At 32.8% G+C, this 72,089-nt stretch overlaps 2 protein-coding genes across 8 annotated transcripts in view; one reads left to right on the plus strand and one right to left on the minus strand.

Moving 5' to 3' along the window:
- LOC106078196 (uncharacterized) overlaps positions 1 to 7,191 on the plus strand; it is a 13,507-nt gene extending 6,316 nt beyond the window's left edge. For 6 of the 7 annotated variants that reach the window (XM_056009618.1, XM_013239008.2, XM_056009619.1 and 3 more), the window contains 5 exons: positions 818 to 1,025; positions 2,079 to 2,366; positions 3,518 to 3,634; positions 3,835 to 3,853; positions 4,428 to 7,191. In XM_056009618.1, the coding sequence (XP_055865593.1) occupies positions 818 to 1,025; positions 2,079 to 2,366; positions 3,518 to 3,634; positions 3,835 to 3,853; positions 4,428 to 4,467 (672 nt within the window). In that variant the 3' untranslated portion in view covers positions 4,468 to 7,191. The remainder of the gene's footprint in view (positions 1 to 817; positions 1,026 to 2,078; positions 2,367 to 3,517; positions 3,635 to 3,834; positions 3,854 to 4,427) is intronic. The other variant, XM_056009622.1, reaches the window with a different exon arrangement.
- Positions 7,192 to 13,893: 6,702 nt separating this feature from the next.
- LOC106078198 (uncharacterized) lies at positions 13,894 to 51,582 on the minus strand. The gene is made up of 22 exons (XM_056010992.1): positions 51,547 to 51,582; positions 48,272 to 48,336; positions 48,114 to 48,138; positions 46,910 to 46,942; positions 44,310 to 44,380; positions 43,748 to 43,838; positions 43,300 to 43,409; positions 38,182 to 40,271; positions 35,627 to 35,697; positions 34,692 to 34,775; positions 32,656 to 32,765; positions 31,581 to 31,659; positions 28,828 to 28,941; positions 28,649 to 28,736; positions 27,624 to 27,662; positions 27,451 to 27,478; positions 27,178 to 27,324; positions 23,967 to 24,106; positions 23,411 to 23,514; positions 21,908 to 22,008; positions 15,319 to 15,444; positions 13,894 to 14,994 (listed from the first exon to the last, which is right to left on the minus strand). Exons 2-22 carry the CDS (start codon positions 48,304 to 48,306, stop codon positions 14,883 to 14,885), a joined length of 3,798 nt encoding a protein of 1,265 aa, XP_055866967.1. The 5' UTR covers positions 48,307 to 48,336; positions 51,547 to 51,582; the 3' UTR covers positions 13,894 to 14,882.
- Between the last annotated feature and the right edge of the window lie 20,507 nt (positions 51,583 to 72,089).

Raw genomic sequence — 72,089 nt, forward strand, 5'->3', positions numbered from 1 at the left:
AGAGGGGGGTAATCAGAGTTTAATAAGGGGGGCGAAGGGTAGAGATAGATTATTGAAATGAGAGGGGGGATATGTAAATAGAGAGAATTTTTTTAAATATCAAATATTAATTCAATGAGGGGTGATGAATAGAGATTAACTCAAAGATGGAGGGGTCTAAGCAGAGAATAAAACATGCTAGCAGTAAAAATGTAAAAGATGATAAACGGACAATTATTATATCGGGACTGTATAGCATTTTATAGCACCCATCATTTACTTAAGAGCAAAACAATTTACAAAATAATATACAAAACCATAATAAGACCAGCAGCAATGTATGCAAGTGATACCTGGACACCGACTAAGACATCTGAAAATTTACTTAGGAAAATCTATGGTGCCATACTGGATGAAATAGGGTGGAGGACACGCACTAACCAAGAGTTATATCAATTGTATGAAGACCCACCAATAGTGAACGAAATAAAAAAGAACAGACTACGTTGGGCAGGTAACCTTGAAAGAATGTCAGATAACAGAGGAGCGAAAATCATATACAGGCAAAAACCAAAAGGCAAGCGACCCAAAGGCAGACCCAGAATGCGATGGATTGATGATGAGAAAGCAGATCTGCAACAGCTTGGGGTTAGGACGTGGAGAGGAAAGGCCCAGGAGAGATCTGAATGGAGGGATGTGTTGAAGCAGGCAAGAGTCCTCCATGGGCTGTTTCGCCACTGGGATGGATGGATGTGGCTTGAACAAATTAGCCATTTCTAAACATTATTGTGTGTGTGTCAAAGCACTTTCATAAAGTCTTTATTTGTATCATACTCAGCTCTATATTGCACCTTTAGACAGTTGCTTTGGTCATGGATCGCACACAGAATCATTTTACTGTGAAAAAACAGACAGCGCTAATGTCTTTCACGTGTATCTGAATATGTCAGCGGATGTTTCGCTCAGCGAGAAGGAAGTCGTAATACGAGTATTTACTGATGAAAACTCGCAGTTAGGAAACTTTGTCAAACTACCCAAAATATACAGTAAGTGTTCTTTTCTTAGCTTATCTTGATTTTTATACATGATTCAACAATTTAGCTGTGAGGAATTTTAAAAGTAATTAATTTTAATGATGTGTTTTGGGGGTATTGGTTAGAATTCTGTTCCAATGACAAATACAGAAAACAAAGTAGGCAGTGGCGTAGCCACTAGTGCGCGAAAGGATTCATTGCGCCTCTAACAAATGACTGATAGGAGCGTACAGATGTTTATGAAATAGAGTTGTTTCTTTCTTTTCACAGGACGAACATACATTGGGTGTCATGAGAATTAGAAATCGTTACTGGGTGTATGAACACTATTACTTATAGAAGGTTGTAGCCACAGTTGGAATGTCTTTTTGTAAATGTACTGATTCATTCTGAATGACTACCGGTGCTATAGTGAGTGTGTATATGGGGTATCATCACATAAACCTGAAACCATGGGAAGTGGACATGTTGTGTGTTTGCGTGTGTGTTCGTGTGTGTGTGTGTGTGCGCGCGTGTGTATGTATGTGTGTGTTATGTCCAGTGGGAGCTGTTAGTTTATTGAAGATGTTAATAGGAGCTAAGTATTGGCTGAATCTGGGAAACAAAGCTATGTAGGCGCCCCCGTGCTGTGTCTTGTGTAGACAACTGAAGTACCCAAACAACAAAGGTGAAAGGCCAACAATGAAACAACTGGACCCCGATGAACGAAGTCAAATAATACTTGAATACATGGAACCTTCACACGCCGTACAACTACCAATCAGAAATCTAAAAAATGTCTTCTCTCTAAAGCCGTAGTGTGTGTTTACATTTGTGCCCACCTCGTCCTAGTCTAGTTCACATCATTGTCCATAAGCCAAGACTTGATCCTTTCCAAGAAACAGATAACGTGTCGCGACAAAACTTCTCAACATGTCCTAAAAAATTATTTTCATTATATAATGAAACAATTCTTGAAAATCTTTTTGAAAACAAACACAAATGAAAAGCTAAAGAGAAAGTTTATTTCTAGACATCTCCTGGTTGTATCTTCTATCTTCCTAATCCTCAATTCTTAATTCCTAGATTGGTGGAATGCAACTTTAACCCTCAACGGTCACTCATTGACAAACGGTTGTTCGGGTATTGAACTGGAGAAAGACACTTCAGAAATAACGCTTTGCTGTAAGAACATTGCATCTCCTTGTGACGCTATCATACATCACATGGGCGTGACCCAAGTCAAAGCCAAGGACTGCGTCAGATATACGATACCTGAAGGGGCCATAAAGGACTTCACCTTTACCTCCGAGGCATGCGGCCAACCTAACTTGGCTCATTCATATAGATGCCAATTAACACCATTACAAACTGGTAAGTGTAAACAAATTTAATGAGAGCATTTCTTTAAAAAGTCAAAGAGGGTTTTAATTTTGGGTAAACTATTCTAATACTTTTATTTGTGGGCAACATTTCTTATCGATGTTTAAAGAAAAACAAATGTTCATAAGTGTCGCTACACTTTTAGAAAATAGGAGATTTTCACAGTGAACTAAACAACGACACAACTTCACTGTTGCCAACTATATAAAGAATTGATGTATACCTTTAAAATTTTCTCAGTGCGGGACAGTTGACTGTTGTCTTGTGCCACATTGTGCAGTTGGTAGTTGTAAGTTTGTTTTTAAATAATTTTTTATGTCATAAAATGAGTCTATTTTTTATGCATATTTGGTAGTGAAATGATTTGATGCTAAAAACGGAAGAGCTATCAGAATTGTTTTCTGCAGGACTAAATAATGCACACAATTTATCACATTTCTTTTTAAAATAAGGCTTAACAATTTTTCTTTATTTTGTACATCGGATAAATTAAAAAGTTAGCTAGGTAAAAACATTTCGCCATGTATGAAAATCAACAAATGCGAAAACCTCTATTTTGTAGTCCGCCATTTTAGCGAAAAACATTTGAATAATTATAAAGATCGTATTGTAGTAAAATTAGCATCTATCCGTATTTTTCAAGTTAAAATGACTGGTGATTAAAAATGACCAACCTGTGACCGTAGCTGTCTATCAATGATGGGTCTTTTTAGTCACATGAGAAGTTACACATACAGTGGCGTAGCTATGGTGGGGGATGGGGGAGCATTAGAAAATCCCCCAGGCTCCTACTTAAAGGGGGGGGGGCACAAATGAGTGTTCAAATTTTTTTTTACATTTAATATTAAGTAGCCATTACGCCATTTTTTATGTCGTGATGTCGAATGTCTAAATGAAGGGGCCACTAAAGAGGTTAAGCTCCCCAGGCCCCCAAATGATGGCAAATTTCTAGCTACGCCACTGTACAAATGGAAAAGAATGTCTTTCGAGAGGTAAAATGTCACAGAAAATGCTATTGATTTAAATTACACTCTAATTTTTTTATTTAAACGTTTAATTTCTAATTTATTGCAACTTAACCCAAGACTTCACTAATGTTAGTAAACTGGTTGAAATGTTTCTTTCTGTCTTCATTCTAATAGGGATGGATAAAGAGTCCGGCAGTAATGACATAACATTAAAACTCATTGTCCCTGTCAGCGGCGTTGTGCTTTTTATCATCATGTGTATATACTGGATATACAAGCATTTTTTTGCTGGTACTTGAACACTTTACATTTCTAGATACAATTTCCATTAGGAATTCACTTTAAAATGTAATGATGCTAGTGAGACTATATGTTGATCATATATTGGCTGCTTACTAACTGTAGTGTAAAACAAAATAAGATTACAAGAAGTCATTAACCAACTTATTTGTGTTTTAACTAAATTTGTAAAAATAACTTTTATTTTTCAGGCAAAAAGAACAATGATATGTAAGTACATAGTTTACAATTCTACACATATTGTTTAACTTTACCTATCCCTAAGTCTGTTGGACCGTTGGTGCACCATGCAAGATTTGTCGACCGACTTTCTCCATTCCTTTCTGTCTTTTGCCTTTCATTTATGTTTGTTTTATAAAGGATTTTCAAGAACTGTTTCATTATATTATGAAAAAAAAGTTCAATCCTGGATCCATGAAACCTATTTCAATGGCAGGCCCGTCCATTCTTTTATGTTGTCTTCCCCAGGCTTGCTCTGTCTTTTCTTCTTCTTTTTCCTGGTACTGTTCTCTGAAGCAATGTCCTTGGAGCCTCGAAGACCTTCAAATATGGCCATAGATTTTTAGCTTGCGTTTTTCTACGAGTTAGCAGGTCATCGTGGGCTCCAATCTTACATATTATCAATAAATAAAGAAATTATTATTTGTTATAACAGGAGTCGCATACACATAAGTAAGTTATTCAGTTTATTAGGTTGGATATTAAATTTAGACAAATAATTAAATTATATACTTTTATATTTAATTTCTTATACGGTACAACTTATATTATTTTTAATAAACAGACTCTATGAAAGTGACAGAACTAAATTCAAACAGTATTGATCAAAGTGCCCCAGTCAAGTAGGCTTAACATTGATGACAGTTATATCATCAATAGCTCTTTTATACTTAACAATTCATTGTAAAAGAATACATCAAAATGTTTAGTGATTCCTTTTTAATCAAGGAACATTTAGTCACTACTTCTTATACAGGTTGGTGGGAGAAGCATTTTGTAACAATAATGTATTCAAGCAATGTTTGGTTACGATATACAATTGAAACTGCTGAGAATGTTTGAACACATGATTGCAATCAGCGTGTATATAAGTTAAAAAGTGAAATTGTCAGTATGTTTAATAACCAATACTAGTAGTATTAGTACCAGTATATGTAACTTAATTTAACGGTACATTGAACGGTTTTATAAATTGTGTATACATGCACGATTATATCAGTAATGTATATGAATGATACTGATAGTGTATGTATGATAAATGTGTTTATAAATATTTATTTAAACGTATATATGATGATTGAATCACCAGTTTGTGTATGATAGTATTAAGTATCATCATGTTTAAAGTTGTATTATTGGAGGATTATGTATGCTAAATGATTGGGTATTTATTTTACTATAAATTATTGTATTGTGTACATGATAACATTTCTATGATAATCACAAGATTATGCATGATAAATGATTGCATTAGCAGTGAATGAATTAATGATGGTATCGCATGTATGTGTATATATATAATTAATGATTGCATTACCGATGTGTGTGTGTGCAAAATTAATGAATAAATAATTTGAATATCTTGTCCACCTTGATGGACAAGACGTGGGGACTGTGAGAGAGACTCGCCCAGAACCGAGATGCGTGGTGGAAGCTGGTTGGTGGCTTATGTCCAAGAAGGGACCGCGGACAGAGATGAGATGAATATTTAATGATTGAGTGATTGGAATGTGTAGCTTTGATAGAATCTGACTGAACTGAAAACAGGAAGTATAAAAAGTGTAATCTTATTTGCAATTACAACAAAAGATAAGATACAACTAATATTTGGTTGTCTTTGTCCACATTATTATATTCCTTTGCTGTTTATAACAAATGTTACTAGTTTAATAAACTTTCTTTTATTCTAAGATTGTGTTACTTAAACATGAGCAGCTTTTGGATGAAATGATCTATGTTACACAAATTTTTTTAAAAATATTTTTTTTACTGGCATACTAGAATCATCTGCTCCTAAGGCTGCAAGATTCACCAGGTGAAGGGGATTGAAACACGTTTTCAAGACCTATCTTTATCTAAGTACAATTAAAGTAGCTGGTTGTCGTTCTAGCAACATAACAAAACTTCTGTTTAATCCTTAGGCCACAAAAAGGCAGCCTGCACCCTGTTTATTGTTTATGATATGTCAAAACTAATTATGTAACAATATATAGTAATCATGTTTGTTTACTTATTTTGTATATCTCAAAATTTTGAAAGACAAGTATCATGTCAATACACAACATCGATAGAGAAAATAAGTTTTATGTTTCATTTTATTCACTAAAATTTTTTTTAAAAAGTCATCTCATCAAATGTAAAAGGTAATATAATATAATTAAAAAAAGGTCTAACTGTAATTATAACAGAAAACTATGAAAAAAAATGGCATTGAATATGAAACCTTAAATATTATAACAATATGCCGAATTGTAAATCTCTGACCAGAAATGAAGAAGTGTTCAATATACTTGTAAAACGTTCCACTGTGAACAGAATACTATCAAAATAAAAATGTAAAAGCACTTATAAAATCATAAGGGTATTAATGAACTTAAAAACATAAATACTGCATGTATATTAGGAAATGAGCACCTGAAATTTATTGAACTTATAGGATTAATTACTAACAACTTTTGATGTCACATAATCTTGTCATTCATCAAAAAAAACAGAATAAATAACATTGTTATGACATTGAGTGAAAATAAGTTTTGAAGTTATTTTTTTATTTAATGCTATATAGGAAATTTCCCCTTCGGCAGTTCAAAATGAAATACACTTGTGCTCTAAAAGCTAAAAATTATACCATAGCAAAACAAAAAAGTAATGTGCAATATTATGGTGCATTCGGCAATAAATTATTACAGTTTTTAAACTTTCTGATTTAGGGGATATATCAAGATTTAGAAGTGTTCATTTATGTCATTCCATATATTTTTTTCTTTATATTGGTGACATATCACATCGGTTTAGTCTAGGTCCAACTAGGTAAAAGTTTAGACAGGTGATTAGAAAGAATGAAAAGGTATACACAAAGTTTTTAAAAACATTGTCAACAGTAATATTTATGCATATTTAGACTTTTATACAAGTATTAATTCCTTGTGTATAATGAATGTTTATTGATAGATTTCACATGTCTTACTTTTTAATAAGACATGAGCTTCTTAATATTATGTTTGGTAACTTTAAAGGGTAATTTTGAATTACGTTAAATAAACTTGTTTTTTTTTACATTTTCATTGTATATTATTTTATTGTATGATTTTATGGTAAATATAAAATAATATAGTTTGAAATAAAGTTCATTAATTAAGTCATCGTTGACACAACAATGTTTCTTTTGATACCTCAATAGATGGGGGGGGTGGGTGTCAAGATGAGCATCATGCCCAGGGTGTGACTGGCAAAGGGCTGCAAAATGGTTTCCAAGAAAAGTTAATTATCCTAAGAAATCGTATTATCTTGATCTCTTTCAGGAATAAACAAAAATTATAATAATTTGACTTAATTTTTTTTGTATTTGTCTAAAAAAAAATAAGAGTTTTAGTTTTATAGAAGATTAGCACAGTACCATGCACAGTGGACACTATACTATTTCTGATGTAATCGTCATGTGCTGTTTTCTGTGATAATGGTAGTGTCATTACAATAATCTAGTTGTGTTTTCAGTCTTAGCATTAGTTACACAATGGATTCAACTCCTGATATTGCTCATTAGATAAGCAAATGTTGATTTTATCAATTAAGTTTACCAACTATTAAGTTAAAAACAGAGCCTTAATGAATATGCACCAAACATCATTTATTACAAAGAGAAGGCGTGTTGATATAAATAGAAATGAAACTTTACATTATAAATGCTCTTTACATACAGGGCAGCAATGGGTGGCATTTTCATTTTGTCTTGACCTTTTAGTAGGTTAGTTAACTGGTTAAAAGTTATATTCCTTGACTACGTCACGCCGACCAGACGTCTGTCTAGCTGTGCGGGTATATTTCCAGAGGTAGAGATGAACCAACTCCCCCCCCCCCCCATTTTATTTGTTTAGCTCATCACGTTGAGTTTATTGATAGACAGATGACCACAAGTCAAATACGATGGACGTAGGTTTAATGTCGGCATATAGACATTCTCTAAAGGTCACACATTACGACTGAACTGTTTGTTTACTTGGTAGTAAATCTTTTAATTCTTTAGTAGGGAGCTGGACTTCAAGCCACAACTCTATACGGTAATACAGGTAACCAAGTATATCTAAAGGAGTGGAGATGAACAACTCCCACCCCTTTTTATTTGTTTAGGTCATCACATTGAGTTCATTGATTGTAAAAAAAAAATGTTTGTTTTACATGTTTCGGATGTTCCTTCAGAGTTGAAGATAGTTTACTTCCTAGTCCAAACCTCCCGCAGGACGACGGGGGATGGGAGCGGGCAGGGTTTGAACCCTCGACCGTCGATGAATCCGAACGACAGTCCAGCGCACAAACCGCACGACCACGACAGGGGCACACGAGGGAACTGAGTTTGTTTACTTGGTAGTAAATCTTAATTAGGAGGTGGACTTCAAGCCAAACCTTTACATGGGTAACCGGACAATGAGTTTTCTCAATCACGTGGCTGGACTAGAGGCCGCACATCTTCCCGTATGCTGAGCTACATGGATATAAATCTCAATTAGTAAGCTGAACTAAAGATCACACACGAGTGAACTTTTGCTACACAGAACAAACACAAATCAGTAACTAATTATTTTGTTTGCTACACTTTTGTAGAAAAAAGTACAAGGCTCAGGTTTGTATATATTAGCGTAAAAGACACGACTAGGCTTATCTTGAAAGGAAGAGCTAAACATCTCCTTTAGTTTATTTAGTTAGGCCTTGTCACTCCATTTACTGATAGACATTGACCATTTTTTAAACACAACGTGCTAAGGAAGCACACTACACTGAAATAAATACTACGGTTGATTGACTTTTCCTAACAACCATAGGCTTATTACCGTGCCCTTTTGTTACAGTTACAGAAATGACGATAAAATCAGTAACAATTACAGAAGATTTTTTTTTTTTACATAGGTCTACGTTCTTTGTATTTAATGTTTCTTACATACGTTTTGCACAATAAAATTAAACAAAGATGTGCGTGTGTGTGTTTTTGCCTTGTTTAAAAGGCTTTAGAAAGAAAGCTAATTTTATTGTTTAATTCTATTGACTTATTATGTAACGGAAAACCTTATAGTAAAGTTTAAAATCGCATAAAGGGAATTGATCCACAGTACTATCGCAACTATTGAATTAGTTGCATAGTTAAAATGTTCTTTTTTTTAATAGCGCCGCTTTCATCAATATTGATGACGTCATTTTCAGTATAATTTTTCTTGTGCAGTATAGTGATCTCCCCTTGAGCTTCTTCATAATTATTTTGTATGACGTAAAATTGTCTTCTTGATCGTTTGGTTCTTTTCACTCCATCTTGAGCTGTAGAGCTAAAAGTGTATCCTTGAGTTCTTGAATTCTCCTTGTGCTTATGTTACTGGACAGCCATAGCGTTTTGCCTTGGATATATTCTAGAAGGAATATTTGACCCCTGTTTAGGATTAGTTTTATTTCACATTGTATATTTATTTTTAATATTGTACAAATTTGTCCTAGCATATGGAACGAAGAAGAATCTGTTATTTGTTTTTCTTAAGGGTCTCAGGTTTCAAGAGTGAGATTTCCAGTTTTCGTCTCAGTTTTCAAGTCTGATGGTTTTAGGTTCGAGTCTCAGTCTTCAGATTGAAGGTTCCAGATTCCAGATTGCGGGTTTTCTATATCCAGACATGGTGTACATTGTGGAGTTAAGAGCTTTGGTGCTACTCTTAACTTGGATTATGTATCGTCGGTGAACAGTATCTTGGCTGGAAGATAGATCTACTTGTATTATAGAATCTTTGTCTTGAAATTAACAATTGTGAGAAATATTGTTGTGGACAATGTTACTGAACCTTATAAGTAATTCTTGTTTTTTAAATCCTAATTAAGTATTTATTGGAATCCTACTATAAGTACTGAAATTTTCACATCATACTATATATACTTTTTATTTGTTTTTCCTTATCATTGATCATATGTCATTGTCATTGTATAAATATCATTTTGATTAAATTTTATATTTTAATTTAAATCATCATTTACCTTTTTTACCTTTACCTTTACCTATCCCTTAGTATGTTGGACCGTTGGGGCACCAGGCAAGACTTTCTCCATTCCTCCCTTTTTTTTTTTTTGCCTTGTTTAGAACCTCTCTCAATGACAGGCCCATCCATTCTTTAATGTTGTCCTCCCATCGCTTTTTCTGTCTGCCTCTTCTTCTTATTCCTGGCACTATTCCCTGAAGGAAGGTCTTTGCGAGCCTCGTAGATCTTGTAATGTGGCCAAAGGTTTTAAGTTTTCGTCTTTTTACAATAGTTAGCAGGTCGTCATGGGCTCCGATCGCTACAGTAACCCTGTCTGATTTCTTGGTTTGTGATGCGGTCTTTGAATGTGATTCCTAGGATCCTTCTGTAGCGTCTCAATTCCATTGCTAGGATCCTCCTCTCAAGCTCTGCATTCAACGTCCACGACTCGCAAGCATATAAAAATGTGGCCATGACCAGAGAGCGCATCGGTCTAATTTTGGTGCCGAGGGCTAAGCCCTTATCTTTCCTTATTATTTTAAGTTTTGAAAGGGCTGTTGTGGACTGCGCTATTCGGGCCAATAGTTCGGGTTTTGTTCCCTCATCTGAGACAATAGCTCCGAGGTATTTGAAGCTGTTAACACTAGTTAGCTTTTCACCTCCAATACTGATGCCTCTTTAAAGCCCTGATGGCTATTGGTCATAATTTGAGTTTTTTCGGCATTTATTTGCATGCCATATGCTGCGGAAGTCTTGTCAATGCGCATCACCAGGTCAGCTAGTTATTCTTCTGTCCCTGCTAGGCCGTCAATATCATCTGCGAAGCGCAAGTTAGTAATTCTTCTTCCTCCAATGCTAACAGTACCTTCATAGCCCTCGAGGGCATCTTCCATTATTCTTTCATCATACACATCATTTATTAGTTTATGTACAACTGAGTGTGTATGGTGTGTCTGTTGGGCTGAGCTTGGGACTAAAAGTAATATAGGCTATAAAGTAATTATAACACATACACACATTGCAAATTATCTTATCCAGACGTTACTTCAAAAAGAAGATGATTACGTCCTACGCGTCACGCATTCAGTCATGCATATTAACCAAAGACCTAAATTCTGCTAAGTCACTGGTTTTCCTGGCTAGCTCAGGCAACACATTCCATGCTCTGATAGCGCAAGGAAAGAAAGAGCCTTTGTACAAATTTGTCCTAGCACCCATTAACTACCAAAACTTTATTACTGCATTAAATATAAATTTTCTATTAAAAATCAATTTCTATTGGTCAAACTAAGACACTGCAAAAAGAATTTTTGAAAAATTCCATATAGTAACGATTCTGTGAGATGTACACTGGCAGTGTACGTAGCAGGAAGTGGCCCCGTGAGGAACATTATATTTTTTTTTTTTACAATCTTTAAGTGAAAACAGATTAGTTAATAACATTGAAAAACACACAAATAAGCATTTTAATGCAAAAAAAAGTATATTTTAATGCTTTTTTTTTTACTAAAACTTATAACAATATAGTAAAAAAATAGGCATCAAATGTACAACATTATATGGTACTAACCAGTACTATCCAGCTACATTTTTTACAACAACAAATAATACTACAATAGTGAGATATTCAAAGATCATGTCCATAAGCAAAGATTTTAATATTAAGTGCGGTTGAACCAAACATACCTTATATATTGGTATATTCGTATATTCGTATATTCATATGCTTATCAGTTATGTAATAATCATAAATTCCATTTTTTTCGAATTCTTTTCATTGGGTCGCAGTCATAATTTTGTCATGTTCAAGTTTGTTAGCTTTGATAAAGTCTAAAGACTCCATTCCCTTGTGATATGAGCTCTGCTAATTAGCTATACTAAATTGTGACTAAATTGTAAAAATAAGTATACATAATAAATAATGGTGTCTTAGAGGTAAACATATTATGTTTTGATATAACACAAGGACCTAATAACAAATTATAAGATTCTAATGTCATTGAAACTCAATCATGCTTTTGTCTAATTCATTTATTTACTATTAGATATCAGGTTCTCATCTTGATTCTTAATGATGACATTGTGAACTGTTAATATTTACTTGAGACCCTAAAAAAATATTATAAATATCTATAATTATTATTATAATTTTTTTTTTCAAAAAAACATACATTAATAGAATTATAATTTGCTAATGGGACAAATATTTTTCTAAGTAGTCAGTTAAAATACTATAGCCTAGGAGAACTGCATGAAGTAAAATAAAACAAAACAAAGAAAATATATAAAAGGAATTATTATATTATTGTTTATATGTTTTCAAATAATAACCTTATAATCATCATTATTAGTTCTAAAATTTGCAATTATAAGGGTATCTATTATGTATAGCAATAATATATGATAATATTGGTTAAAACAAACAAATCTATGTTCTAAATGAAGTCTTGATTTATTTCGATTCATATATCAGTAATTGATTCCTACAGTGGCATATCCTGCCTTGTACACTGGGAGTGTACGTTACATAAAATTAAAATTTGAAAAGACCATGCTTTAAATGTTAAATCTATTAATTAATTATAATACTAGGATACTTTATGTTTCTAAATCAAGTAGTTTTATTTGAAAATATTTATATAAATGTGTTATTACTTACATTTTCCGAAAAGGTTTCATTTTTTTCAATTTTTGACAATGTTGTCACTTTCAAGCGCAATAAAATACTAAAACGCAATTGTAAAAGTCAAACAGCACGTGGCAAAACGTAGACAAACATGTTCTTAAACGAAAACAAAAGAAAAAATAGAAAAAACTTTAATAGTTTTTTTTATATAAGTTTTTGAAAAACGTACACTGCCAGTGTACAAAGTAGGATATGGGATATGGAACGAGGAATATGCCTTTGTGTCTATCTGAGTATTTTATTAATTTTTGTTTTTGTATTTGAAGATTATGGTTCAGTGTTTTATGTATAATTGCTACTTTACTTTGTAACTTTACTTTTGAGTCTTCTGTCCTGCAGGCTTTCTAAATTTAGTGATTTTACTAAAGGTGTTACTCTAGTCAAATGTGAATATTCGTTTGTTATGAATCCCACTGCTCTATTTTGTATCTGTTCCAGTTTCTTAATGTTTTCCTGAGTTGAGGGTCCCAAACAGAGAATGCATATTCTATTATTGGCCTAACCAAGGTTAAATAACATTTTAGTTTTATGTTCTTATTTGATTTATAGAAATTTCTTTTAATAAACCCAATGCTTTGTTTGATTTTATGATAGTTTCATCAATATCGGGATTTCATTTATTAGAAGAATCTGTTCTTTATCTTTCTATTGGGTCTCAGGTGTCAGGAGTGAGAACTCAGTTTTAGGTTACAGGACTGAGGTTTTCATCTCAGTTTGTCTGTCTGGGGTTTTCGTCTCAAGTTTCGGGACTGAGGTTAGAGTCTTAAGTTCAAGATTCCAGAATGCGAGTTGCTATATCCAGACCTGGTGGTGCTTTGTGAAGTTGTGAGCTTTGGATGCGACTATAAACTTTTACTTGTGGATCGTCGTCGGTGAACAGTTTCTTGGCTGGAATATAGATCTACGTGTATTGCCAGTTGTTGTCTTGAAAGATTGTCACTGTGTGGACAATATTATGGAACCTTATAAGTTAAGGTGATTGTATTGATTTTAAAATATTAATTAAATATTAATTGTAATACTATTCCATTACTGAATTTTCACATCATTTTGGATCTATATGCATTTATATTTTCTTTATCATTATTATTTATCATATATCATTTTCATTGTAGTAAAAGTACATCCTTGTTGTACAATGAGACTGGAATGCCAGAGATTATAAAAAAGGATTGATACTGTGATTGGACCCCATACAATAGACAGAGAGGAATGGAGAAAGATGGTGAACATATCATGTGTGGTGCCCCAACAGACTAAGGGATAGGTGAAGGTGAATGATAATTTTGGTGCCTGAAATTTTCCTAAGTGCAAATATTTTAGACATGGTAAAATGAACATAAAATTCAGAAAAGGCATAGTAACTGAAGAGTTAAAAATTGTTTTAATTTAACCATAGGAATATTTACATAAAGAAAAAATTATAAATAGTGCCATGTTTTTAAACTACAAAAATACCAACAAATTTTACATGGCAGCCTACTACTGAGTTCAATATCTTTGTACATTCATGACAGTAATAGAATTTATATTCAAAGGTGATAATGTACATAATACACATGTTTACTGTAAGCATATTGCATTCATAAACCTTCTCAAGAGAACATATACAAATGTACATTCAAATCATAAATATGTATTTGATATTGTGTATTTTACATCTATCTAAAAATCAAGTGATAGTGATCAAACCAATAACACAATTACTTAGCTATTCATCAGAGATACTGATGGAATCAAAAGAGCTTAGTGGGACACCCACTGACAAGAGAGGAAAGCTTTGCCAGTTTCATTGTGTGTCAGTAACATAGAATCCAGAGTTATATGTGCATTGAAATGTTACAATCATTATTGTAATCAATTTCTGTATCAAAATCAAGACATTCAACTGAGCACCACTCAAGGCAAAATGAATAATTAACAAGCACTTTTCCCCTAGATTTTAGTTACTATCTGACAGTTTCGCATTTAGAACAATGCGGTTTTAGTTACAAAACAAAATTTGAAGAAACTTCAACAAAACATTATAAAGTAACTTTTTTAAATTGACAGATTATCTAAATCTATTAAACAAAAGATGAAATATTTTGTCTGTGACATTTAAATAACACTCTCAGTCTAGAGAGCAACCTGAAAAGTGTAAGAGTGTAGTTTTCAAGGAGATGGATTCCAAAAAACAAAAAATTTTCTTGACAAACTCAATGTTTCTATGCTAGACCATTACACAGTTGTTTTTTCTTTTATCTCCTCAAGTTTTCAACACAAAAAAAAAAAAAAAAAAAAAAACTATTTCATGACATTAAAAACTCATTGACATTTATGCTGCTGACTTAATAATATATGACTCCTGCTAATGTTGAGCCAAAGATGTAGTCATACAGAGTTGTACTGCTGCTAGGAGCTGAGTGAAATACTGATCTCCTCCAGGTATACTTTCAATGGCTTTATGAACAGCTTCCAATCTGAGAAATGTAAGTTAATGATTACAAACTCTAGAGCAAACAGAAATATAATTTGAAGAATATTAGTTTTAATTGAAAATATATATATATATATATATATTTAAGAACTAAGATATGAGAAAGAAAAACTTTCTTATCAAAAGATTATTTCCTGTTACATTTCCTCTCTACAGAAGATTGATAATAAAACATTCTTGTGTGCAACAATCACTTGCAACAAAACAATACATTTCCTACTGTATGAGGAAAAGTTATTTTAAAATATAAAGGAATGCATTTTTTCCATTGCTGATGCTAGTTACTATAAAAGAAAAAACAACTTACGATGTATGACCTATTAATGGTGTAATGATCCAATTTAATGGTTGATAAGGATAACTATTAGGAACCAAGGATGCTGTCATGCTTATCTTCTGACACGTCAATCTGTCCGATAAAACTACTGTCAAGCTGTTGAATATGTGATAAGATTGATTAGACATATATCAAATTATGGGTCTAAATATTAAAATAAGCTGAAAGTATTACACAACCTATAGACTAAATACATTTCAGGTTTTAATAGCAGCTTAAAAATACCTTTAAAAAATAAAACAAATTTGCAATATGTATGATGTTATCAAGCTAAGATTTAGTTTGGCGATGATGTAATAATGCAGTTATGCTATAATGTATTTTGACTATGACATAATGATGTAGTTATGCTATAATGTATTTTGACTATGACATAATGATGTAGTTATGCTATAATGTATTTTGACTATGACATAATGATGCAGTTATGCTATAATGTATTTTGACTATGACATAATGATGTAGTTATGCTATAATGTATTTTGACTATAACATAATGATGTAGTTATGCTATAATGTATTTTGACTATGACATAATGATGTAGTTATGCTATAATGTATTTTGACTATGACATAATGATGTAGTTATGCTATAATGTATTTTGGCGATGATGTAATAATGCAGTTATGCTATAATGTATTTTGACTATGACATAATGATGTAGTTATGCTATAATGTATTTTGACTATGACATAATGATGTTATGCTATAATGTATTTTGACTATGACATAATGATGTTATGCTATAATGTATTTTGACTATGACATAATGATGTAGTTATGCTATAATGTATTTTGACGATGATATAATGATGTAGTTATGCTATAATGTATTTTGGCAATGATGTAATGATGTAGTTATGCTATAATGTATTTTGACTATGACATAATGATGTAGTTATGCTATAATGTATTTTGACTATGACATAATGATGTAGTTATGCTATAATGTATTTTGACGATGATATAATGATGCAGTTATGCTATAATGTATTTTGGCGATGATATAATGATGTAGTTATGCTATAATGTATTTTGGCGATGATATAATGATGTAGTTATGCTATAATGTATTTTGACTATGACATAATGATGTAGTTAAGCTATAATGTATTTTGACTATGATATAAAGATGTAGTTATGCTATAATGTATTTTGACTATGACATAATGATGTAGTTATGCTATAATGTATTTTGACTATGATATAATGATGTAGTTATGCTATAATGTATTTTGACTATGACATAATGATGTAGTTATGCTATAATGTATTTTGACTATGACATAATGATGTAGTTATGCTATAATGTATTTTGACGATGATATAATGATGCAGTTATGCTATAATGTATTTTGGCGATGATATAATGATGTAGTTATGCTATAATGTATTTTGACTATGATATAATGATGTAGTTATGCTATAATGTATTTTGGCGATGATATAATGATGTAGTTATGCTATAATGTATTTTGGCGATGATATAATGATGTAGTTATGCTATAATGTATTTTGGCGATCATGTAATAATGCAGTTATGCTATTTATAATGTATTTTGACTATGATATAATGATGTAGTTATGCTATAATGTATTTTGGCGATGATGTAATGATGTAGTTATGCTATAATGTATTTTGACGATGATATAATGATGCAGTTATGCTATAATGTATTTTGGCGATGATATAATGATGTAGTTATGCTATAATGTATTTTGACTATGATATAATGATGTAGTTATGCTATAATGTATTTTGGCGATGATATAATGATGTAGTTATGCTATAATGTATTTTGACTATGACATAATGATGTAGTTATGCTATAATGTATTTTGGCAATCATGTAATAATGCAGTTATGCTATTTATAATGTATTTTGACTATGATATAATGATGTAGTTATGCTATAATGTATTTTGGCGATGATGTAATGATGTAGTTATGCTATAATGTATTTTGGCGATGATATAATGATGTAGTTATGCTATAATGTATTTTGACTATGATATAATGATGTAGTTATGCTATAATGTATTTTGACTATGATGTAATGATGTAGTTATGCTATAATGTATTTTGGCGATGATGTAATGATGTAGTTATGCTATAATGTATTTTGGCTATGATGTTATAATGTAGTTATGCTATAATGTATTTTGGCGATGATATAATGATGTAGTTATGCTATAATGTATTTTGGCGATGATGTAATGATGTAGTTATGCTATAATGTATTTTGGCGATGATGTAATGATGTAGTTATGCTGTAATGTATTTTGGCTATGATGTTATAATGTAGTTAGGCTATAATGTATTTTGGCGATGATATAATGATGTAGTTATGCTATAATGTATTTTGACAATGATATAATGATGTAGTTATGCTATAATGTATTTTGGCAATGATGTAATGATGTAGTTATGCTATAATGTATTTTGGCGATGATGTAATGATGTAGTTATGCTGTAATGTATTTTGGCTATGATGTTATAATGTAGTTAGGCTATAATGTATTTTGGCGATGATATAATGATGTAGTTATGCTATAATGTATTTTGACAATGATATAATGATGTAGTTATGCTATAATGTATTTTGGCAATGATGTAATGATGTAGTTATGCTATAATGTATTTTGGCAATGATGTAATGATGTAGTTATGCTATAATGTATTTTGGCGATGATGTTAGGATGTAGTTAGGCTATAATGTATTTTGGCTATGATGTAATGATGTAGTTATGCTATAATGTATTTTGGCGATGATGTTAGGATGTAGTTAGGCTATGGCAACAAAGAATGCTGTGAATAATACATTGGGGCACACTGATTTATGTTTAACCCAGAGATACCTACATGCCCAAATGGGAATTTGTATTTTTCTAAATATAAAGAAATATACTCAGGAAAGACTAAAAATCATTCAAGCACATAACATACAATGCAGCAATCTTAAAGTTAACACAGTAAAATGTTATTTAAGACAGTTTAGTTATTTTGTGCATTTGTCAAAATATTTAACTTTTAGTTTTTGTCATAGACTTTTCTAGAATATGTTAGAATAATGCCGTTCTTTTCACTTGGGAATGATTTTATGATCATTCCATAATAGAGAACAGAAAATGCATTCAAAGGAATGGGAATTTTTGTTGCAAGTGAAATTAGATTTAAACCAGATGTAAAGGTTTGCTTATCTAGCTCAGTGACACATAATTCTATAAAAGTAGTTTTGTTTATAGGCAATTTCGATAAAATGTATCCTGACACTGGAAATGTTTTATCACAATTTGAAATAGTTCAGATTTACTTCTTATCAGACCATTCTTTGCAGAGTTAGCAATGAAAGCTTTAGCTTCCTCAACAATCACTAGCAACAATCATTTTAAAGAATTTTTTTTGTTTTTCATGCAAATAATCTTAATTAGTCATTGGACTTATTTCTAATATAAAAACTGGGCTATTGAGTCTGCTAAATAGATGTTGCTATTGTAAGATAATTCTGGTTTCTGATGCTTGGAGTTGTTTTATTAAACAAACAGATGTGTTGAAGGAGGGCACAACGAATCAAGAATTTAATAACTTTTGTCAGCATAATTAAAGATTTTCTTTTGCAAACACACTCAGCCTTGAATGTCAAAGATTTCATTATTTGAATTTAGGTCTTCATAAGTAATGGAACCTAGCTATTTATTTGCTAGTAACTATAACAGTAAATTTTGATCTACCACAGATAATACGTTCTGCGAGTTAGGAAACATCAGTTTGATTCCCTTTATCGTGCAAGACAGAGGTTAAGCTCAACCAATATTCCTTGCACTTTTTTCTCAAAAGAACTCTCTCCTGAATTTAGTGGTTTATAAAAAAATCGAATCTAGATCTACGGTCTACAATAGATCTAGATCAGAAGGCAGCTTCATTAACAATTCATTGGCATAGGACTATTTAAAGGTATTTTAACACCACGGAATTATAGGCTCTTCTATCATGAAAGTGAAATACTAGAGCGAGACCTATGCAAAGCTAGAAAGGCCCCTTGTTTTATTTTAGATTCCATAAAGGATAAGAAATGAAATCAATAAATCTTTATAAGATAGCAGAAATTGCTGCTTTTGAGTAGAACTAAATTTTAGTTACAGATATCTAGAGCTTTTAACTACTAAACCTAGATCTACTCAGTAGTTTAAATCTATAATTAAATGTACTTTGATCTAGATTAGTTCTAAATCTAATACTGGTACATACAGACATTCATGATCACATCTAGATCTAGACTAGAATTAGATCTAGACTAGAATTATCTTATATAATACAGACGTTTCTTCAAAAAAGAAGATGATTACGTCCTACGCGTCATGCATTTAGTCATGCATATTAACCAATGACTTAAATTCTGCCAAGTCACTGGTTTTCCTGGCTAGCTCAGGCAAGCCATTCCATGCTCTAATAGCACTAGGGAAGAAGGAGTATTTGTACAAATTTGTCCTAGCATATGGGACGAGGAATGTGCCTTTAATTAGATCTAGAATAATTGAAATCTATATTTACATAAATTCTAGGTGCCTGTGAGTGACATTGTATAATATCAATAGTTCTAGATCCAGTCTAGATGAATTAAACTAATCAATCAATTCCAAATCAGTTTGAAGACTTCATAGACTATATAAAACTGATACATTGAAAGGAACTCGGCTTTAATTTAGATCAGTAAGATCTAAAATGTGCAGCAAACCATACTCGAGTATTTTGTGTCCATTTGCGTATGCAAGATGCATACTTGTAGGCAACTCTGTTAACCATATCAATGTCTTTATTTCATACAAAACTGAAGAGCTAATGTGATTTTATTTTCGACACCTAACCATTTCTCAAAAGCTATTAATACAATAACAATAAAATGGTACTGAAAACTGAGGTGCAGAAGTAAAACATTGGATCAACTAAGCCAGGTATGATTTTATTAAAGTAAAGACCATCTGGCAGTGTCTTCAACACAAATGTGAATGCAGTTCTTTTATATGGCACAGGGGGAGTAACAACTAACAATACAGACAAGCTCCAGGCATCCACCAACAAATGCTTGCAACATATAACTGATGCTAGATTGCTGACCAAAATCTCAAATTACAGCCTGTGGGTAACGCTCAGCAAACACGAAAAGAACAAGAAATCAAATTATGTTAATGGGGTTGGATTTGGCACAAAATGCAAAACACAACAGAAAGAAATTGCAAAACAATATGCAAGAGAAAGGCTGGAGGATCAAAGCAAACATGAAGGAGACTGGCAGGATGGACATGGACCCAACTGAAGGGAATTTCCAAGAACAGAATCCAATGGCGAAGTATTGTTGCAGCCCATTATTTCACTGGGACTCAAAAGGATTAAAACTAGTAAGTCAATTATATGCAATATTTTTCCTATGGGCTGAAAATAAAATGAATAATACATTTTGGCCAACATCACCTTCTTATGGCACTGAAGTGCTTTCAATCTGAACAACAAATATAAAAATTAGACTTTCAAATCTCCATGTAGTCTGCAAGCATTACCTAAGGGACACAAGTCAGTCCACAAAAATGATTTCATTAAATTTATAATTTACAATTTATAAGAAAAATGAACTAAAACTCTAAAATGTTATCATGAAATCCCCATGTTGAAATTATTAAAAAAATCAAAAGCATTAAAATTTATTCAAAGAAAGTTTTACAAATCAAACAGGAACATAAAACTAAAAACTAGTTAACCTTGATTAAGCCAATATTAAAATAACTAGAACAAAAGCCAAATAGATAATAAGAAGAAGGTAATATTCACATTTGATCAGAGTAACACCAAAAAATCCCTAAATTTAGCGACTCATTAGATCAGCAGACTAAAAAGTAGAGTAGCAATAAAAGACTGAACTAAAAAACAAAGCTTCTCTATTAAGTGTGCTTGAATCAATGAGTTTGGATCAGTCATGTTATTCAATATGTAAGAGCTCTGGACTTACAAGAAAAAAGCATTTATAAAAAGTTTTTCAAAGAGGAGGAACGACCTGAATGGCTCAAGGCTTTTCCAGCCAACATGATAATCACTCTGCTTGTGGAGAGTCTATAAACATAGAAGATTGTATAGTTATCTATTGTTTCTATACCTGTACTCTATAGTCTTGTCCTATTTTTTCATGTTGTGTTCTGTTGTTTGTGATACCAAACAAAATAATGAATTACCAATAATTAATTAGCTAATTGTTTGTTTATATTTATTGATTCTTGTGTTGTCAGGTAAAATACTGAGGTTGTCAATTGTAGTCAAACTGAATTTCCATTGGATTGGATCCATAAAATTATCTTTTCTTAAACGAAATAATTGTGTAAAATTTCAGCTTGATCTGAGACAGTGTGGGGGAAATAACATTTACAAGCTTTTTACCAGACAGAGTGAATTGATATAAGCGTTGTAAAAAGCCATGTTGTATGTGATATATGTACAGGTATTAAAAACATTAAAATGAATTGTATGTCAAAATTTACATTCATTAATAAGAATAAAAAATCATTTTATACCTATTTTTGTCAATAGTCACATAATGGTTCAAGAAAGCATACTTTAACTCTGTAGAAAGTTGTCGGCTTAAAAACATCACAGTTGACACATCCTGAAGTAGCTAAACAAAAGTGCAAAATAGATTCAAATAATTGTTTCTTTAACCTTTTATTAAAATTGTTTGCACTAAAAAAAATAAAAAAGGAAAAAATATTCATGATTAAGTATTTTATCAATGAGAAAGAGAAAAAGAAGAATAACATATGCATGTTAGAACCCACATATGTATTATTAATAGATTGAAAGCGTAACCAATATTTTTAAAAATATTTTTTTTGAGGCTTATGTAGCAAAAGTATAGATCTGAATTATAATAGGTTTTTATTTCTCTTTGAGAATATCTTCTATCATAAGTAAAGGTATTCTTTTTTTTTTTCATTCTTTTCCGGTTTCTCATAACTCAACTCTATTTGTACTAATAACAATAGTATGGAATACTTTCTCAACCTCAAAGATGGCAGTATTTCATATATCTATGCAGGTCCAACTAACTCATATTTATCAAAGCTAATATAGCAAATGGGTCTAGCCCAGTCTATTTTTTCTCATATTAATAAGTGTATTGATCTTTCTCAGGACTGGACTGAATAAATGAGAATTTGGGAAATGCCAGGTAAATAAATTATGGCTTTTATATAGCGCTAATTTCAAGCTTATAGCATGCTCAGAGCGCTTTGTTCCAATCTCAGTTGTGGACCAGTGGGGGGGGAGGGGGTATCTAGAAGAAGGTTTTTCCGTGCTACCTTCTGGCGCTAAGTAAACACAACTCTGCCTGAGTCGGATGTCGAACCTCGAGCCCCCTTAATGGGTAGCCAAGCCAAGCCAAGTTCAAGCGCACTTCGCCTCTTAACCACGCTTTTGTCAGTTAGGCTGACACCTAAATGGGCAGCTGTCAAAGAGTGGTGTTTATAAATTAAATTTAGCTTGTAAAACAGTAAAAAATTGTATAATATACAATATCACAAAAAATCTTTTACAGACTTAAGTGTAATAATAGGCAATACATTTTCTGAAAAAATTTAATAGCCTTTATCCATTATACCATGGTGAGTTTCAATCCTTTATACATAGATAGCTCATAATGATTAACTTACAATATAAGGCTTCTTTGTAACGCCCATTAGAATCTACTGGTGTGAACATAGTCCAATAATATTAAGTCATTTAACCTAACTAAGGTTTGGCCAGTATGCATTGAGATTACATATAATTCAAATGCAAGTTATTATGAGGACAGGTAGAAATGGGTTTCCATCATTACTATATAGCACACAATTTGAAGGTCAGAGAGTATAGTAATGCCATGGCCAATTAGATGCCAAGTCAGCCCCTGTTGTCTATCATCCTAACAACAACAAAAATGGTGATAAGAAAAAGAAAATTGCAACGAAATTCCAACCTGACAAACAAGCATAGCAATTTAAGCCAAGGTGTGTCAAAATAAGATAAAAATAGCATTGAACCTGATTCATCTGGCTAATGTTGGGATAGGTCTCCAGTAACTGTTGACAGTTGATGCTTGATACTGCATATGTGACAGCCAGTTTAGCCCAAGGTTTGCTGCTCTCTAAAGAAAGAATAACATAAGGAGTCTCATTCCTGCATACAAAGAACTAAACTGATAGATGCTTTCTGTAGTAATGTAGGTCACAGCTGCGTAGCCATGGAAATACTGCATTTCTCAATCTTCTGACTCGAAGACAAGCCTTATTATTATTAAACTTAAATTAACAAATTAGAATTTTCTGCCTAATTAGCCAGTACACTGAGATGAATAAAGTTCTGAGCCAGACTAAAAATGTGACCAGAATAATTGACATTTGTATCTTGCTGTTTCTCCTCATCTATGTTTTTTTGTACTATTTTGATCCTGAAATATACTTATGACCCTGAAAAATGTTTTATTTTCTAAAAACTATTGTCATGTAAGCAATATAAGTGTATTCAAATGAGAAAAGAAAAGTTCTAATGAGCATAACAGAACTATTAAAAAAAAAAACTGAAACATTGAAGTATTACCTGACAAATGTTGTCTTATAGAAACTTGTACAATTCTTCTGCTAGACTGTGAATAGTCAATATGTAATACAACTGTCTGCCACAAAAAGCCAAATTCCAACTCATTCTCTGTACTTTTCAATAAACTCCATTCTGTCATTCTAAAATATTATTAATAGAAGACAAATTTTGTATATTAATTTATTTTCAACTTTGTATAACATTCTCTGAAAAAATCCTAAGCAACATATTCAATTGCAAAATGTGTCTCACTATTGTGTGTATAAAACAACTAACTGATTCCTTTATGTTTAAATAGTTGATATATATATATATTTAAATTTGAATGCATCTCCCCACAATTTTATTTTTACATCTACTTGCATATTTGATATTCACTCCCCCAGCACACACCTTTTGGCCCTTGAGTTCTTGAAGTGCTTTTACTCTTGTCAATTTGCACCTTTTAATCAAATGGCAAGCATCCCACCAATGCACCCCCTCCCCCCCCCACCTTCAGTTGTCCACAAGAAAAAAGACAACTCCTTTCCATAATTTAGTACACACCCACTTTTCTTTATTTTATCACTAATTGATTCTTTCATTATCTAGACAACTCTAAAACACAGTCATATTAATTTCCCAATTCAGTTGTAACCCATAAAGATAAAATACCACTTCCACACATGATCCTTATAATATAAAAATACCAAATAATCTCTAGTTGAATTGCCCATTGGACTCCTGCTGCAGGACTACAATCAGTAGTGGGCCTAAGACTGTTCCTTGAGGTGCACTGAGTTTATTGTTATTGGTATTGATTTGAAGCCATTTATTATTACAGTTTGTTCTTTATATATCAGGAAATCCTGAATCCATTCCATTGGTGTAATGGACCAGTAATGTAAAATGCATATTTTGCTTGAGCTGGCCATGATATTTCTGAAGTATGAGCTATTGTTGTTGTACAGTAGTTACGCTGAGGTTGTCAATTGTAGTCTAACTGAATTTCCATTTGATTGGATCAATAACAATGATTTTATCTTATCTTATACTACTACTTGTTTCACTAGCTATTGAACTGAATAAAACAAAGCCACTTAAAAATGTTTAAACTGAGAGAAAGCTTTTGAATCTCTGCAAGAACAACAATAAGACAAGCAATGCTTTTGAGATGGACAATGTTCAGTAATATTATGTAAGCCTACAGATCTAAGTTTTGCCTCCAGAAGTTTTCAAGGGTTTTTAATTAATTAAATTTTATTTTATCATTTGTTGTCAATATCTATAAGATCATCTAGATCCAATTATTCCAATCTATTCTAGATATTTCTAGATCTAATCCAAATTAGTAGATTTAGACTAGGTTTTGATCTAGACCAGTGTTGACCAAACTATGACCCGCAGCCCGATTGGGGCTACCAGAAAAGTTTAATCTGGCCCACCTCATGTTTTGCAATAATAATTAAAATAATTTTACTCACAATGTGAAAATTCAAGATATAATACCAATAATATTGGGACATTTTACTTTTACAATTCACATATTAAAATTTGCAGCAATGGTATCATTGACCTGATTCAGAATGTCATAGAATGTATCTTGCCTCCTTCAGCTGTAAAGTGACTTTAGTTCATCTTGAAAACTTTTTCATGTGGCTGTGGAGCCCTATTTTGGAGAGACACTCCTGTTCACAAATATCACAGGTTAAGGTGGCTTTTGCTTTGGTGGTAGAGAAGCTGGCCTTTTGACGCATGGTACACTTTTCTTCCAGAGCTGAGGCCCATGTTTTTTTGCTGTTGATAGCTTTCTAGGTCACTGTCTCTCTCTATCTAGTGCGGTCTAGAGATAGGTATTTCCAATTGTCAGTATCGATTTTCACTGATTTGAGGTCCCGTTTTATTACATCCATTAACAGATGTGGGGGCGACCAGTTTTTCTTGAGCCAGTTGCAAGTTGTCTGTAGTGAATGACTTTCGGGATGCGATTGATCTGATGCAACAAGACATACTAGTAATACTAACTTAATATAAAATTATTTCTTGATGTAATAAATAAAGCTTTTAATAATCACCTTTGAAGACAACTCAATGTGTCTCATTTGCAATGTTTTTTTCCTACACAGCACTATACAAGACATCACCAGTAATACTATCTTAATATAAAATTATTTCTTAATGTAATAAGTAAAGGTTGTAAATAATATTCACTTCTGTGAGCTTACAGACATTTTTTCAAGATTTTCTTCCCTCTGTGCAAAGAACTACTGAAACATGTTGAATAAATGAAAGCAAGTTGTAGGAGTAGAAAAACAAAACACTGTCTTTCTTCCAGGAAAAAACATGTGAAATAATTGAACCAGCATTGGGCTACAGAGGAATCTAAAAAAATGACATCTTATTTGATGAGGTTCATTGAAATGATTGTTATGAAAGAAGACCATTTTAGGGATTATGAAACTTGATACAAGATTGCAAGACTTCAATGATATTAAAAAGAAAAGATGTAAATAAATTCAAAATACCTTTTTTAAACTGTGGGTTGTAAAGTAGAGAAAATAGATTTACAGTTTGAATTAATAATAGTTGAAAGGTAGCATTTTCACTCATGATATAAAATTATATAAAATCAAGAGTTAAAACATTGGAGAAATGATAATATTGCGCATTTCAATTTATGAGTCACAACTGGTTGCGTCAGATAATTCATAATTTAGTCAATTGCTGTAGACAAAGTTTTGGCGTATGTTAAATAAAATTCAGAAAAAATAGCTGCTGTTGCAAGTATATTTACTGTTGTAAGTAAGAAACTTTTCCATTTGATTAAATGTTGAAGTGTACTATATGTACTCTGCATTTAAGCTTCACTTGTAAAATATAGAACACTGCTTATTATTGTTGTTTGAATATTTTATTTTTCAGTTGGCCCATAACTAGTCTAGACTATAAGATCTAGATGTATTCTTAAATATTTTATTTCTATCTATGAAATGTAAATTTAAAAAAAAAAAGGGGGGGGGGAGGATTTTTTTCCCCATAAAAAAAGGGGAAATGAAACACGAAAAAAAAATTCCCATCCCTCCCCATCTATCTAACCATTGTACTTTCTCAGCTGAGGTCTGGTACATAGTTCAACTGAGAAAGCAGTATATTTAATCAATTGAAAGCTTGACATTGAACTTAAATAATTAAGAGAAAAAAAAGAAAAAAAAAGCCCCATTTTATCAAGTACCTGTTCATCCATTGTAGTATTCCTGATATAGAATGAACTCTTTGAAGAGAATCAGATGATCTTCTCAAAGAGCAATCATTTTCAGCTTGGAGACGTTCAACAGAGTTTGTTAATTCAAGACATCGCAATCTAAGTTCAGCATTTTCACTGAAGAGAGAGTAGATCATTTGCTTTTTAATTCAAAGATATGATTCAAGATTCAAAATAAAAAACAAACCACTAAAAAAATGTGTACAAATCAAACTAGTTTAGCAAGAGCACAGAAATACTTACTTTTCACAGGATGTTAGTTCAGTGGTTTCTAGAATAGGAAATAAATGTAAAGCCTTTAAGACATTTGACTTCAATGAAACAGGATCAACATTATCAATTAATAACTACAGATGAAAAAATATATGAAGATGTACAATCTAGTTAAAAGTCTAATTTAAATAGTAAAGAATTACCTTTGTGATCTTGCAATAGAAAGTCAATTTCATTTAAACCTGGAGAGAAAAAAAATGGAATATTTTGAGCTTTAGTAAACTGCTTCCATTTGATCTGATTTATTTGTTCTCATAGTTTCAGTTATGCTGAGACTTAAAAAGATATTGCCTGAATTGTGCAGTTTTTTTGTTTTTTTTTCTAGAATTTGATATTGGCGCCCTATTTCCTAACCAAATAACTCCCACCATATGTAGGATATATAATGATACATGTATTTGATCTAATCTGAATGTCTCAGTGTCACACTTAGGGTTGACAGAATTAGACAAAATGGTCATCACATTCTTTATCCCCTAATACATTTGGCAAGCTCTTTCATTTGTTCCACTTGCCAATGTAAATATTGCCTTCAAAGAATTAAAATAATGCTCTGCCAGATGTAGAGAATTACTATAACAACTGGGAATACGATTATATATATAAATAGCCAAAGACATGGTAAGTCACAGATTTTCAGAAACATAGTGGAACATTCAAGATTGAGGATAATATGCCTGAACAAACTATTCAGTGGATGGATCCCATCAGGTGTTTCAGTTTTGTATTGATGGTTAACACCCTATTGTATACAAGCTGATCAAACAGCAGGAGTACACTGAGAAAAGTATTCTTCAATAAAATGATGGAGAAAGAAGCAAATAATGTCCAACTTTTAGCAGATGAGTTATACAAAAAGCCACTGAAAGAGTTTCTATGTGACATTGTATACCACTTGACCATTTTTTCAACCTGACAAGAAATTGAACTTGTATACTCTATGTTATTAAGCTAGCGCATAGTTCAAGAATACTGTAGAAATATAAATGAACATGATTTATACTTACGTTTTTGCTTATTTGGGAATAGCGTTCTATTAAATTTGCATATTTGAGTAAAATATATAAAATAATTGCAGAAAAATGAATAAAAAAAAAGAGATAACAAATAACTTTTTTGTCATAACAATCATTTTGGCTACACGAGAATGCCATTATTATATACTTACGTTTGTCAATGTCTGATGTTACTGCTAGAATGGATTCTGTAGCTGCTAGAACATCCCTAACCTCTACATTGAAAGCCTCATGAACAGCCTGAAACAAATCTGATACTGAAGCAAGTGCTATCATTGCATGTACTATTTTACACATTAAATTAAATAATTTTATGAAATGAACACATTACCTCTCTGTCAGTGTAATATTTCAGTAAATGATTGGCTTTCATTTTTTTCCACTTGCTACGTGCTAGCAACTTACTGGCCTCTATCATTTCCAACAATTTTTTTTTGTTTATAGGCTTAAAAAAAAAAGAAACAAGAAAAAAAAAACAGCATAAGCCACAAGTCACTCTCTGAAATAGTTAGCACATTTTGTAATCTTTTTCAGAATGTGGGGGAGAGCATTTTTTTTACCTTTATAAACCCAATTGGGTCAGCAGTATTCCTAGCAATGAATATTATTGAGTCCAAATTAAAAAAATATTTTTGGAATCAACATATATTATGACATGTTCTATAGTTTAATCAGGACATATAAAGAAAATAGATTTTCTTTTTGATAATCATTCAATATAGGCTTTAAAATGATCTTTTCATAAAGGGGTCATAGTGGATGTTAGACTTGTTTGCTGCAAAGTATTGGGGCTGGTTCCTGGTTCTATCAAACAGGCTGTGAGTTTTCATCATGTTCTGGCTATAATTAAAAAAAACAGAAATGGAAAAGTGGTTTAAGTGCTGAGACAAGTCACAAAAAGCCTGTGGAGTCTGGGAGCACATAAGATGCCCTGACCGCACTTTCCAAGCCTGAGCAAGCTATTATGGCACAATGCAGGACAGGCCACTGTCTTGTTGACTCTTATTTCTCACGGCTAAGGCCAAATTTTCATTCATGGTGTCCCTGCTGCAAGTAAGGAGAGGAAACTGTGTCTCATATTCTTTTCGACTGCCCCACACTTGCTGATCTCCATAGGTCTGGGAAACCAATAAATTCTCAACCTCTATGCACTATGCAAAACAGGAGGGTTTCTGTCCAGGGCTTTTGCAAGAGAGGATTTGAGCCTCTCAAGCCCTCACTCAAATGGAGTTTGATGATGTAGATGACAATGGTAACAAAAAATATAAACTTAGGAAAAGCAGACATGTAATAGGAATTCATAAAAATTAGGAACAGTCCTAGGGAGTGTAAGAGGCAGGCAAATGAAATAGAAATCAATGGGTCTTAGGATATATAAATAATATAAGATGTTAGGGATGATAGAAGAGAGATGAAGTCAATTGGTTGTGGACAGGTGAAAGTGAAACTTTTGAGACCTAAGAGGCTAATGTTTAGTTGAGCTAAAATGAACATGTCATGTGGTGAACAAAAGACTAACTACTGTTACAGTTATCAATCAATTAGAAAACAAGTTATTGATTCAATACATTTTTAGAAATAGCAAGGATAATTTATAAATACTAAATGAGCTAGTGATCTACACAAAAAACAATCCACTAGATCAGTGGTTCCCAAACTTTTTTATCTTGCTATGTTTTCTGGTTTTCGGTAGACGCCCTGCTTAACTTACACATTTTTGAAAATTCATCAACATTTTTTAAAAACTATTTCTAACTGTATTGAGTTAAAAAGTAAAAAGGTAATTCAAAGCTACATATTAGGTTATAGAGCTCTATCTTTTGATTGATAAAATTCAAATTTAAACCAATTAAAATAACAATATGTATCACCAAATACACTAGGAATGTTGTTTTTTATGGATATTATGTTTCATATAGGAATCTGTTATTCTTTGAAGTAGTTCTTCAAAAGTAAATATTAATGAATTAATTCATTTGTAAGTATCATTGTAATATTTTTTCAAAGAGCAGTTTGGATCAGATATTTGTCGGCTGGAACTGTTTTCACTAACAGAAGGGGCAAAGGTGAGTAACTGTCACCTAAACCAGTAAGCTTCGAGTAGATAGTGCTCATTAGCATTGGCTTTCTACCTTCCTACTAGAAGGAAAACTGAATTCAAAACACTGCTGCTTAGCAACTAAAGCCAAGCCTGAGGAAAAAAAAGGAGCCGGCGATCATTAGGCAGTTTGCTTTCAGAGCCTGTGCTGCTGCTGATCAAACTTGTTTGCAAAGATTTACAAAAGAAGCTTTAAATTTTATAGCTCATACCACCGATAATGCTTTGAATTGTATTATTGCTTAAAGAAATTCAGTTGTAGGTTTGTGTAAAACAGTTTTTAAAACTACAACGGCTGGTAAAATCAATGTTTTCTCTATAGTGTTTTCAGTATTTTGCTATAAGTGAAGAGATATTGTAAGACGTTCACAAAACAACAATCTTCTCTATATGATGTCGAAGATAGATTTTGTGGGTCTATTCTATACTTTATCTTTGAGGGTTCAAAGGTTTTTCAAATCTTTATTTTGTCAGGGTGACTTTGTTCTCCAGCATAAATGGTTTTATTTTGTCATAAGAAAGGCTCTTGGCGACCGCTTGTTTGACAAGGAAGGAATGACGATACCAGCGTTGATTCCACCAGAATGTGGTAAATAATTACGGAGAGAAAGAGTTAAGCTATTTCAATCAGTATTGAAATTAAATACAAATTTTTGATTGAATAGCAGAATAACTATTTAAAGGATTATCAAAAGTACAAAATACCAATCAAATATTAGTGAATAAAATAATGATATTATTGGGATGTAAAAATTAAAGTTAAGACCTGCTTAAATGAATTCTATTATCATAGACCCCCATGGACATCTCATAGACCCCCAATTTATTATTTCACTTTCGTAGACCCCTGGGGGGTCTATATAGACCACTTTGGGAATCACTGCCCTAGATAGTAGTTCAATAAGCAACAAACTAGTCATTTGTAAAATAAATGTTTTTAAAAAACAATCACCAATTAAAAAATGAAACAAAACATGGTTACATACATCATTTGTAGAAAAGTAAGTGTAAGCTGCTGGTTCTTCAACACATTCTGCTAGTTTTTGTTTACTTTCTTGGTGACATCTGAAAATGAAATATAAAACTTCATTGAAAGATTTTTATTTTACCCATTTATTTCCTCAGTATGGAACCAGATGTGCCATAAACTAAAAAAAAACTCATTTATTTTGCAGTGATCTTCAGTCCACAATTTCCAAAAATCCATTTTTTTCAATCAATTAATAACAATTACATGTTTATAGAGATGGGAGGGGTATAAAAATTTGCTACGATTCGTTACATGGGAAAGGAGGATTCTGAAGATTAGTTACGCAACAAAACAAAAAATATTCAAATAAAATAAGACATACAGTAGTCCTTGACTTTTGTTGAAGGGCTATATCACTGGTTTTATAAAAATATTAATTGAATAAATACTCCCACAGGTTTTCCAGAAGATGGCGGATGTATTTGTACAGTCATGGGTGGGAAAAATAGGATATGAAAGGCCAAAAGAAGTTGATACTTTTCCCATCATTTCTCTCAATACCATGATGTAAAATGTGATTAGGGAAAATGATAATTAATAAATCTCGTGTAAAATTCTAATTTTCTATGGGGAGGGGGATTACAGACTTAAATAAAACTTTATTAAAAAAACAACTAACTAGAACAGAAATGGAACACAACTTTCAATTCATGGATGAAAGTGGATTCAGGCATAGTGCTACAAGGAAAGGAAAATGACATAAAAACAATGCAATGTTAAAGTTAGTGGCACATCAATGAATTTATTGTTTTGTTTTGTAATCACAGGCAACAAATGTAACCCACACCTGAATATAAGACCATTCAAAAATGGTAAAAAAAAAAAAAAAAAAAAAGGGTTTAGCTCAAATTCAATATCCAACATGATAAAGGCAGTAGTAAAAACAAATTTACAAGTGCGCTTTTGTTTTTAAAAATTGAGAACCAAATGTGACAGAGTATAAGACAAAAATGGAGACCTTAAAAACCCTACAAATGCACAAAATGATGTAATTAGATTAAAACCTTATTCAGTTCAATGTTTGTACTCACAGCTCTTTGGAAGATTCAATATTAGCAAGATAATGACTTAGCACCTCTGCCTTTGGAACAAATGTGAGTAGTGTCTTCAGTTGATCTTGGACACTTGATAATGGAATATTCTGTCAAAAGACAAAAAATGGTGTATCCAAAACAGCCCAATGGAAAACTTCATAAGTTCACATTAATATTCTGGTTTTTAGATTTAGACATTTATTATACAATGACACAATATTCTGATAACCACTGGGTGACCCTGGATAGAAAACTGTCAATGCTCCAGCACATCCAGGAAGTTGAAAGGAAAGCCTCGGAGAAGTTAGCGTTACTAAGAAAGCTGGCCAGCAAAAAGTGGGGTGCCAAAGCTGACATGCTACGCACATTGTACTTAGGGGAAGTAAGATCACAAATAGAGTACAGCTATACATTTCAAGTATACGCTAGTAAACTGCCCTCGAATCACTCAACCGAGTACAAGCACAGGCACTAAGGTTCATTTGTAGCACCATTCGGACAAGCCCAACAAACGCTGCTGAAATCTTATAAAAAACATTTTAATTCAAGGAGGGAGAGGGCGGTACTGACAGCCTACGAACACTACATAAGGGGCGACTCTAGGCTACCCACTTCTGTGGTACCGGCACTAGTCACTGACTCTCGCTCCAGTCTCCTAGCTATGGGTGGCAGCAAAAGAGGGTCGCCCGTAATAGAAGAAGCAGTCGGCACCAAAGATAATATCTGCCAAGCCATTGAAGCTGTCGTTTTTAAGCAGTGGGCGCCCCCTCACATTGCGGCGCGAGGGGCAATGAAACGGCAGACGCCCTCGCGATGGAGGGTGCTTTGGCAGCCACACACCTCAAAGCACCAAGCACGTTTTAACAAGCAACGGCACAAATCCGAGCATTCATTCATGAGAAGTTGCGTAAGTCCTGGTAGGAATCCGATAGAGCACGTAGTGTCTGGCAGCATGTGCGTCATCCAGATCGCCACGATCCGTGGTGGCAGTTGAAGAGGTCAGAACAATCTATCATTGAGCAGTGTAGGATGGAACACTGTCCTATTGGGGCATACTTTGCCCGGTTCCGTCCGAACTATGATCCCCGATGCCACTTTCATATCAATTAACTTCTGCTAGGAAGCAACTTAACATGTAGTGCTTCCATTAAAATAAAGTTAATAAGGATAAGCTATTGTTGTAATAAACTGTAACAAGTTAATCTGTAGCCCAACCATGTACGCTAGCAATTCAATTTTCAATAGCACAATAGTCCTAACGATTTGTTTTCATTTTATTTAGTAAAGACCTAGAATATGATAAAAGTATTTTTTTATGTCTTGGAGTAATAAAAAAAAATATATAAAAAATAATTAAAATTTTAAAAGTTTTTCCAATACCACCCGTGTCAAAATGTTGCTTTGTATAGACGGAGCACTGGAAGCAAAAGCAATCAAAATATACAAGCAGCATGAATTAACTTCATTTTCTTGGTATTTTGTTAATAAAAATACAGATATCTCAGGTACTGAACAGATGTGTTTGAGTGTTGGATTTTTTGATGGCAATACATACTGGCAGTTCTGCTGTCCAACTTGTAGTGTTCTACTCCAGTTCAAGCTTGTTTACTTTTGGGCAGAGATGGAGGGGGTGGATGAAAGTGTTACTTTTTTTTTCTAGTGTTGGTTACCCGAATGCTAAGAACTTAACTGCAAGTGTGGTCAGTGTAGATCAAGAAATCTATATCTCAGTATGGTAGACTATAGGGCAACGCTTCCATAGCTTCTATCAAAGTATTAACTGTTTTAGTTGAAACTATTTAAAAATGGATCTCTAGATTCTCCTGTTATTAACAAACTAGAGTTTGAATAAATTAAAACCACTAAATATTGACTTAAAACGCTTCAGGTTCCCACTATAAACTAACTGTAAACACATCGCGTGATGTCAACACAACTGCCACGTGACTTGGAAGAAACCTGGAACAACCCCATTAATAGTCTACAGTTGAAATAAAATGAATTTTTCAGAAGAGATAAAGCAAAAATTTTACCACAAAAGATATCACTTTATTGGGCACATTTCTTGTATGCTTGATGCCTAAAGATACCAGGAGATCACTTACAGAAGTAGCACTCTAAAAAATAAAAAAAATATTAAAAAAAACATACATAAACATTTAATGTTATATATATATATATATATATATATATATATATATATATACACTAGCATTACCCACTGGCCTAGCCTGTTGATTTATTCCCAGCTATGGACCACTCCCATTTTTTTGTTACTTATAACTATATAATGATATCTTATAGATTGCAGATGTTACTTTAAATGCTACCCTCCTTTGGTCAACTAATTCTAGTATCTTTTATGTTGAATTGGACCAGCCATGAATTTCACTTGATTCCTTAATTTTTTTGCACTTTTAATAAAACTTCCCGCATTTTAACAACACCACTTTTGGCCTGTGTATTTTAGTATATTGTAACGTTTCTTGACCATTCTGGTTAATCACAAAACCAAATCCTACGTGCCTGGCCTGAGTATATCCACTCTAGATGTCAGTATTGGCTAGTCATGATTGACCGCTCACCTAGTGCTGGCCAGGAGGGATTTGTGTCGGCTGTCTATACACACACACACACCACTATCCCCATATGTGCCACCATCAGGTTTCTTACAATATGTTAAGTTTTACTTGGAATGGCCTACTTTACCCCTCCCAAAGACATATTTTTTTGTCAGAGAATTGGATAATATTATTTGACATACCCTCCCTCAACTCTCTACACCTTAGAAAATAGTCCTACATACAGGAGTATTCTTAACTTTTCAGCTTTTATGTAGGAAAAATTATTAAAATTAAATTGTGCAAAAATGCTATCTAAAAATTGTTTTTCAAAAGTTATTGCATAATAAGGTACATGACATCGTAATTTAAATTAACATCTTATATTCAAATAATATTCAACTTACTTTAAACTTTTCTAAATTATGTTGTTGATTCAAATTTGAAGTAGGCAACTTATATAATGACTGTGTACTTTCTGGAATCGATATAAACACACAAATTAATATTTATTTGGTTTATTATTTCAGCATTGTTAATGTCATGTTAATAGGGACTTTTTTTTGGGGACTTGGGTATAAGAGAATGATATGTTGATGCCACTTAGAGGTAACATTATGTTGTTTTTTTCAACAGAAAAAGCATTATAAGACAAAGATAGCAGATTTATATTACAAAATGTATAAAAAATAAATTAAATATGGCAATAATTAATTTTAACACTAATTAAAAGAAAGTAAATACATTGCAAATCCTATTTAAGGTAGTGTCCAAAAATGGTCATATTCAAAACAAAAAATGGAGAAAAAAAAACAAAAAAACTTCAGACTAAAAGTTGCTGTATAAAATTGAGCAACACATAATGTTGATTGTAAATCAGAAATCCATCAGTAAAAACAAACAATAGTAAAAAGAAAATTTTTTAAAAAGAAAACTTATCTAAGGGAAGGAACCCCTAAGTACTGCCCATAGACTTATATATACTATATCTAGACTGGACATGGAGATTTTTTAACACTACAAAAAATGTGAAATTGTTTTAGAAAGTTGGAACAAGGCGTTGTTTTGTAAAGCAGTTAAAAGAAGTAAAAAGTTGTTTTTTTCAACCCTAACCTATGTAACAATAATTTAATTTTTAGATATACATCTAGAAATTGAACATCAAAAATAAGAGTACTCTGTCTCATAATTATTATTTTGCAATGTATAGATACATAATCTAGAAAGATCTAGGTAATCAATCTATTTAAATGCACATAAGATGATTAATATCAACATGAATTATTTTGATCTAGGATTTTTGAATCATTATCTCAATGGAAACAAACAGGAAATGGCTTTGTTTCATATATATTTGTGTGAATATCAGAGAAATGATTTTGCATTATTTCTAAACTTTGAAAACAAAAGATCATTACTTTTCTAAGACAGAAAAGATTGGGGCAACTCCCCTTAGAGCTTTAAAAAGAGTTTACATACATAAAAATCTATTTATATATAGGTCTGTGAATGGATCAATCGCGGATAAGAATTTATTTCTGGTTTCCAGTCTAGTATAATATATATTTCTATGGTACTGCCATTTATCTGAAAAGTATGGGGGTTTATCTCCCTTTCAGCTATAAGGACAAAATGAATTAATCAGTACTAAATGATTTACTAATTGGTTAATTTTTGGATTGATTCGTGTATTGTTATTGACTAAGAATAATTATGCAAAATTTCAACTTGATCTTAGAATGGGAAGCAGCCTTTAATCTCATTATTTCCACACACAAAAATTATAATAATTAATCACCAACAATTAATTAACTAAATGTTAACAGTGATGGGAACAGACTTTGAAAAAATTTTTAGGAAATTTTGTACAGCCCCGTTTTTTAACTGGCCTGTCGCTGTGACTTAAAAAAAGATGTTGCTGAATTTTTTAGAATTATGTAGAATCATTTTATTTAATATTTTCTTTAAATAATGTTGTATTACATAATTACACTATATAAGCTTTACTGCACACAAAATGCATGCAAGGCACTATTGTTTGTACATAAAGATGAGAGGAGAAAGCTTAGATGCTTTATGTCTGGGTCCAGGCAGTCTGAGCATTCTGTAATAGATAACTGCTTTACAGGTATTGTAACAACTTATCTCTCTCAAACAACTCTGTAAAGAATTAATGTGTTTGAAAATCAAAAAAATAATTGGAAATACTTCAAAAGTATGAGCTACACTTCTGTTTGTGTCACTGATTATTAAATTTTATACAGGAGAAACTATTAATTAAACTTTGTACATGAAGTCCACCAAATAATGCTTGAAAAGCAATTGAGAGAAAGCTGCTGAATTCTTAAGCAAGACAATACAAGAACAACCAGATAAGGAGCAATGCTTAGATGAAGAGAATGTTTAGCAATAAAACTGCATTCACTGTAAAGTGAAGTGGCAATTGTGCATGAAACACTGAGCCATAGTTTTTGGGTGTAAAAACAAAATTTAATGGGGTACTCAGAGAGACACAAAGATAAAGGCACATTCCTCGTTCCATATGCTAGGACAAATGTGTACAAATGCTCCTTCTTCCCTAGTGCTATTAGAGCATGGAATGGGTTGTCTGAGCTAGCCAGGAAAACCAGTGATTTGGCAGGAAGAATTTAGGTTGTTGGTTGATATGCATGACTAAATGCATGACGCATAGGACGTAATCATCTTCTTTTTTGAAGTAACATTCTGTATTATATAAGATAAGATAGAATATGGTACTACAAAATTTTCTGAAAACTCCCATCACTGTGTTAAATTTTTTTTTTTATTTATTCATGTCTTGTCAGGTTTAAAAAATAATTAAGCAAAGTTTAACTTGATCTGAAAATGGGAAATGGGAGAAAAAACAAGTTCAAACTAGACAGACAGAGTAAGTTGATATAAGCATTGTAAAAAGACTGAAATGTACATTTCAAGATATTACCTGTGAAAGAATTATCATCACTGTTGGCTAACTCTGGCATTTCCTGGTTTCCTAACAGTTCTAGGTCATCATAGTCTTCAATAGGTTCTCTAATTTTACTTTTGGCTTCACTCGTTGTAATAGTTGGAGTCTGACCAAATATATCTGGTAATGGTGACATGCCTTCATCAAAGTTACTTATTTGGAATGGCCTTTCTGGACTTATAAAATTCAGGTTAGTTGTTATGTTATCAAATGACTTTGGACTTTCACAGTTAGATGACTGAAGGCCACTTATTGTGGTAACAGGAGCTAATCGTTTTTTCTTGTTGCCTAGAATAAGATTAAAGTTGGTGGATTTTCTTTTACCAAGGTTTAATGGCTGTGTGAGGGATAACTGATGACTTAAGTCTTTCAAAACTGATTTTCTCATGCTTTCTTTTTCTGAACAAGTTACTGCATGCTGAGCTAGATCTGAAATAGTATTTTGTATTTGGAGTTCTACATTAGAAACTGTTTGATTAGACATCTTTGAAACAGCTACTTTGCTATCTTTATCAATGGATAATATGGACGAGGTGTTTAGATCTTCATTGATGAGTTGACCATCATGTAGTTTACCAACAGATTGAACACCCAAGTCAACATGTTGTAAGTCTGTAGTTTGATTTGATTCTTTGGGTTTAATAGATAGCACTGGGTAATTCTCTTTCTCACAAGCATGAATACTAATTTCTTTTGTAGCAATCGACCTATCAACAACTTTATCTAATTTCAAGCCAATTTGACTTAGCTGCAATGCCTGAGAACTGATTGGCATGACACTTAGACCTTTCCGAGGTTCACTTAATGAATGATTAGTTGAAGTTAAAGAAATTTCTTTTATAGGAGTCATGTCAAATTTGGAGATGGTACTTAGTGGCATTCCAGAGATTCTATTTTGTGCTGGCATTACAGTACTCGAAACATCTTCAATAGGTTGATCTTTTTTAATTAAGGCAAATAAATTATCTAAGATTCTCGGCTTTACAGCTTCTGAAATATTAGTTGTTGCTTGTGTAGTTTCCTGTATGTCTTTAAAAAAAACTGAATCTATGGCAGGTTCTTTAAGTGAAGTTGAAAGTTGTGAAATGTTAGCTGTGGTTTCCATCATGCATTCTGTCTCATCAACAGATTCATCTTTTTTAATCAAGGTAAACGAATTATCTAAGAATTTTGGCTTTTTAGCTTCTGATATATTAGTTCTTTCTGCTGTGGTTTCCTGCACATCTTTATCAAAAGCTGTCATTTCCATCATGCATTCTACCTCATCAACAGATTCATCGTTTTTAATCAAGGCAAACAAATTATTTAAGATTTTTGGCTTTGTAGCTTCTGATATATAAGCTGTTTCTTGTGTGATTTCCTGCATATCTTCAACCACAAATACCGAATCTAAAGCAGGCTCTTCCGGTAAAGTTGAAAGTTGTGAGATGTTAGCTGTGGTTTCCATCATGCATTCTGTCTCATCAACATATTCATCTTTTTTAATCAAGGCAAACAAATTATCTAAGATTTTTGGCTTTTTAGCTTCTGATATATTAGTTCTTTCTACTGTGGTTTCATGCACATCTTTATCAAAAGCTGTCCTTTCCTTCATGCATTCCACCTCATCAACAGATTCATCTTTTTTAATCAAGGCAAACAAATTATCTAAGATTTTTGGCTTTGTAGCTTCTGATATATAAGCTGTTTCTTGGGTGATTTCCTGCATATCTTCAACCACAAATACTGAATCTAAAGCAGGCTGTTCCAGTAAAGTTGAAAGTTGTGAGATGTTAGCTGTGGTTTCCATCAAGCATTCTGTCTCATCAACAGATTGACCTTTTTTAATCAAGGCAAACAAATTATCTAAGATTTTTGGCTTTTTAGCTTCAGATATATTAGTTGATTCTGCTGCGGTTTCTTGCAAATCTTTATGAAAAAAAACTGAATCTATGTCAGGGTCATCAAGTGAGGCAGAAAGTTGTGAGATATTAGCTGTGGTTTCCATCATGCATCCTGTCTCATCTTTGTCACTAAAGACAATTGTACAGTTAATATGAGGTTGACGATCTGATTCCTTCACACAGCTGGAATAAACAATAAGCTCATTCTAGAAAGAATCATCATAAATAATTTAAAATGTACACCATATAGCTAGAAATACATTTTTCACATTAATTTCAATGAAAACAAACAAAAAATATTTTTAAAAAAAACATTTATCCATTATAGATAATTTAGATGAAACAAAGCAAATCATCAGACCAAATAAATGCTGACAATATTAAGTTATTAAAACTGCAATCAAATAGTAAGTTTAGTTCAAAAGATTTATAAGCTGATACTTATCTTTCCTAAGTTGAAACAGTTGGTATATATGTTTATTTTTTTTTACAGGAACATTTTTTGTATCCTGAAATAGAACAGCCAGCCCATTCTATTTCCCTCTCGCCATACACAAACACTTACAATTGGTCCATGAATTCTAGTAGATCTTAAGGAGGACATTTCTTTCACTTTGATATAGACACAGTTGCAGTTGTTATAAGTCCAATGCAATATTGAAAACGTTGGTAAACATTCATCTTCACTAAAAACCTTTATTTTAAATCCTATATAATGATCCACGTTATAATGCCCCAACCACATACTGAATGTTTGCCCTGTGGATTCTAGTAGTCCTAATAATAAAAGACACTTGCTTTGTTCCTCTCAAAAGGCAAAAAGGATGCTCCTATACACATTAACAGACTTTTCTTAGGCCCCTAAAATTAAAGCTGATGAGAATAAAATACTCTTATTCACAATGAAGTCTTCACCTAAAATGCACCCCAAAAGACATTTCTTTGTTTCATCATCAGTTCTAGATTTATTTTGAAGATGCAACACTTTAACTGAAATTAACATCCCACCAGTTGTAAAGAAAGTTAACAAAACCTTTGCCTTATACTCATCTCCCTTAACAAAGTACTTTAAAAAAACAACAACATAATTTCTTCCCTACCCAAATTTAATAAAAAGGTCCAGCATACACATTCTTTTGTCCTATATTCTTGACATAGACTTAATAAAACAACCTTTCCCACTATAGTAATATATAGTAAACATGCTTGTGTTCATGAAGCAATCCCAAATTTAGAAATATATATAAACTTAAGAGAAAAAAAAATTTAAGTGTTGTTTGCTTCCTTAGTTTCAAAGCATCCACACAATCCTGATGCAGTCCCAGCTGCGATGGGCAGGTCACGTCTATAGAATGGAAGACCACCGGATCCCTAAACGACTCTTGTATGGCCAACTAAGCGAAGGAAAGCGCTCGCAAGGTGGGCAAAGAAAGCGCTTCAGGGACACCCTCAAAGCTTCTCTGAAGGCGTTCAGCATAGACCAGACCTGCCTACCAAAAAAAGTCCAAATGCGTAACGCTGATGTTCAAAATGCGTATTTTGGCACCAGAATGCGTAACACTTACGCGATCCACTATTTTGTCATATATATATAATATTAGATCTAGATATCATGATTAGATTGATTAGATCTACAATCTAAATCTAGATCAATACGAAAATAGAGATGATATCTAGCCTAGATCTGGATCTGTCTATATAATGAATATAATCTACTCTAGATCTGGGCTCAAGAGTGTTACCGATGCCGTGGATCCGCTACAAACGTAGGTCTACTCCAAACTTTTGTAGGCCTACCTTCATTCTTGATCTATTCTATACTAAGACTAAGAATCTAGTCTAGATCTAGACTAGATGGTAGTAGATGTTATCGATCTAGATCTAGTCAATCTAAATCATACTACAACTAAATTGGATCTAGATTGTAGAGTATAGTAATGACTAATGTTGAGAATCATGACATAACGTAATGACTAGCTGCTAGCTAGACTCTAGCTAGATCTATTCCTGTATAACAAGTTATCTAGATTCTAGATCTAGACAAGATATCTACAATGTCACTCAATGTGTTTTGAATGGATAGTACTTCGATATTTTTTTCTATACAAATGAATACGGGAATCAGGGATTCAACATAATTAATTTCTACTAATGAACTTACAAAAAAAAAAAAAAAAAAAAAAAAAGTCACGTTGGTGTATCAGCTAACTGACGGTACCAACCTAGTACCAACCCGCCACTCCCTCACTCTCGCTTTCTTCATTTCTTGACTAAATCTAATTGCTATTAAGAACCAATCAACGTATAGATCTGGTCACAATGTGTTCCCCCACCTTTTCTCTCCCCCCCCCCCCAACAGAACGGCTTAGCGTGACCTCCGTGACAGCTCGTAAGGTAGTCAAGAGAGGAAAAAAAAAAGGATACGAAATGCGTAACGCGACGGGTTAAATGCGTATTTGCGTACTGACGGTCATTTTTGGGAGATTTTGCGTAACGAATACGCATTTTGCGTAACGGTAGGCAGGTCTGATAGACCCTGGCACCTGGGAGACAGAGGCACATGACAGAGCATCATGGCCTCGCGCTGTGAAAACTGGCGCACAGGTTGCTGAGGAAAAAAGAACAACGCTGGCAGAAGAAAAACGCCACAAAAGAAAAGCAAGACAAACGACACTAGCTCCAGCTGGAATAACCTGCCCAGTGTGCGGCCGAACATTCCGGGCTCACATAGGTCTCACCAGCCACATGAGGAGGCATAAAACCCCAGTGCAAAGCCCTCAGCCCCCTGGATGACAAAGTGGTCATCATCGAACCACGATGGACGAACTATATATAGTTTCAAAAGAAGGAAACAGAATTTTCTATTTGGTTCATATAAGCATGAAGATCAATAATGCCCTAACTATGTTTAATATTTCCCCAAAAAAAAGAGACTGCTACAACAGAAGAGCTTTAAAATTTAATTTTATAGAGCTAAATTAAGCATAAATTTTTATTATGTACACCACATAAACAAAGATTTGCCTCCAAATATAAGGATCCCCCATGATAAAGCTCATGTCTCTCTTGTAGCAGAGACTTTAAAATCTGAGTATGCTTCTATAGGTCATAATGAACTGGATTGTGGGGAAAAAAAAATTTTTTGATGCTAATTTACTTTATTAAATGTACTTTATGAGATTCAATATATATATATATATTTATGACTTACTCTGTCAATCTTACATCCAAATTCTGGAAACCATTTTCTTCTAGTTGGTGACAAGTATCTTGATTTACACAAGCTGTAGTATTTATCTTTTGAAAAGTTTCATTGCTTTCCTAAGAATAGGTCAATTTAAAAACAAAAATTAATCCAATAACTCTGTCTTTGTGACATATCTATTTATATAAACTTCTGTAGTGAACTGAAATAGGTAATTAAACACCATTGAAAACTTCGGGAAAAAAAAGAAAAATTGTTTGCTTAATGCTTACTAATTTTCTTTTTGAATTAATGTCAATAGACAAAACGATGTATGGTACAAAAAGTAAACCTGTAGGTAAAGTTATGTGAATCACAAAAGAACATTAGAACGTTATAGAAATGTAAAATTTACTATTTTAAATGTTTTAAATTATTTATTGACAAGATGGCAGAGAATTATTTCAATAGTTACCAGAGCAGATGTAAAAGTTTCATGGTTAGTTCCACTGCTGCTAGAACTTTCATCACTCACACTGTTGTGCCAAGGTACTGGGTTGAAATGCCTTCAATAGAAATTGTTTGGAAAAAATCTAATTATAGCTAACAGTGATTGTGTGTAGGGAAGGGCATCTAAATAAGCTAAAGTATCAAAGACAAATAAATTATTTTTAAAATTTAGCTTATTAAAGATATTGTCAAATAGGTCAAGTTCCTTTAAGACCAAGACATACATAGAGCAAATGATGTCAAGTTGACTTATTTCATGGCCAATAATTCACAAGGATATTGTATGTTCAGCACTATGAGATAGCCAAAGCCAGATTTGGAACTGGGTGAACTAAGAGACTTGAATCCATTTTTACAGTGCCAATGAAACACCACAGTGCCTCCATCTAGATTTAATCCCAAGATCATCTAATTGGTAAGGGGGAACCAAAATACATTGATTTTTTTATTTTTATAAAAAATACAATAGCAATAAGAAATAGACAACAGATTAATGTATTAAAAGAAAACAATTTCAGGGATCTTACTTTATAGTGTAGGTGCTGGCAAAACTAACACGCCTAGGAGTTCGAGGCCCATCACTAATTCCTTCAGTATTCTGTTGTAAATGTAAGAGAAAAATTGAGTTATCTAGTCATATATGGAAATGGGTGTAAAAAGAAATCAGAAATATTATGAAATACAAACATTTTACAGTCTACACAATTCCACGATTTCATAAAAGTAAGTTGCAAATAAAAGATCTGACTTTATAAAAACAAAGAATTATCAAATAATTGTTGCTAAATTGAGTTGATATTACAATGGTTCTAATTCTGTTATGCACACCACTGTCACCACCACAAGATAAAGAAGGATAGGCTCTTTAGAGAAAAAGAGGCAACAGTGTAATAGTAACTGTTCTAATCCCCAGTGTTTGCTATTAAGAAGTTTTATAATAGTGAAATCTAGAATGGATTTTCACAGTGTTTTAGTAGAAAACTTGTTCAAAATGTGGAACAAAAGCTCTGTTAATGAAGAAGTGGTTGAAGCACTCAGAAACTTCTGTTAGATCTACTTGAGGAACAGAAAGAGCACTTGACAGCAGTACATGATGTAGCAGCTAAGAACTATGAAACCTCAGAACTGTTTGGCAAAGATGATTCCAAGACCTGATTTCCACTGTTTGATGTCCAATATTTAATCAATGCATAGTTCATCATTGTAAATAAACAATAAGCATCCATTGGATTCCCTTTCACTGAATCAATTTTTACAAGCTTATAACAATATTCACTATAGCATAATAAAAATAAATTCTTACAATATGAATTTGAAATATTATTTTTTTTTGTATATATATTACAATATTGAATATTTCAAATTTTAAATAAATTGAGTATGCATTTTATTGAATTAATAAATATTTTTGTGTCTTATAAGAACTTAGGAAAAAAAATTAAATTTAGATTTCATCTAATTTTTAATCTAAAATCTTTAAGTGGTGATGTTTTTATTTATTTATTTTTACATTAAGCCAATTATTTAGATTCTTTTTTTTACATTTTTTTAATGGGAATAGATTGAGCTTCAACAATATTGATTTTTTCTTCAAAGTTTTATAAGTTAACTAATCAAAGTTATTTACTGGACACTTTTTTTGTTTTTTAAAAATGCATACCTTGTTTGACCATTGCACTAGTATGAGTTGAGACTAAAATAAGGACATTGATAAAAAAAATGATGCATAAGACAGAACTAATACAAAATGGCACTTGAAACAACAAGACAAAAGGAGAGAGTACAGAATCTCTATCATTTACTAACTACCAGGTTTCTTTTGTCCACGTAGTTCGCAATCTTGGAGTTTTCTTTGACTCAATTCTGTAAGGGTCTCTATCTGCAGCTGCGCAGATTAGACCACATCCTATCTTAATTGACAACTGAGTCAACAAAAAAGCTAGAAATGGCATTTATACTCTCCCGCCTTGACAATTTCAATGCCGTGCTCACAAGTATAACATGATTCAAAACAATGCTGCATGAATAGTCCTAAGAAAAACATGACATGATTCTGCTACACATGTTGTTGTGTGTAGTAGTAAATGTTGAAATGTAGATTACTTGATATAAACTATTAATTACTCAGTCTGGATTGCGGTTCATTCACCCAACATATATTGAGTCCAGAAATAGCTTGATAAACGATTCTTCAACATTAAAATACGTTTAATCCAAAAAGAAGGGGCACAGTCCAGATGTCAACAGTTTTTAAATCCAAAATCATGTCTTGCCAAAATTAAGGTGAGCCATTACTTGCCCGTGTTTAATCCCATAATTCCTACTCCGTCCAAATAAGAGGAAATCCCCAATAAAACTAAACATATAACACAACTATCCTGTGTACATTTCAATGGCTTTCTGTGAATGCAAGAATTGACTACAAAGTGGCAACACTTTGTCATCAGTGCATCTAAAAAAATAAAGAAATGCCCTATTACCTTAACCCACTGATCATTCCATATGTTCCTCAGAGAGCTCTGAGCTCATTGAACTCAATGCTTCTAGTCATGCCACGATTCTCCCTCAAAAGTTATAGTTCATGGACTTTTTCAGTGCATGGACAAAAGGTTTGTAACTCTCTCCCAATTGATATCAGACAAAAAACATGCTTCACTACATTCAAGAAAAACATTAAGACCTATCTGTTCAAAATCTTTTTAGATTAGTTTGTCATCTTAACTCGTGTTAATGTCTGTTATTTTAATGTGCGCAGCATAGTGTGAATGTTAGATGGTGTGATTGCAAATTGAAAGAGGAAGATAGAGAAGAATCCAAAAATGGACTAATGTAAATGAGGTTATTATTGACATATTATTATTTGTTGAAAGAATCCAAAAATGGACTAATGTAAATGAGGTTATTATTGACATTATTATTTGTTGAATCAAGATTTAAGTTCTCATAATCTACAATAGATGAGTCTGTTTGGTGTATAATTAAGAGTCTCATCTGCTCGTAACAGTTATTAGAGAGCCTTTAGCCTACATTATGTTTGTTAACAACGTTTTATAAATGAAATTATTATTATTATAAGTATTATTAATATAGCCAAAAAGTAATTACATAACACATCATGAACGCTCACCTCAAACCTAAAAGTATCTTGCTTTTTGAGAATCTAGAAATAGATAGAATGGATAAAATTATGTTCTGCAAAAAACAAAAATTCTAAAATGCAAAAGTCATTAGGATTTTGAGGAAATTCAAAAGGAACTTCTATTATATCTTCTATATAAGAAAGAATTAATAATGAAAAATTGTTTACATTTGTCATTGTTCAAACTCTAAGGCTCATAAAATAGAAAAATATCAGATTAAATATTTTTTTCAAGAAAAATGTTCTAATTTCTGTATTGTCCTAATACAGCGAGTAACCGCTAAATGACATGGTTAGTGACCAGAAAGTCTGTCATTAAGTATGTTTCAATGTTAAGTGTGACCCTAGATTTGGGTTAGGTATTAACTGTAGTAACTTATTTCTTTTAATAAAGTACTGGATACATACACTTGACATTACATTGCACATATAGTACATATATTATAAAGCTGACAAACATCATTTATTGAGAAAAATATAAATAAAGTTTTACAGAAATATGTTTGAAAATGAAATTACCCTGTAAAGAAAGAAAACATTCAAACATAATTCTACTCCACCATAGAGAACACATACTATGAGCAAAACAATAAAATTCAACTTAAAAGCATTCAAATACAAAAGAAAGTAGAACATCTTGTATGAGCCATGTTGATGGGATACCAATTTGATAGTAAAATTTTTTTTTTAAAAGTTATAGTGGGATCGCATTGCTGAGATGAGCTGTCTCAGGCCAGCCTAAGGTACACAACACACCACTGTGTTGCCACTGCTCCGTGCACTGGCAAAAATTTGAAGCATTGTTCCCAATCTACCATATCTTAGAAATTTGGTTGTATATCAGTATTAAGGAGAATTAATGGTTATTCGTGAAAGTCTATCTCTCGTAACTTTGATTAGTTGTTAAACAGACCCATTGTTAAGTGAGGAGTCACTGTATTAGCATTCTTCGTGTGATAAGCATACATTTTCTTTAACAATAGTATTTTTGAGATATAGAAATACATCCTTAATAACAAAAAATTCTCTACAGAAAGCCAGAAGGTTGATTAAATGTTTTATCAATTCAACTATTCCAACCAAAAAAAGATGACCTTTTAGAATCCTCATAACAAGAAATTGAACTCTTTTTTTTAATTATTTATTCATTTTATTTACAAAAATAAAACAACAGACATTCAAGTATACTTACAGATGATCTTCTGTTTTCAGACTTCCTGAAAAACAAATATTTCAACAAAAATAAAGTGACTTTAAAACAATTTATTTTACAACTATAGATCTATAGCTCTAAAAAGAAATCTCTGTTATATTTTGTTTATAGTTGTGATTTTTTGAGATTATACTTACTTTTTTCTTTCATTACTTGACTTGTCGGTATACATTTGTGAATCTATAAACTAGAAGTTTTATGACTTTAAAAAAAAGAATAGAAACTTGAGCAATCCGATAAACAATAATAAGTCTACAAAAGATGAGCAAAAAATATATATATTAAATAGTGTAACCTATATATATCTATTATAGTGGGTCCTAAGGGAATTCATCATTTGAAAAACAAAAAAAATTTAGATAATCTAGAAATAGTCAAGATTCTGCCTTAGGAGTCTTATTTTTTAGTATTTTTAGGACAGGACAGTATGCAACAGAATAAGACATGAGTTTCAGAAACTAAAATTAAAAAATTGGTACTACTAGTAAATCTAGTGAAAACTGCCCTTGTGGAGTGTCACCAGAAAATGCTGAGCCTGAGTATGTCCTTAAAAACTGCATTCTTTATCAATAGTTCAAGAGGCACAAACAAAACACTTTAACACTGCCCTCACCCCTATAAATATATATTTTTAGTATAAGTAAATCTTTACTAGATCTATATATATAACATAGATCTAGACATAGATCTATAGATCTAGCCTTGATCTAGAGTAGTTTCTATTCGGACACCTATCTATAGGCCAAAATTTCAAAGTTTGACTTTGACAGCGCATTATTTGATAATGGTTTGACATTTTGTAGTATAGTACAGGTTAGGATAGTCATTCTTGCCTAAATAGCTGAATCCTCTTCTATATTCTCTCTATTAGATATAAATCTAGATCTATCTAGCAGGTCTAGATCTAGGGCTAGCCTCTAGAGGCATTTAACTTATGTACCAAGCGTACTCCAAACATTAGCCCATTTATTCTCTATAAAAAACAACAACAAAAAACAAATATAAATATATAAGATCATTAACATCAATGGTTTAGAAAATCGATTTAATTCAAACACCCTTGACCCTAGTATTAATTAATTTTTTTTTATGGAATCAAACAACTTGGCTTGTAATTCGTAAATCAAATAAAACAGCTCCAAAAACAGAAAAAATATTGCCAGGCTCATTAGCATAGGCTGTAGACGTAGATAGACTTAGCCAACCAAAAAATATAGATAGATCTATATTAGAACCTAGGCCTAGGAAGAGGTAAACTTTCAACTTTAGTAAAGTCATCCGGGTTACAGGAAAAAACAACAACCTGACTTAGAAATGACTTAAATCTAGACCTAGAGGCTAGACCGTACTAGACGATCTATAGGCTAGACATTTGTTTTGAAATTGTTTGTTTTTTCTTACATAAAATTTTATTAAAATCATAAAAAGACAGCTAAGTAAATGGAAAGAAATTGGGTCAGAATCGTTGGAAAATGGCCTCTAGAGCACATTATACAGTACAATAGTTTCATATTAATTAAATAGATCTAGATCTAGATCAAAATAAAGATTAGTTTTTTATTTCACCTCCCTAACTACATAGCTAGATATCTAGATTCTAGATCTAGACATACTTATGATATTACTAGACTTAGACTATATACTATACTAGATCTATATAGATCTAGATCTAATATTATTTGAGTATATAGACTATATTATATATAGACTATAACTATAGTCACTAGTGTCTATACTAGTTAACTAATCTAGACCCTATAGAGTAGTATTATAAAATAGAGAGTCTAAACTCTAAATTCTAACTCTAAAAACAAAAGATAAGTAAGTATTATGATGAGAATCATTAGATAAGTCTAAGATTAAATTTATAAACTAGATCTCTGAGTACGCTGACTCGCTGAGGCTGCTGGTCAATTACTAAATTAGTGATTAGTCTATCAATAGAATTATAGTAGTTTATTTATTTCGGACATTACATGAATTCGGACATTCGCTGTTTTTTGTGGTCATTAAATAATTATTTTAATATTTATTATAAAACTAGCGCGCTGTATAATGTGCTTGTCCATTTTCCAATGACTTTCACACAATTTCCTTCCATTTAGCTGTCTTTTTATGTAAGAAAAACGAATTTCAAATTTGTTAGTCAGATTGTTGTTTTTTCCTATGTTACCCGGATGATTTTACCTCTTCCTAGAGTTAAGACTATATTTTTTGATTGGCTAAGTCTATACTAATGAGCCTGGCAATATTTATTCTGTTTTTGGAGCTAATTTATTTGATTCATAAGCCAAGTTTTCTAATTCTATTAAAAAAAAAAATTAATACGGTGTCCGAATTAAATACGATTTTCTTACCAAAATTTATTTCGGACAGCCAGTTTTGGACATCAATAAAAATGATCTTATATTATATTTGTTCGTTTGTTGTTGTTTTTTTAAATAGAGAATAAATGGGTAAATGTTTGGAGTGAGCTTGGTACATTGAATTAACGTTAAATGCTTAGATCTAGACCTACTAGATAGATCTAGATTTATATAGAGAGAATATAGAGGATTCAGTTAGGCAAGAATGGCTATCGTAACCTGTAGGGGCCTACTATACTACAAAAGATCATCTGTATTAGAAATTTATTAAATTAATAAACAAAAAAAAACACAAACAATCAACACACATCTAATCATGCAAACCCCAAACATTCAACACACATAAAATAAACAAACATAAAATAAGTCTAAAAGTCGGTGCAGAAATCACTATTCCAGTGACCTAATTTTGGTAGAATAAGTGTGTTCATATTTTTATTTTTTGTGTTCGTATTTATGCATAGTTTGAAAACATCGTAATGATTTCATGTGAGGGGCTATGCCTGGGGATCTTAAAATTTAGTTAATGTTAATATAGAATTAAAATCTGAGTTTATTGATGCCTAAATATAGTGACTGTCCGAAATAAATTATGGTGTCCGGAATCAAATAATGTGGGTCAAATGTGTCCGAATTAAATGAAAACACACAGCCTCTTTGACCTTAAATATAATAACAAATATAGGTGAGGGGTACAAATATAAGTAGTCATCCTTATTCTCCTTTAACTAAAGAAGATTTTGATATGTCATTTTCTTTTCTATGTCAAACCATTGTTAAATAATGCGCTGTCAAAGTCAAACTTTCAAATTTGGGCCTATAGGTGTCCGAATAGCATAAACTACTCTAGAATAGATCTAGAAATAATCTAGATCCTAGATCTATATCTAAATTTATCAAATTAGATATTTAATTTGTAGATCTATTTAGAAGGGAGTCTATATCTTGAATATACATCTAAATTAACTATAGATCTAATCTAGATCTTTCTAATATATTATAATCTAGATCTATCTATTTAGAATTTAGACATCATTTTTGTTTACCTTCTAACAAAACAACATATTTTAAAATTTCCGCTCGCTTTTGCGCATGCGTTCAACTTTTGTTGTGCTTGTAGATCTAAAACACAGACCTATATAGGTCTAGATTTCGGGTGTTCCGAAAAGTTGAAAATTTAATTCCTAAATTTATATAGATCAAGAATTCTAGATCAAATCCAGTCGTCTCAAAATGCGGTTCTCAAGCTGCATACGGCTATTTAGATCTAGGCATTCTAGATCTAACTCGAGATCCATATCTGCTAAATGTTTAGTGCAAGCACGGAATACTATTTTGTAATAAACGAGTACGGAAGTGTCTCTCCAAAATAGGGCTCCAAAGCCACACGAAAAAAGTGTTCGAGATGAACAATAGTCGCTCTACGGCCAGGGGTTCTCAACCTGTGGGTCGCGACCCCCTTGGGGGTCGATTGACCATTTGCCAGGGGTCGCCTAAGACCATCGAAAATATGGATTGTTATTGTCTACTCTTAAATTGCCGTGTGTGTATGGGGTGGGGTCGCGGCAGAGTGGGGGATTGTAAAAAGGGTCGACGAGCTTAAAAGGTTGAGAACCGCCGCTGCTCTACGACTAAGGAGGCCAGCAATGATGGAATAGACGAGTAAAAAAAATGTTAAACGCGCAAAAAAAAAAAGTCACATTTCTAGAAATTCTAGTAGAAGAGAGGAACAACAGCTAATCTTTAGATAACAAATCGTCAAACTATCAAACAAAGCATATGACATATGATATGTAGGCTACATTTGGTAGGCCTACACTTTTTTAGAAATAAATCTAAGAATATTTCTAATTGAGGTAGCGCCTAGTCTGCAGATGATTTCACTGTTTACCGAAAGATAAGTATTTCTTCTTGTGAAGAGTGTTCACTATGCATATTATAGCTAACGAATGATGTTTCCAGAAATTTTATTTCATGGCAACGTTGCTTAAATTCTCATCTAGGCCTAAATCAGCTTAATTGTAAGTTACAACAACAAAAAAAAAAAAGGAACACATTTTTAGCGGCCCCAGAGGGGAAAAGACGCTATTAGTTTTGTGTGGAATGTCTGTTCGTCCGCAAATCGTTTTTTTTACTTTGTATAATAAAGATTTTGGCAGTGTTCACTTCATTTTAGCTTGATATTTATAGTAGTAGGCCTACCTAGGTATTTAGATTCTTGCACTTGGTCTACGGTTTGGTTGTTGATCTGAATTTCTGCAAGATTTTTTTTTTTATGTTTAGTAAATGTACAATAATTTCTTTATTTTTTTTTTTAACATTTACAATTAGAAAGTTGTCTATTCATTCATCATCATTGTCCTCCTTCAGTCGTAGAACGACTATGGTTCATCTCAGAGCACACTTCCTCGTGTGGCTGTGGAGCAAGTGAGATGAAAGACTGGGCATTGTTTATGGTCGGAACGATGTCGCCCGCACAGCAGTTCCCCCCCTCTCCGCGCAGCTGATATGACCAAAGGAACGGAATATCCAATACAGTTTGGGATCAGTAGCGCCGCAGGATCTGCCATGCTGTAGCACGGTGTGCCACAGTCTGCCTAAGGGTCACCAGCTCCTGATTTTTCCTCAGGGTTGTCTCCCGAAGCCTTTCTCGTGTTAGGGTATAGCCGCAGGGCAGCGGAGGTTTGGATTCAGAGTTTTCCTTCTCCTAGATGGGTAGCCAACCAAAGGTAACGAGCCCCTCCTGCCCGAAGCTTACTGGTTTAGGCGCCAGTTGCTCGCCTTTGCCCCTTCTCCTTTCTGTGGTAACGGTTCCGCCAGGCTCAGTAACTGAGCCACACGTGAAGGCTAGGAGTTGGACTGGTTGTCAGAGGCTATTTGTCTATACTCCATTGGTAAATGGTGTCGACTGTTGAACGGTACAAACTTTCGTAAACTGCGACAAGGCCGATCATGGCTGTGTCATCTGCGAATTTGATGATGGCTTTATCAACTGATAGGCTTCGAGATAATAGTGAGCAAATAGATGATATCTTATTAGATTTTTCCAAGTCTTTTGACAAAGTTCACCACCATAGTTTGGTTAAAAAATTAAAATATTTTGGCATTCATGGTCCATTGCATCAGTGGATTAAAGATTTTCTGATAGGGAGAGAACAAATTGTAATAATAAATGGTTCTAAACTCTAAACCAACACCAATAAAAGTAAACTCATTTGTACCTCAAGGAACAGTCTTAGGTCCACTATTTTTTTAATTTGCATAAATGATTTACCAAATTGCATAGTTTAGGAACAAAAGTTGGATTATTTTGAGGACGATTGCATAATATATATAGGCCTATATATACAGATATAGGCTATATACAGAAAGTATTTTTTTAAACGAATTTCGTATCAAAATTCTTTTTTAAATATAATATTTATTTCAGTATTCTATTCAATGGGTTAGATAATTAATGGAAAATATATTTTACTAGTCGACCGGCGGCGTAGCATACGCCGCTATTTTGCAGGGCGGCCTTTGGCTACTGCAACCTATAAGACCGCCGTGGGCCCCTCACTTTCCTAGGACCCGCGCTAATTCAAGGTGTATAAGTTATTAAATTAAACCATTTTATAACTTAAAACATTTCCCGCGCCCTCCTGTCGATTTACCAGGAGCTCCTGGAAATCTCCCGAAATCGCAAAATATACGAAAAAATCCTTAAAATATACTAAATATATAGACAAAAATTGTCATTTTGGGGTGTCAATCAATATGGAAAACTCAGTCTTACGCACGGCATTATGCATCAGCCGTAATTGTGTAATCTGGTGAAAGAAGCTTCTCGCGCCTCAAACTAATGAAGAATTACTTGCTGTCAACAATTCCCAAAGATAGATTGAAAAATTTGGTAATTCTTGCTATTGAGCGTGATCTATGTGGGAAACAGAGTTATTATGATATACTGTATATACACGCAAGGCTCGTAAAGTAATTCTGTACGTAGTAAAAATGAATGCATAGACGAATTTATTTTCGAATACAAACTTAAATTTATCCGCTTCCCTACCCAAACTTGGCCCCGCGAAACGTTTCGCATAGGGCCCCACAATGGTTAAGTTCGGCCCTGCTATTTAGTGACCTGTAAATATACATAGTAGATTAGTTGTTCTATTTCCATGACGTCTTGGTCACAATGGTTAAGTCCGACGTTGCTATTTAGTGTTTGAAAAATGTTTTACATGTTTATGATGTTCCTTCAGAGTAGACGATAGTTTACTTCCTAGTCCAAACCTCCCGCCGGACGAAGTGCTGGGGGGTGGGGGAGGAGCGGGCAGAGTTTGACAGTCCAGCGCGCAGCCATCCGTAGCGAGCTGTGAAAACGTGTTCTCCCCTCACCCCTTCTTGTTTTCTCGTGGACTATCAGCAGAAATAAGAGAGTGATCTTTCCTTTGCTTCTTATCGTTTAAACTGTTGAGGGAAGAAGATAATTATATTTATAGATAATGATCCGTTGACACTTTTACCATTGTGACCTTAGATGCAAATGTTTTGTACACCAATGCGCGAATCTATGAATGAAGTTGTTTTATTAATGAAAAAGCTTGTGAACTTTTTAATAGGACTTACTTCCCCTGAAGTTTTTTTTATTGAAAAGTGGTGTAATTTTTTTAAAAATCTGCTTGCATAGATAATTTTAAAAATTAGATGGTTCACTTTTGGAAAAGAAAAAAGTAGCCGTTGCATCAGAACTTCGAATGATCTAAAATATCATGATGTCCAATTTTCATTTCTCTTCTAGTTTCTGAGATCTAAACGGGACAGTCACACAAAACTAATATCGTCTTTTCCCCCTTTCGGGGCCGCTAATAACACATAAGTTACAACTAAAATTGGTTGTCTTTTTCCACATTATTATATCCTTGTTTATAACAAATGTTACTAGTTTAATAAACATTTTTTTATTCTAAGATTGTGTTACTTAAACATAAGCAGCTTTAGGATGAAATGATCTATGTTACAAATTGTTTTAACAATTATCTTTGATACTGACACACTAGGACTACCTGCTTTTAAGGCTGCAAGATTCACCAGGTGAAGGGGATTAAAACACATGTTTTCAAGACCTATCTTTATCTAAGTACAATTAAAGTAGTTTATTGTCCTTCTGGCAACATAACAAAACTTCTGTTTAATCCTTAGGCCACAGTAAGGCAGCTACCATTCTATTTATGGTTTATGATGTGTAAAAACAAATTATCTAATAATATATTGTAAACATGTTTGTTTACTTATTTTGTATATCTCAAAACTTAGAAAGACAAGTATCATGTCAATACACAACAACATCCATAGAGAAAACAAGAAAACAAGTTTTATGTTTCACTTTATTCACAAAACAAACAAAAAACCATCTCATCAAATGTAAAAGGTTATATAATGTTATTAATAAAAAGGTCTTATGTTATTATAACAGAAAACTATGAAGAAAAAAAAAGGCATTGAATAAGAAACCCTAATTATCACAATATGCAGAATTGTAATTCTCTGACCACAATTTAAGGAAATGAAAAAGTATGCAATATTCTTGTAAAACATTCCACTGTGAAGAAAATACTATCAAAATAAAAATGTAAAAGAACTTATTATAAAATCATAACGGGATTAATGAACTTAAAAACATAGATACTTCATGTAGAACTAGGAAATGAGCACCTGAAATTTACTGAACTTGTGGGATTAATTGATAACATCTTTTGATGCCACTGCATCATGCATAAAAAACAAACAAAAAAATACATGGCTGAATAAATAACATTGTTATGACATTGAGTGAAAATAAGTTGAAGGCATTTTTTCATTTAATGCTTTGTTAGATGGTACATATAAACCAACTCTAAAAACAAATTGACGATATGCAGCTATCTTTGTTAGATAGTACATACTTTCAGAGAAGAAATGAATTGTGACTCAACTAATAAAGTTATACAAAACCTACACCTTAATAATTCTCCTAGTTACGAAAGACAATCAATGCAATTTCTTAGAGTTTAATAACTAAAAGAAGTTCAGATACTTCATTTCAGAGCCCAGAACATAACAAGATAAAATGTAATTATGGAGACGGATCAAATGCCACCCTGCAATCTAAAGATTTGACTTTGATTTGATTACCAAACTGTGTTGCCAACACATGATCATTGTTCTTTAAATGTTGCTGGTGAACTGTGCAATGAAGACTTCAATAAATCTGATTTAATGGATATATCAAGATTTAGAACTGATCATTTATGTTATTCTATATATGTTTTCTTTATAATGGTGACAAGATCACATCATTTTAGTCTGGGTCCAACTAGGTACAAGTTTAGACAGGTGATTAGAAAGAATGAACATTTTTAAAAACATTGTCAACAGTAATATTTGTGCACATTTAGACTGTTATACAAAAATTAATTCCTAGTGAATGTTTATTGATAGATTTCACATGTCTTACTTTTTAATAAGACATGAGCTTCTTAATATTATGTTTGCTAGCTTTAAAGGGTAAATTTGAATTACATTATATTAACTAGTTTTTTTGCATTACTATTGTATATTATTTTATTGTATGATCTTATGGTAAATATAAAATAATATAGTTTGTAATGAAGTTCATTAAGTTATTGTTGACACAACAATGTTTCTTGTGATACCTCAATAGGTGTGTGTGTGTGTGGGGGGGGGGGGGGGTTAAGGTGAGCATTATGCCCAGAGTGTGACTGGCAAAGGGCAACAAAACTGTTTCCAAGAAAAGTTAATTATTCTGAGAAATCATATTATCTTGATCTCTCTCAGGAATAAACAAAAATGATAATAATTTGACATAATTTTTTTTTGTCCTTTGTCTAAACAAAATATGATAGTTTTAGTTTTGTAGAAGACTTGCACAGTACCATGCACAGTGGACTATACTATTTCTGATGTAATCGCCATGTGCTGTTCTCTGAGGTAATGGTAGTGTCCTTACAATAATCTTAATTTAACTTTTTTTTTTTTTTTTTTTTTTTTTTCATTTGTCTAAAACAAAATATGGGTAATTCTGAAGTTCACGGGTCAGCTATCTTTATTACTATTTTGTTATTGTTTATGTTTCAAAGAAATCCCAAGATACTTCCTGTTTTCAAAAGCAATGCTATTTTCTTTTAATTTTGACTTGGTGTCAATACAATACAAAAATGACGAGAAATCAGAGAAATAGAAGAATGGCAATGGAAATGGAAAGAATACGAAAGAAAAATGATGTATACAATCTTTACGAGTCACAACTAGAAGTACTTTCACGCATAAAAGATGAAGTAGACAGGAATAAGATGAAGGCATTTTTCAGAGATATGTGTTTATTTCCAGTGGTCAAGCTGGTAACTCAGGAGCAAGTGGCAACTAAGCACAGTTTGCAAGGCCTTATATAAACTTCCTAAGGGGAATCGCTCCAGTCTTTACAATAGCTGAAAGTAATTAACTCCCCATTATGTCACACTGCCTAAATATTAACATCTTCAATTAATACTATTTACTATTATTTGATAAAAAAATAAGTATATCTTTAATTATCTAGGACTAGGTCTAGATCTAGAAGTAGATCTTTAGACTATAGTCAGTAGTTTATTCTTAGTAACTTAGATGATGATCTCTAGTTTAAGTAGTCTCTTCTCTACGTTATATGTAGTTCTAGACTCTAGATCTAATCTAGACTAGATTCTGTAAAAAATTATCTACTATCTTATTATCTTAGTTTCTAGATCCAGTTATTGAGTTAACTTAGTAATTCAGTAATTGAGTAATAAACTTTAAAAAGATCTATCATTAAACTAATCACCTTATTAGTAATTAATCAATCGATTTCAAGCTTATCTCACATTCATTTTACTCAGTTGACTCAAATTAGTGATTAATATAATAAAATAATATTTAATTATAAATATAAGTCTGTCTGAAAGTAACACATGCCTAAGCACAAGAAAAACCAAAACAAAACAAAATACTATCATGAGTAAGCATCTTACAGAATTGTACCATGATCAGCCTAATCCTAGATGGGTGATTCAAGTAGATTATGTCTGATTCGGCATGTATTATATATATATATATATTTTATCTTCAAAATAGTTCTCTTACTCTCACCCCAGAAGCAGTAAGTTCCAGATTCAGACTACCAATAAAACCTCAAATTTTGATGGTTTAATTTGTTTAATGCAAAATTGAAAAAGATGATTGGTCAGAATTTTCCTCAGTTTAAAAACTATGTAGTTAAATATTTTGTCATGTACCAACTGTCACGTCCTTAGTGACACCTCATTGTTCACAAAATGAGGACATTGTACCTATCTCAAATCAGGTCAGCGTACCCAGGCTTAAATGCCAGAAAGATGCTGATTAAAACTTAGTTCAAGGCTACAGATGGGAAACATAATTAACATAGGTAAAATTACAAAAACAATTAAAAAGAAAATTAAATGTAAACAGGTTAAGGAGTCAAGGATGGGTATTGAGATGTTATGGTTCTTTATTCTAAAGAAAGATATACAAGGCGGAGTGTTAGCTTGAGACGAGAGGGAAAGCTAGAAAGTTAGACTTAGGGGTCGCTAGTTTTAAAGTAAACAGTTACTCAGTTTATCAATCATTTTTACTGAATCCTGTGTGTTTTATATATTTTTGTACATACATTTATTGTTTCACGTTCAAGTTTTAAATAATTAAAACTCAAGAAAAACCTATCAGTACTTTGTTACTTCATTGATTATTAAAGTGTTTGAAACATAATCAAGGCACCTCCGGACCCGCATATGTCACAAGTTTATATCATCAAGATCTTCAAGTCAAATAAACATAATAAGCATGTGACATAAATTGACACCTCCGACGGCTGTATGTACAACAAATTTATTCACCAAAGTGATACTACAGGATCAATACTTTCATCTGGCAACCTTTGACGTCTGCCATGATAATCAGCCTGCAACAATCGAAACAACTCTTTGACAGTTGTGTTGCAACAAACTAGAACTACAGACGATAGTTCTACGTCACTACTCAGCCTCTCACTACGAAGAAAACTTCTCGTTCAAGTCTACTTCATGTCTTTATGACAAGATCAGTACAACCTTACATCATTTTACAGTCTTGATCTATCAACTTAGATTGCTTTGTATATTTAATTACTAGCGACAAGTAATTTTTTCAAATTGCCTAATCAAGTGGCAACTACTATTTACTATCACTTACAAGTGATCACAATGATCATCTTATAACGACGATTTATAAGGTGAAACATTGAACTATAGTGCATCTTCTAAATAAAGAAAAGCCAAGTACATATTACTTGGAATATATTCAAGTCTACTATTGAGTTACGACAATCATTTATATTCAATCATCAATTTAACAAGTACAAGACTATTAGCAAATAATTTACCATGGCAGCTAAAATGTTAACACTACAAGTTTTTCTTGAGATGGCCAAAGAATTAGCCATGCCTAAACCAGAAAGACTACAATGGGCAAAGCAAGAGCTTGAAGAACATGAAAAGAAAGTATTAGCACAACGAAAAGAAGAGATGGAACATGAACGCCGAATGAAAGAGGAAGAACGCCTTATCAAAGAAAAAGACATACAATTAGCTCAGGTACAAAAAGAAGCAGCGAATGCCCAACAAAAGTCTGCAGGTTTTGACTGATGCCAAACATGGTGAGCCTATTACAAGTGGATAAAGGAATGAAACTGTTACTGATTCTTTTGCTTTGTCATCTGAATCAATGATATATGATACTGATGATACACTGACATATATAACTTAAGACAAGAGGAATGCACTCCCAGGAAGAAGAAATTTAGAAAAAAAAAATTGTTTTTTGTCACAGTCCTGGAAAAAAGATGAAGAATATTACAGAAAAAATATTGCTGGCTATGAAGCCAAGCTAAAACATTGACCTAACTTGGTCAGAGTGTTAACGCATTCTTTAAAGAGAAGAAAAACTTAACAGTTGCTCTACTCAGGCAAGAAATGAAAAATGAAAAGACAACATCTGGCAAGAATTATTATTTAAAAATGAAAAGTTTATATAATAGAGAAAAAAAAGAGAATTGTTGAGCAAATCCAGTTCTATTTGAGATTGTGTTGCGCCATCTTCTTCCATTTCCAAGAACATGGTTTCCCAGCTTGTAATAACTTAATTCCCAATTCAGAAATAGACTTGATCCAGAAGATGACATTCGTTGTGCTACTGAATTCCTGATATAGTGGAATAGAAACAAGCTCAACTTTCACACCACCATTGGCGTGTTTGTAGACGAGAAAAAAAAATTACGGTTGGGCCACCACTTAGTGAGAAATTACATTAGGGAGTTGCAGAATGAAAAAAGGTTCAGAACCGCTGCCGTAGATAGTGAAGTTTCCACAGGTTATATATCAGCTATAATTGCAAACTATGCTAAGATTATGAAGATAACAGCTGGCTCTATAACCCAGAGGAGTTCTGCAGAGGAAATAAGGTGTGATTGCGCAATCATTTGTATAGTCAATATCTCAAAGCTTTTAAGGAGGGAGATGTGATAGTAAGTGTATGTGTTTTGCGTGGCTGGTAGTGCAGTGTGTGTGCCTGTGTATGAAATGACCAGTGGACATTGAGTGGACATGCTTGAGTGAACAGCAGTGTGTCTGGAATAGACATTTCTTTGCCTGGCTTGTATTCCAGCAGTATTTCATATTTCATTAGTCGAAGAAGCATCCGCTGAAGCCTAGGTGGTGTAGATGCCAAAGGCTTTTTGATAATCGCTTCCAAAGGTTTGTGATCTGTTTCAACCTTTATTGGACGTCCATACACATAGTAATGGAAATGTTCAACTCCGAAGACAATGGCAAGCATTTCTTTTTCTATTTGTGCATATCGTTTTTCACAGTCTGTAAGAGATCTTGAGGCGTAAGCCACTGGCCTTTCATTCTGCATTAATACTGCTCCAAGTCCCTCCTGTGAAGCATCCACAGACAACTTGACTGGCTGTGAAACATCATAAAAAGCTAAAACTGGGGCGGTTGTGATCAAACTCTTTAAATAATCAACAGCCATCTGATGTTAAAGGTGTGTTAAAAGTTGTTAGATCTGTACAGCTCTTGTCTAATTTAATTTGCCAAAAGGCAGAGTTGGCATCTAATACCGTGAACACTGCAGGGCTGCTCATGGGCTGCCGTCTGAGGACAAATCTTCCGACAACGGAGGCCTATCTCAGACCTCAAATCCCAGACAAAAAAGAAAATGCTTGGAAAACAAGAAAAAGTAATCAAGCAAAATATTACACAACAAAACAGCGAGGCACACCGAGCGACCACACATTCAGCCTGGGAGCAAAGTGTGGATGCAAAAGAAGACTGGCGATTTATGGGAACCAGCAGTGGTCATCTCAGAAGCAGAGACCCCGAGATCATACTGGGTAAAAACACTGAATGGGATAACTTACCGAAGAAATAGAAGGATGTTAAGAGACGCATATACAAAATCAAGGGTCATGCCTGATATTTTTGAAATGGACACCCCAGAGACAGTCATTAATGGTCAACCCACACAGCCAGTAAACGTGAGCAATACAAATGTGCAACAGGAACAGACTAACACTACCAATCCGCTGCCTGTAATAACTCGATATGGTAGGCAAGTTCGGCCACCAGTACGTTACCCTGACGCAGATAATTAGATACATGTATATCTTTTTATTATTATGCAATTTGTATATAATTAATGTCTATTTGTAAACCTAGACTGTTGTTGTTTTTTTTTACTACACATTTTATAATTTATATTGTTACTATTGATAATATTAACAATTGAACATTCTGTTGTGTTAAACATGTATTCAGTTTACTCATTTGTTTATAGTGAGACAGAGAAATCATTTGTATAGTCAATTGATATCTCAAAGCTTTTAAGGAGGGAGATGTGATAGTAAGTGTATGTGTTTTGCGTGGCTGGTAGTGCAGTGTGTGTGTCTGTGTATGAAATGACCAGTGGACCTTGAGTGGACATGCTTGAGTGAACAGCAGTGTGTCAAGGAAGTCAGAGTATAGAGAACAAGTGGCTGGAGTAAAGAGCATAAATAAGGACGAATAAAATCATTGTGTTTATTGAAGCTCGTGTTGTTTTAGTCTATTACAGGCAGCATAAGTAGCAATGTCGACACAAAATTTAACTCTTGGATTTGATGCCACTACACAGGAAGATGTTCATGTCAATGCCGTACACATTACTACCAAAAATGATTGTTATGTTTTTGCACTGGATGCCTTAAGTGGTGGGACGGTAGAAGATTATGAGCAGCATATTACTTATGCAATTGATGATTTAGCACACCTATATGCTGACTACTGAAGTTAGATCATGAATATGATGAATCATGCAGAGAAACAATTATAATTAAAAACATCTCCAACACACTGAGTGATAGTGCAGCAGTCAACCATGCAACAATAAGAAGAGTGGGTGATGTATTATGGCAGAAACCTTTGAATGAGCTGAAATGCTATCTTCACCCATTGGACAAGTAGATGCAAAACTGAACTCAAAACTATGGAGACCAAGAAAGGATATTTATATGACAATGAATGTATAGCAAAATAGTATTACAAATTAATAAACTACGTTTCATAAACAGTAAAGCTGACTCCAAAGGAATTGTATGTTTTCTAATAAAAGATAATTAACTTAAGGTCTTATACCTCGCTATAGAATCAAAAATGCCCTGGACGTATTAAGAAGTCTGTTGCTGATTCCCTGTTCTTTATTTTCAATGAAGCAAGACTTTTTAAATAAAACTATAGATACAGATGATCCTGTTTGGAATTCATTAGCAAAATTAGCTAAACAACTATTGTCTCAAGAAGTAGCAACACCAGGGATGGCAGGACAACAACAAGGAGGATTTAGTGACACTGTAGAAGCAGACATTCCAGTTCGAGAGTCTGCATCTAAAAGAAAGCTGAACTTTTTTGAAACTGCAAAACAAGAGCAAGCTAATATACCATCCTCATCTTCGGTTGCACTTATAGACCTTAGTGATCTTGTCTTCCTTAATTGGCCAGATCGGCTGTCAAAACTGTAACAGCAAACTTATTTAGGGTCTTGAAAAAAGGACTGGCCCCTGTTTATATGCTTAAAGTGTCACTTTTTGTGACACTCTTCATGCCACTACTTTTTTCGTCACTTCAAGAGTCTAAGCATTACAAAATAAAAGGACGCTTCGTGGGATTGTTTTGAAACATAGGTTTAGGATATGCTGGCATGGAGTCATTTTGTGAAGCCATGGGAATGGATTCCATGAGCAGAAAGACCTACAATGCTCATTTAAAATACATAGGAAATAAAAACGAAGCATTTATAGATCACATACGCCTGAAATCTATTCAGAAAATAAGACAATTTTATGGCACTAAAAGCAATGAGGATACTGTTGACCCCTTACTGTAAGCTTTGATGGCTCTTGGCAAAAAAAGGGCAAAATGTGTTATTTTGATAGGCTACTATTTTTAGCATCATGATACATTTTAATACATAATAAGATATCATCTAATGAATGATAACTTCTGTTTACAGTTTCTTTAATGAACATAACATGTACTTTAATTTTATATCAGAAGTGTACTAATTGTGCAAGTTTGGATTTACTCTAGAGGTAAGATATTTTACATCATTTAATATTATCACCTAAAAAAATTATTAAAATATTTTTTTTTATAATGTAATGATATTAAATTAATACCTAAGCTAAAGAAATATCACTGTTATTATCAACGATATTATTTCAAACGCATTTGAAGAACTGTTGTAAATTTGCTACATGGTGCATAAAGAGTAAAATTTTTCAATGTATTAGTGGCAATGGTTGATCTAGACATCTAGCAATTTACTTAGATCTAGCTCTTTTTGATTGTACAATTGGCTTTCAAATAATTAATTTAATTTTCTACGAGTTTTTTTTTAAACTAACTAGTTAATTGTAATACTGTAACGTAAACACAATGATGAACAGTGCTCAAGACTATCTAGTCTGGCTGGCGCCTCAAAACCATTTTAAGCTCAGATGGAGAAATCGGCATCTCTGATTGAAAGGCTGATGGCATGGATCAGAGTCTAGAGGGTGAAAATCTGTTACATACAGCGCATGCGCCACTTATCGTTTGTTGAAAATAATGAAAAGTAACCATACAAAATTCAGAAAGGTAAAATACCAACATCTCCACTGATGAACAGAATGACACTTGAGGAGCATCAAAGTTCTATTAAAATTTCATTTTTAACTTTGAATAAATATAATTGTATGCAGCTGAAACCGAGAAGGTAAGTTTATTTCTTTAACACTTTTAATTATAAGAAAAAGATATAAGTGTTTATCGTATTATTATGATAAAATCGTTTGCCTTTTTTTTTCATTTTTATTTAATTATTAGATACTTATTTACTTTATTTAGTTCCAGATTACAAAAAGCCGAAGATTAGTGTAAAGCATTTTTAGTTTATATTCTGTTACATTTTTTAAAAATTATTTTTTCTCTCTTTGAACAAGTGCTCTGTAAAAAAAAAAAAATAAACTAAAATATAATTTTTATAGATGAAAAGACAACAACCAAGCGGAGCTGAAAAGAGGACGAAGAAAAAAGCAAGAAAAGAAGAACAAAAGAAACAGGATATTTACAATCTAAAATGTCAAGAGTAATTGTCTTTCCATCCTATGTGAATTCTATTGAGGTCAAGGCCATGCGTGACAGTGGAGCAACTGCTTCCATTGTACAATCTAAATTAGTCAAACCAGAACAATAGCTAGAAAATATTGTAAAAGTAACTTATGCCAATGTTGAAAAGTTTGATATTTGTAAGACTGCAAAGGTATGGATAGAATCTCCCTGGATTACAGGAGAAATAGAAGTAATTATTATGGATACTCCTGCTCAAGACCTTATCATAGGAAACATACATGGAGTCAAAGATTTAACTATAAAAGAACTTGACTTTTGGGTAAAAAAATAGACAAAAAAATGTGTTCTTAGGGCAACATGAAATACTAGCAGTGCAAACAAGGTCCTATAAAAATACAATATCAGAAGTAGAATTCCCAAGAGTTTTGTTTAATGAGGTAGGAATTACTAGACAGGAGTTGATTAACATGCAAAAGGCAGACCCTACTATACAAGAATTATTAAATAAGAGTTATAACAAAATAAACCTGAACAACCTGAATCATTTAGTAATCAATGAGCTAGCCATAAGATGTAACAGAAATAAAAATGATATTAGGCTGCAAATCATAATTCCTGAGGTACTACAATAAAAAATACTCAAAATGGCACATGATGGCCCAACAGCAGGTCACTTTGGCAAGAAAAAGACATATTCTAAAATAGCTGAAAAATTCTTTTGGCCCAAAATGAGAGCACAAATTAAAAATTACATTAACAATTGTCCAGAATGTGCCAAACAAAAGATTATAAATAAATGACCATTAGAAAGATCAGACAAATCATATTATTTTTGGGATAAGATAGCAATTGACATAATGGGCCCACTAAACACCAGTACTAAAGGAAATGACGTTTTACGCACTTTTCCAACGGTAACTGGGAACGCGACCGAAACCATGAGGACCAGCTTTTAAGCACACTTCCGGCGCACAAAAATAGAGATGTTGAAGTACCTAGATATTGACATTCCATTGGAGTCGTTTGGGTCAGATACTTGTGATTTTGAAGATAAAACTAGCCTAGATCTAGTAGATCTAAACAATGAAAGTGGAGATTAGAGTGCTACTACCACTTATGTTGTGGTAGTGAATTTTACTGAAATATTTGCTACTCCTTAAAACTTGTATGGCAATTATCGTGAACAAAAAGAAGGCAAAGTTGACAGGGAATAGCAGCCTACAACTGCTTCTGAAATCAAGCTGCTGTTTCATATCTACATTACTTTGGGAATTCATGTTTTACCTGAATACAAAATGTACTGGGCATCAGATAAATAGCTGAGAGTTGATGGGGTGGCTGGTTCTATGGGGAAAAACAAGATTCAAAAAACGGACAGTATTTTCACCTCAACCATGCAACAACATTTGTACCTCGAGCTCACCTTGGCCATGATCCCTTATACAAAGTGAGACCTTTTTTTTTAGACCTAATTAGGGCTAATATTGCTACAAGATTTGCTGCTGGTAAAATTATTAGTATAGATAAGGCAATGATACCTTTCAATGGGAAACTCATGTGGAAGCAGAACATCAAAGGGAAACCTAACCCTTGGGGCATCAAGGTCAGGTGCACATGAGATGCATCTACAGGGTATTTGTTAAATTTCAAAATTTTATACTGGTAAAGTTGAGGATCCTATGCCACATGGAAATGGACATTATATAGTGAGTAAAGTAGGTGAAAGGTTTTTAGCAAAGAGACATCTTTTTTTTTGACAATTATTTTAGCTCTGTTCAGTTGGCTGAGGACCTTTGGAGGCAGCAAACCTATTGCTGCTCCACAATAAGGCCTAACAGAAAAGGTTAGCCTCTTTTTCTCAAACCCAAAGCATAAAAAAAAACTTTTGGTGATGTCATGGTTAGGCAGAAAGGGAATCTTGATACTGTCTGGAAGGCTTAAAAAATACATTTCAAATGTCTCATATCTCTTGAGAATAAACTTTTAAACCCATTTTTTTCATGACATACAAATTCTTTTTTATTATGTTTAAAAAATCTACATGTACTATTGTATTGTAATTGTATATATATGTGTTAAAATGCTTATACTAGATAGTAATAGAGCCATTTATAAATAAAATTAAAAAATTGAGATATTAACTATTAATGAAGCAGTTTTCATAAACTTTGCCATCCACAGTAATTTTTTTTTTTCAAAAAAACTTCTGTTACTATAAAATATAACATTTTTCTTATCTATACTTTTTTTTGAAGGTAGACTACCCCACCCCCATTAAACCAACAGTCCCTAATTAAAAAAAAACAACTTCATATAGGACTATTTGACTTATGGTCAATGACAGTAATGGCGGTACCCATGATTGTTGTATTTTTAAAATGGTAAATTGATTTACAAAATGAAAAGACACGTAATCATAAAAAAGATTCACGTAATCATAATGCAAAAAGATTAACTTTGCATGAAGCAGTGAACTATATCCTCAATGATTCTGAGAAAAATGAACTAGATCTAGAAAATAATTACAATGATAGTGAAATGGAGATTGAGTCTGAAGATCATCTAGATCTAGACAAAATCAGTAAAGTAAATGAAGACAATAGATCTACACCTGTACCAGCACCAGGTTCATCAAAGGAAAGTGGGCGTGGAAAGGGGCATTGCCCCAAAAATGAATCTACATCCAAATTTGATTCTGGCTGGTCAGAAGTGAACACTTTTATTATTCAACCTAGATTCAAAGAAACAGCCGGTACTAAAAACATGCTTCGTCATATTTCAGCTCAAAGCACAGCTATTGATTTTCTAGACCTGTTTCTAGATGACAATTTTTTGGCAACCGTTTTGTGAGGTAACAAACAGACATGCTTCTCAGGTGAAACAACAAAAGCCAAACAGTTATTATGCTAAGGACTTCATCCCAGTAACTGTCCCAGAACTCAAGGCTTTTTTTGGATTGCGACTTCCAATAGAGCAATGTATAAAACCTAGGTACGAAGAATACTTAGCTAGTTTGAGTAAATCATTTGTGACTGAAACATCAGGTTTTTGTAGTGTCATGCAGAGAGATCTCTTTTTCTCTGAATGGACACATCTTCATTTTATTGATGAGCTGAATCCTACTGTAGATAAAACAGACTGTAAATCTACAAAGTTAGACCAATGCTGGACGTGCTGCTTAACAATTCTCAACACTACCATTCACCATTCCCAATGCCTCAGCTTGGACCAAGGAACAACTCCTTGCAAAGGCTGACTTGCTATAAAGTAATACATAAAATCAAAACCCATCAAATGGGGAATCAAAGCTTATATGGCTTGTGAATCAAACACAGGTTATATAATCAACATGGAAATTTAAACCGGCAAAAATATGACAATGTCATTCCTGAACTTGGGGTAGATGGCAACATTGTTGTAAGAGTTTTATTAACTGGCCACTAGATAAAAAAAAACATATTGTATGCATGAACAGATTCTACAACAGTGTCACACTTTGCTAGACATTTTATTCAATGTTTATGGTACATTTGCTGTTGTTCTATCATCCATATCCCAACATGGCAGAAGGCACTAGATCTAAGGCTGAATCTGAGATGTATCAAGGTGCGCGAACTCAATGAGTTGGCGGACCAGATGGGTATCAGTCCAGAAGATAGACCAACATTCGTCCAGTCGAAGTTTGATGAGAGGGGAAAACTAAGCACAGAAAAAGGAAAATTAATTAGAAAAATTAAATAGAGAAAGAGAAAAAGAATCCCACATGTTTCGTATGAAGAGGTAAAGTTAGAAAAATTAAAAGCAAATGATGAATCCTGTCAATCAAAATCACCCTAATTGCCACGCCGCATATTTTGATAAAAAACCGTTTCACAAAACAAAAGAAAGCATAGAGACCTATTCAGAACTTTTCCAAAACATAGGTAACAACAACCAGCTCCCATTAGGAAAGTGGTCCTTCAGAGTATCACAAGCCCAGCAAGGTTTACCTAAGGCATACGAAGTATATGCTAAGCTAAGTCCAAAATACTGTTACAGAAAAAGCAAAAACACAAACTCTAAACATAGAGGTGAGAGAAGAGCTCCACAAATATAATGAAGTTAAAAAAGTTTGGTGCCAAAAAAATAGCAAGCTGATTCAAGCCTTTGTTATACTTTGTATTTTCTAGCTTGACAGCTGTTTGATTTCTAATTATTATACAAATCTAAATCATTTTAAATCTAGAAATATAGAAACTAGTCCTAAAGTTTTTAAATTTTGTAATTACAAAATACATTTGTCAATTTTTCTATTTTTTTTTGTTTATCAACAGAACTATGGCTATGATGTGCTGGACACTAAGCCAGAGGCCCCAGCAATCTTTCTTCTATAAAGAGTTCCTGATATCCAGCATTACCATGTTAAGACTGCTAAACAATTTTTCAGAGCTATTGACTTTTTCAAACTTTATTTTACAATGGATATTGTTTTACAAATATGTCAATACACCAACACCTATGCAACTGAACATGGACTGCAGAAACCTAGTGTTTTCCAGAGTTGGTATGAACTAAGCCCTGATGAATTCTTGATTCTGTGGACTTATTATGTATGCTGGAACTGTTCAGGTCCCCAACATTGAGCGATTCTGGTCAACCAAATCTTTGTACAATGGACTTTGGGCAAGAGCCTTTGTGTCACGTGACAGATTCAAGGCAATAATGTGTTTTATTAAAGTGTCAAATCCACTACAGAGGATCCCAATGATAAACTCTGTAAAGTGAGAATGTTAACGACATACATTAGAATGAATGTATAAAGCTTTACCAACCTCATCAAAATGTCTCTATTGATGAAAGAATGGTTCGGAATAAAGGTAAATATGCATTTCGACAATACATTTGAGGCAAGCCAACAAAGTGGGGCATAAAACTGTGGATCCTTGCTGATTTTTTAAGTGGGTATACCTATGATTTTGATATCTATTTAGGAAAGCAGGATAATGGCCCTTTTGGATTAGCTTATGGGATGGCGATGAAGTTAACTAAATCTATAACTAGGCAGGGGTATAGGCTTTTTTTCGATAACTTTTATACTAGTGTCCAATTATTAAAAGATCTTTGGTTTATAGGGATTGGAGCATGTGGAACTTTTCTTAGGACCAGAAAAGGTTTTGAAAGATTTTGAAAGAAAAACTAAAAGGGGAGACATGATATGGATTAGGGATGGACAGTTCCTGACAGTTCAGTGGAGAGACAATAAGACCATATCATTAATTTTGACTATTCATGACGCCAATGACAGTGTTACAGCTAAACGACGGGCTAAAACAAATGCATAATTTGAAAATTAAACAGTGAATCAACCAATTATTGTACATGACTATAATAAATACACGGGGGGTGTTGACAAAAGTGACCAGCTAATTAATAAATATAATGTACTTCGTAAAACAAATAAATATTGGAAGACAATTTTTTTTTCATATGTTAGATATAGCTAGGGTTAATTCCTATATTCTTTTTTAAGACTGGAGGGATAAAAATAAAGATGTACCTGAGCTGAAAAGACCCACAAGATATGGCCAACTTAATTATACTGAAGAATTAATAAGAGAATTAGGAAATATAGGTATGGACAATCCTGTACCAATCGCGTCTAAGCCCCCTGTTCATTTGAAGCATGCAATAGATCCACAGTTTATGGATAATAGAGGCAATTGTAAATTATGTTACAGTAATGAAAAAATAGTTAGGAGAACTAGTGTTAAATGCAAGGTGTGTGATGTGTTTTTATGTTTTCAAAAAGAAAGAAACAGTTTGTCTCAGTACCACAAATTACTATAAAACCCTGTTTTTTTTTGTTCTGTTTCTCACTCTACTATATAATAAGTGGTATAAATAACAAGTTTTACTCTATTTCTGGATAGTTTATAATACAATTTTGATGTTTAAGTAAATTTAAAAAAAAACATTTCTAACTAGTAAAAAAAGTATGTCGATGTGATATTTTTCTATAAAATGATTATTGTTTTTAAAAATGTGTAAAAAATGTATTTGTCAATGAATTAACTTCATTTTTGTCAGTTATATACAGAATAGAATGTATTTTAATAAAATGTAAATATCATTATCATATATCTATTTATTTTTGCCTTCTTTGTGAATGTGAATTATATAAAATTTTAATAATTGAAAAAAAAAATTATTTCTTAAAAAAAAGAAAAGAATGTATTTTAAAATGATTTCAAACAGATAAATTGAAAGACCTTTCAATTTCAAACAAATTGATATATAAAACAAAACAAAAAATACTGTAATTTAACAAAGTTATGCCCTGCAAAGTAACAGACCCTCAGTCTGACAAATTTCTAGAAAAACCTGCAGCCTGTTAAACTGATTAAGGGGGTCAACGGGTCAAAAATAATCAATTTTCATAAAAAAAAATTGATTTTTCAAAAGTTGCCCGCCATGACAGTGTATCATGTTAGGTACCGTTGTAAAGCTTACGACCTCCTCTATACTGCCCTACAAATGACCCATATGTATAAAAATAGCCATAGCCTTGAGACCGGTTTGAACAGCCTTAGTTCACATGTTTCTATTGAAATCCGATTGGACGCCGTATGTTTATATACAAAATAAACGATTTTGATTGGTTGTTGATGGCCATGATGCTTGTATGTCAAGGATAACAACGATAGCCTCTTAGTATCGATAGTAGACCTTGTGATGTTCACATCGAAGTATTGGCATTATAGGAACCAATACGCTTGTCTTCATCTTTATTTTCTTACGCTAAGAACAAGCTTTCTTCTATTTTTATAGATCTACATTGAATAAAAACGTTTTTTTCGTAGATCTAGATATAATAGACAAGATCTAACTACTACTATCAGCTTTAG

This window comes from Biomphalaria glabrata, chromosome 14, assembly GCF_947242115.1.
Source record: "Biomphalaria glabrata chromosome 14, xgBioGlab47.1, whole genome shotgun sequence".
Lineage (NCBI taxonomy): Eukaryota > Metazoa > Mollusca > Gastropoda > Planorbidae > Biomphalaria > Biomphalaria glabrata.

Excerpts from the sequence above, each read along its gene's own strand:
- LOC106078198 (XM_056010992.1), bottom strand. The coding sequence starts at position 48,306 with ATGTATACCGACAAGTCAAGTAATGAAAGAAAAAA. Across the intron at positions 28,942-31,580 it reads CTTACTTTTCTACAAATGAT|CCTATAAACAAAAAAAAATT; the intron begins GTATGTAACCAT and ends TTTTTTTTTAAG. Across the intron at positions 27,325-27,450 it reads GAACTAACATCCTGTGAAAA|TGAAAATGCTGAACTTAGAT; the intron begins GTAAGTATTTCT and ends CTCTCTCTTCAG.